The 72,089-nt window shown below is 38.1% G+C and overlaps 1 protein-coding gene across 2 annotated transcripts in view; it reads right to left on the bottom strand.

Moving 5' to 3' along the window:
- Nucleotides 1-71,208: 71,208 nt before the first annotated feature.
- NAALADL2 (N-acetylated alpha-linked acidic dipeptidase like 2) overlaps nt 71,209-72,089 on the bottom strand; it is a 1,034,250-nt gene continuing 1,033,369 nt past the window's right edge. For both annotated transcript variants that reach the window (XM_056110705.1, XM_056110706.1), the window contains exon 14: nt 71,209-72,089. This exon is cut by the window's right edge and continues 462 nt beyond it. The gene's annotated coding sequence lies outside the window, so the exon portion shown is untranslated.

Genomic DNA, 72,089 nt, shown 5'->3' with positions numbered 1-72,089 from the left:
TAACTACAAAATCTCATCTTTTATTTCAGTTTACTACAATTCCATTGTGTTTGTGTACTACAGTTATTTTATCCACTTGTCTATTATTGTTTCTGGATCTTGGATATTGTATGTGTAGTGCTGTGATAAACATAGACATACATATGTCTTGTTGTATTATTATGTTTTCAAGTTCTTGAATACTTTTCCAGGAGTGGAAGGTCATTTTGAAGAAGAAATTATAGTCATAAAGATTGAAGAGTCTTCAAATCATTTTCCAGAATGCCTGAGCCATACAACAGTTAGAATTCTTTATCACCAATATATCCAGTAACATTTACTATTTCCAGTCTTTAAAAATATGCCATTCTGAAAGTAGACTATGGACCGAACATGATTGCTACTCAATGCCTCTTTTGCAAACCACAGCACCCAAAAGGAGAGAGAGAACAAAAGGGAATGCCCTGCCACAGTGGCAGGGTGGCATGGAGGGATGGGGGGGTGGGAGTGATACTGGGACCCGTGGTGGTGGAAAATGGGCACTGGTGGAGGGATGGGTACTCGATCATTGTATAACTGAAACCCAAGCACAAAAATTTGTAAGTCTACAACTGTACCTCGTGGTGTTTCACTAATTAAAATTTAAAAAATAAATAAAAATATTCCATTCATGCTGATGGGAGGTGATATTACATTTTGTTTTGATTTACATTTCCCTGATAACAAATGATTATGAACATTTGCTTGTTTGCATACTGCCTTCTTTATTTCTTCTTTGAGGAAGTGTCTGTTCATCTCATCTTTCATTTATTGATGAGGTTATCTGTTGTTGGCATTGCTGGGTTTTAAACATGCTTTATATGTCCTTTACATAATGCCTTTATTTGATGTATAATGTATAATGTATACTTTCTCCCTATATTTATGGTACCGTTATATTGTTATCTCATTTTTTTTCTGTGTAGAAGTTATTTAGTTTGATCTTGACTCATTTATTTATTTATGTTTGATTTTCTTTGCCAGTGAGGTTACTCCTCAGTTAATCTTGACCTCAGGGTCAAGGTCTTGGCTGTTCCTGCCGATATTTTCCTCAATGTATTTTGTGGAGTTTGGTTTGATGATGAGATATTTTATACACTTTGAATTGATCTTTGTGTATGGCCTGAGATATAGTCTAAATTCTTATTTCTGGCACGTGGCTAACCAGTTTTTCCAACACCATTTTTGAATATCGCCTTGTTCCACTTCTACACATAACCTCTTTGTCATAAATTTATTACTAGTGTTTGGTATCAACTTGATGTTACAAAAGCTGTTTGGGAGAGTTCCACTTTCTTTTACTTCAAGAATTTAAGACAAATGGTAATACAAAGACTTGAAAGAATTCACCTGTGAGACCATCTAGACCTGCAGTTTTAATTTTAGAGAGTTTTCTGATTACTTTCATGACTTACTTGATGGTAATAAAACTACTTGATTTTCTACTTCCTTATGCATCCTGACTTAGATTTAGGATTTGCAAAGCTATGGCGTTTGCCTTGCACATGGCCAACCCAGCCGACCCCAGTTTGATTCCTCCGCCCCTCTCAGAGAGCCCTGGCAAGCTACCGAGAGTATCTCGCCCACACGGCAAAGCCTAGCAAGCTCCCCGTGATGTATTCGATATGCCAAACACAGTAACAACAAGTCTCACTCTGTTACTGGGCCTGCTGGAGCAAATCGATGAACAACGGGAGACAGTGCTACAGTACTACAGTGCATGTAAATTTACACATTTCTTTCGGATTTTTCACCTTCTTGGAAGTTGTTCAAATTATATTTTATGATATTTTGTACTTCTGAGGTTTCTGTTTCTGGAAAAGAAAATTTATCCTTTTATTACTTATTAGATTTATCAAGGCGCTCTCTCTCTCTCTCTCTTTCTCTCTCTCTCTCTCTTTCCCTTGATGAATTGAAACTAAGGGTTTATACTTTTGATTCTTTCAAAATATCACTTTTGGTTTCATTGTTATTGTATTTTTATTTCTATATTATCGATTTGTACTAGGGTTTTATTCTCTCCTGTTAATTTCGAGGTCCCTTTGATGTTCTTTTTATAGTCTTTTGAGATCTGAGGTTATGCTATTTAATTGCACCTTTTCTTGTTTCCCAGGGAAAACCTGCAATGCTATGAACTTCCCTATAAGTATTGTTGATTTTGTGTTCCATAAGTTATGATGGTTAAGTTGTATTTTTAAATATATTTTCGTTTCTTCTTTAATTTAATCTTTGATCATGTGATTACTGGTGTGAAATTCAACTTTCATATGTTTGTGTATTTGTTTGCTTTTTAGTTTTCTTTTTGTGCTTAATTTCCAGCATTGTGATCTGAGAAGATACATATGATTTCTTTTATATTGATTTTATCTTGATTTGATTAATTTTTTTAAATTTTAAAATGTATTTAATATAAGTATTAGTCCCCTGGCCTTTTAAACTATGGCATTAGCCTATGCAATGTTTTTCTCTGCCTTAATATTAAGCCTGTGTTTATCATAATGGTTTAGTGTTCTCATACTTGGTTAAAAGAGTTCAGTCTCTTGTAAGCAGAAGGCTCTCAGGTTCAAATTTATGATACATCCAGTCACTCTCTATATTTTGATTGGTGAGTTGAGTACATTGACATTTAACAGAAGTACTCTAGCAGTTAATTATATTTTTAGTGCTGATTCTGTGCCTAGAATGATATTTGTTTCTTTCATCCTTAATTTGTCTTCTATAAAAGTTAGTTCAGTATATCTTGCTGTGCTGGTTTAATGGTCATGAACTTCTCCTTTTCTTCTTTTTCCAGCTTGTTGGTAACACCTGGTGATTCTTAGGACTTACATCTGAAATGCCAGGGATCAAACCTGAGTGAGGTGCATGCAAGGCAAGCACCTTAAGTGCTATAATATTTCTCCAACCCCATCGTGGCCATGAACTTCTAGATCTGAAGCTTGTCAGTGAAGGTAGGCATTTCTCCTTCCAACTTAAATAATGATATAGCTGGAAAAATGATCTTGTCTGTTTACCTATTTTATTCAGTGTGTTGACTATATTGTACCATTCTCCCCTAGCCTTTAGTATTTTATTTGAGAAAATATGCTATAAAATCCCAAGAAGATCTTTGCAGGTAATATTTTCCTTTAGTCTAGATACTCTGGATTATATCTCTGTCATTAGGACTTGCCATGTGTATGATGTGTCTCAATGATCGGATGTTCAGGTTGAATATTTTTAGAATTCTTTGGGCATTCTGTGTGTGAATGTACTGGTAGGTATATAGATTGGGAAAACTCATGGCTAAGATTTTTTTATACCAAAGCTTCTTCTTCATTTACTCTTTACTATCCTTCTGATAACAACTATAATTCATATATAATTTCTCTTATAGCTGTATGATAGATATCTTACATTTTCACAATTTTATTCTTTTTTCTTTTTTTTTGTGATTATTGTGTCCTGTTATCTAGCATGCTGATGCATTTCTCTTCTTTAAGTCAGATCTTTATTCCTTTACTTTCTATTCTCCTACTATTCTCTTCAGCTCAGTGAACGGCCTATGTGTTATAAGTTTAAATTCTTTCATGCTATTTTTATGATACAAATCTCCAAGAAAAAAATGTAATTTAGTCAAAGTCTGAGGATATTTAGTAGACAGTGAAAATCCTTTATAAATTTTCACTGTATAGATTTTAATGGTAAAAGCCTTTCTATGAAATAATCAAACTTTTGCATCAGGAAGAATAGAATATCCATATACTTAGCTTGCTTTCTAGAACTTTTAAGAACTTTAAAATATTTAAATATCACATAACCACATCAATGGAATGGAACAGAGGAAATGAATCAGAACAGCTGACTGTCATTGCTACAGTGTGGCTTGGTAGTTTGTGGCAGTTATAGATATGACTAAGCCTAGAGATCTGCATCATAAATACAGTAAAATCTGTGTAAGTGGTAGGAAAAATGTGCAGTGATTCAGTGGCCCGAATAAACAGCATTAAGCCAGAAGACTAAACAGAGTGAGATCACTTATATGTAGTATTTATAATAACTCAAAGAGGGAATGCGATGTTGTGTAGGAGGATGCCCAATCAACCTTGACACCAGAGCAACATTTCCCCAGGAAAAAAAAAAGAGTGGAGGGGAGAGAAAAAGATATGTAAGAAGAAACAGGGGCCAAGTCACGGGACTAAAGTACAAAGGGTGTCAAGGAATGAAAGAGACAAATATCCAAACCGGAGTGAACAACACTGAAGCCAAGAGACCCAAACTCTAACAACCCAATTTAGAAGGATGCGTGCCACGAGGGCAGGCTGGAAGCGGGAGGAGGCAAGAGGACATAAGGGAGGAAACATGGCAACATTGGCCAGGAAGTCAATGCTGGTGAGGAGATTGGTGCCACCCTACTGTACATCTAAAACTTAACTACAAATAACTGTAAAGTATGGTGCTTTGATTTTTAAAGAAATGAAAGTAAAAAAAGATTAAAATGCAAAAAAAAAGTTTTTCTTTAGTTTGGAGAGACACCAGAGGTTCCTGTACATACTCCTGGCTCTGTGCTTGGGGTCTTTCTTGGTGGTCCTCAGGGTCACTTCCCCAGAGAAGGTGTGTCTTTTCTCTGACACTAACTGGGAGCTGCAGTGCCCAAGTGGCTGTGTCCGCTGCTTGGCATGCTCAGTTCTGAAGCTAACAATACCAGCATGGTCAGAGCCAATATGATAAATCACAATAAAATATATTTGATGAATTAAAAAATGACTTGAGGGGCTGGAGCAATAGCACAGCGGGTAGGGTGTTGACCTTGCACGCAGCCAACCTGAGTTCAATTCCCAGCATCCCATATGGTCCCCTGAGCATCGACAAGAGTAATTCCTGAGTGCATGAACCGGAAGTAACCCCTGTGCATAGCCGGGTATGACCCAAAAATAAAAATAAAAACAAAACCAAAATGACTTGAAAGAATATTCTAAAAATCTTCCACATATAGTAATGTCAAAATTACTATGGTATATAGTGAGGAATGCCTTAATTGAGCTGTACAGTCCATCTGAGAAAGGTACCCCAGTCTCATTCTTTTTTATAATATAGTGGCTATGGAAAAACATCAAAATTATTGAACACAATTAATTTCTATTGAAACAAAACTCCTTTACAACACTAGAAAAGAGTCTCAATTTTTCAACAAGTAAAATTGGAATCCAGGTACTTAAATTCTCAAAATACCTAGAAACATTTTTTTCTAAATAGAAAGCATATTCACTTTCTAAGATATATTCTATTCATGTTTTATCCCACTTGACCTACTTCCTAGTTCTATTGTCTTAATCTTATTAGTGTTCATTTCTTAATATCTACAAAATGATTTAAATAGGGCTTACCTCATTTAATTGTTGTGATGAATGATATAATGCATATAAGCTGATTAATTAGGCAGTAATATAAAGCAAAAACTAATTACATAGCACATGGCAAATGCTTAATTAGTATTGTTTCTTTTTTCAGCTACTGACAGTAATAAAAGGTACTATGTGTGGAAAAATTCTGGTTGAATAGCTATTCAATTTGCCTGTATTATCTCATTATTCAATACCTTTAACATCTGCGTTTATAACCCTGAACCAAAATGAATGAAAAATGGCAAAAATAAATCAACATCACTTGTTGCAGAGAAGAGAGTGAAAATGATCCTAAATTTTCTCATGGTCATGATTACATAAACATTTAATTTTTAGTTTGGAATTGTAAATTACTATATTCAATTATTTAGAAAAATATTTATATACAAGCTAGGGTAGAGAAAGAAATAGATATTAACTCTATATGAATGCAAGTACACTGAAAGAATGTCATTAAAATAGGTTGTCTGATCTATAATGCTTATTGTGTTTATATAAATATAAAAGGGAAAGATCAAAATCAGGATACAAGGGCTAGAGAACTTAATGGGTTAAGTACATGATTTATACATGTGAGGCCCAGGTTCAATTCTTGTCAGTATATGGTTCCCTGAGGGACTAAGCACACTACCAATAGGTGTGGTCCCCGAACAAAAACAAAACTAACACTGACGATTGAAAATAGCTCACTGACCAAGTAAAAGGAAGCAAAGATAAACGTATGGGACTACGTAAGATTAAGACATTTCTGCTCCTCAAAAGTAGCAAGGAAGTTCAGTGGTAGTCAAGCGATCTGAAGCAACATAGTTGAGTTCTCCATCTCTTGCCATTCCTGAGAACCAAAAATGCTTCTCTCATCTTGCTTGCCATTTGGAGGACCTTACCTGCAGACCTTGATACTCAGGTGGAGTGCGGGAAAAGCAACATAGTCACAGACACAGACATACACCTCCTGGTACAGCGCCGCAACACCAGCATCTTCGTGGAAATGATGCTCACACCATAGTGGAGACGAAACATGGCCTCTGGGGAATTTTCAAGCAACCCCTTGAGAAGCTGCACCTGTACAAGGAAGACCAGTTCTTGTTGCACAGCAAGACCATGTGAGAGTATAGCATCATTTATCAAAAAGTGATGCCACAGACTCAAGTTGAGCTGAGACTGGGTTTTCAGAGGGAAGAAGCCCAGACCCCAGGACGGAACTGTTCCAGCCCAAGATGTAGCCGTAACACTCTGGAAACTCTCCTGGAACCAGTTGTGTCCTAGTTCACCCTCAGTGTTCTATCTTCCACAATTAAAAAGGATATTTTATATGCTTGAAAAAACAGCGATTTACAAGAACAAAGACACCCCACAGACTGGGGGGGAAATGTTTTGCCACCATTTATCTGACAATGGATTAATATCAAAGATACATAAAGCACTGCTAGAACTTTACAAGAAAAAAAAACTCTCAAAATGGGGGAATAAATTGATAGATATTTACTCAAAAAAGACATACAATCAATAAGATAGCATTTCACCCAAGAGACACTGGCATACTTCACAAAGAATAGAAACAACCAGTTGTTTAGCAAGTAGGAAAAAGTAAATAAAAAACAAAAAACAAAAAACCCTCTACACTGGTAAGAAAAAGAGATCCTCACTCATTGCATGTGGAATTATTAACTGGTTCATGTTTTTTGAAAATAATATGGCACTTCTTAAAAAAACTGAGCACCCATGTGATCCAGCAATTTCACTTCTTGGCATCTAGCCAAGGAGTCCATAAACTCTATTCAAAACACACATTTGTTTGCATATACTCATTGCAGCATTATTTACACAATCAAAATCTGGAAACAAGACAAGTGTCCAAGAACAGATGAATAAATAAAGAAAACTATGGTACATATACACAATGGGAATGCTTCTTGGCTATAAGAAAAAATGAGAATGTGATCTGCTCCTACACGATGAATCCAAAGAATATTATGCTCAGTGAAGTTAGAAGAGGGACTGATTTCGAATGATCTTTCTGATCTGTGGATCATAAAGAAACATAGTAAAGAAATAGTAAATACCAAATGCTACAGAAATAGATCTGGTCATTCATCGGAAGTTCACTATGACAGGAAATATGGGTGACATAATATGGAGGCAGAATGTTGAAGGGAAGTAACACTCTGGTTGTGGTTATGATGCTGGTTGTTTTATGAAGGAAAAATACCTGCACGGTTTACCTGTTGTAAACCATGGTTCCTAAAATAAAATACGGGTTATTAAAACAAACAAACAAAAAAGAACAAAAAGGAAGATTTAGTCAGTTCTATCGTATTATTCAAAATACGCTTTATACAGTTGTATTGCAGTGCAGAAGTAATAGGAAGTAGAAAGATAAGGCTTAGAGGTAAAAACAAAGTAGAGGAGGGGCTGGAGTGATAGCACAGTGGGTAGGGAGGGTGTTTGCCTTGCATACGGCTGATCCAGGTTCAATTCCCAGCATCCCATATGGTCCCCTGAGCACTGCCAGGAGTAACTCCTGAGTGCAGAGCCAGGAGTAAACCCTGTGCATCACCAGGTGTGACCCAAAAAGCAAAACAAAACAAAACAAAACAAAAACAAAGTAGAGGAAGCACATATAGTCAGGCTTTGCTTTTCAGATGTTGAAGTAGGTACCACTTTTTATACAAGTGCTTATGAGCAATTTCCTAACAAAACTAAATTATTTTCTCATTATCACAAGCTATCTTGTTTGTTTTATATGAGAAAATAAAGCATTTACATTTATGTTTTAAAATTCAAATCTATTAAGTATTATTATCTCCATCTTATTGCAAAGTACATAAAGACCCAAGGAGGAAATTATCTAGTAACACAGATTATGTATGGAAAGACCAGGATTTAAATTTAAATCTACTTTGCTCCAAATCCATGTTCTTTTCACAGCATTATGCTGCTTTTGCCAGAAAATGAGCACCATCTGGGTAAATATCACACCCCAATATGTGTTTTTCTTTGTTTCCCTCATATCAAAGAAAGTGCTTTAACAAACTACACATTTTCATTTTGAACTTTCTAAAGAAAAGAATTAAGCAAGGAAGAAATCCAGGAGCAAAGGTCATTGCCTAAAGTATATTTAATTTCATCTCCACATAATTATAAACATTCCAAGTCTTCTGTCATTGGACATTTCACTAAGCTAAATTTATACTGCAAAATATCCACTCATTCCCTGCGTGTAGAGACCATGGCCATTTTTGCTTTGTTGGTCTGATGGCAGAGACTGGAATTTCAATACTATTTCTTGAGTATAGGTTTATATTTGGGTCAAATACAGAGCTAAATATGCACAGTGATGCATTTTGCTTTGGGGACATGAAGAAAATATTTTGGATAAAAATGTATGCTTTTATTTATAATATGAAGCTTTTCACATAATTTATAGTTTTATAGTCTCAGAGACTATAAAACCCGCTCCCGGAAGAGAATAGCGGAGTTTCCTGCCCTCATGTCTGGCTGTCCTCGCCAGGGCCCCTTGGAGGGGAGCGGGTTGAGTTTCCCTCCCCACCCTGATCCGGGCTCTGGCAGCCGAAAACCTCCAGAACCAGCCATCACCATGCTGAGACCACTTTCCACACGCGTGAAGGTACCAGCAGAGGAACAAAGGCATGTGGGTCCCGGGACTGAGATCTCCAAGCCTGCTCGGATCGGGGCTGAGCATCCTCGACCTAGATCCTCCAAATTCCAGTAGGCAGGGGTCACACCCACCAACTGGCCCCCTGGAGCCATGTAATCCCATCAACGGCCAAGACTCAGAGACTATAAAACCCAGCTCCTGGAAGCGCGCGGCCGCATCTTATCATCTCATTCCTACTTTGGACAAACTGGCAGGCTACCCAGTGTAACCCGCCCACACGGCAGAGTCTGGCAAACTCCCCGTAGTGTACTCAATATGCCAAATACCAGTAACAATGATGGGTCTCATTCTCCTAACCCTGAAAGAGCCTTGAATATGGCACTTTTTAAAAAATCTCAGGGCTAGGACGAAGGAGATGTTACTGGGGCCTGCTTGAGGCAATCAACGAACAACAGGATGGTTGTGATCGTGATTGTGATCGTGTCACATAATTGCATATTATTAAAAAATCATTAATAAAATAAAAGGTATACAGTGCTTCATGTCTGTGGGTAAAATGAAAGTGATCTTTATCTTTACTTCCATTTACTGCTTGTACCTTATTTAGAAAATAAAATCAAAGTTTTGCACATACAAATACTACTTGAATTATTTTAAAAATAAACTAGCGGTGAACTGTAGAAATACAGTTAATTTTGCAGTCTGTAAATAGCACAATTGGTACGGGTTTCTACTTTGCATGTGTGCAGCTTCAGTTCGAATTTTGGCACCATATGGCTTCCCAGGCAAAGTTAGGTATGACCCAAAGACTATCACTGATCACTGCAAAAGAGTCACTCCCAAGGAAGGGAAAATGGTAAAACTTAAGTCTGTCAATGTTATTAAAATCACTGTTTTTATATAACAGGTGGTCTTAATAATACTAATAGTGGTTGACTAATGATATATTTAGGATACATGCAAAAGATAAATAGTGAGAAAATTTATATGTGTGTCAACTGCACTTTGTAATTTAAGGTGAATCAGATGTTATGATACTTGGTCATTTTTTACTTATAAAGTTATTTCATTTGTTATATAAAAGACTAATGGGATTTTATTTCTACTATTAATCTCACAGAATTAAATATAAAGTGGGAACATTTTATATTTTTGTTGGTATAAAGATCTGTTGGAACACGAAAATTCAATGAATGATAGATATCATTTTTTAATAATTAGAATTTATCTATCATCTATTTTATATTCAACTACTAGCCTCGTATTGGTCTTTTTCTGAAATATACACTATACCCATATTGTTCAGCAGATGTTCTGAATATGAACTAATCCAGTTAAAGAAGAATGTGGACCCTACCAAAGTTTTAGTGTTTGACTTCCTTCTCTAAATGTCACATACACACACAAAAAAGAGATTTCCTTCAAGAAAATTCCTGAGAGAAAGCCCAAGAGATTTCTTGTTCAATTCTTCAGCAAACAAAACCTCCAGACCTTTCAAAATTCGTTTCAGATATACTCCCAAGGAGTACAATTGTCTGATCTGCACCTTGAATGGGTTATAAGCCAGGCTGACCTACATTGTGTATGCTGAGTGTGGATCTTAAATTTAAGGATGTCGACAGAAGTTTTGTGTATAACACAGGCTCAGACTGTACAGAGAAATTTGCATAGCACAGGAGCAAAACGCATTTTTTTAAATTTAAAATGATCACGGTGCCTCTAATTTTTCAAGTGCCAAGAAAATAAAATAAATGAAGGCAGTATGAAGTACATTTTTGCAAATACATTAAACTGAAAATCAGTTATGAAGTCCAATTATATAAGGAAAATTTCAGGACTGAAAAAATGCAAGAATGCCCTTGACCTAATTAACCACCATTGCTACAATAATTTAGAGTTAGTTTGCTCCTTGTCCCTTTAGATATCTTGTTCTTGTGTTTGTAAAGACTATCCCCAGGCACTAAGTTTTCGGTTTATTTTCCAAACATTGGCTTACACATACATAATTTTATCTGTGTTTTGTCCTTTATCATTCTAATTTTTTCTCTTCAAAATAAAGCAAACCCAAGTTCTTTCTTTGTTTTAAGGCCACACCTGGAAGTGCTCTGAGCTCAGGAATCACTCCCAGTGGTCACAAGGACCATGTAGGGTGGGCGCAACTGAAATTGGGAGCACCAGATTCAAGGCAAGTGATCTACGCACTGAACTCTCTTTCCAATCCTTTGTCTCTTGACATCTGAGTACACACTGCAATGAAATTAGAACTGGGAATAAGTTTGAAATTTTCTATTTCCTGATTCTTCAATTGGATCTTTCAAAAGTGTCAGTATTTCCCCCCAAACCATTTCTTCAATAACTGCCAGCTTCTGAAAGGAACGTGGGAAGGGGCTCTTAATACCACATTTACCTGCCAGATCCCTGAGGCCAGACAGAATCAGACTTCAGAACCTTAAACTTTCAGAACGAAATGGCAGCTCTGTTGCCTGGGTCACTTGCTAAAGAGAGAAAAGAAAGAAGTATTTGAAGAGTTCCATGGCACTAGGAAGCAAAGCTGTCAAACACGGAAAGAACTAAAAATACAAAACCACAACCAAAAAAAAAAAATCCTAAGTAGTGATTTCTTAGATCAGAAATCACTTCTTAAACCAGAAATCATTGCTGGAAAACAAGACGCATGACTGTAGGCAGGTGACACACCTCTCCATGGTGATCAGTTGTCACCCTCCAACTGAAATTACCTGCAAATACGACAAGGCAAGGCCTTGCCTTGTTACCTGAGGGAGCTGCTAACAGCATTAGCAGAGCTGGAATAGAACATGCAAGGTGAAACTACCCAAGAGAGGGCCATCAGGAAATACCTAAACAACGGGAGCTATTTCCTTTGTTTCAGGCACATTTACATTTTAGCCATGTTTGCATGTATTATATAAATCTTAATTGAGGGAATTTTATTGGGTTAATTCATTATCACACATTATCACCAGAGTAGAAATCTGTAGAGAGAGATTTAGGACTATAAAATTAACCTAAAACCAGATTGTCAGTTCTGTGAGGTACAAGCTTCATTTACTTGATCTATGAGAATGATTAAGTGTTAGAACAGATGGGAGCTTGAATGATTCTGGATTTCAACTATATCACTTTTTTTCCTATAAAGAAATTGAGAATTAGACTTGAGGCGACATAATAGGAAACAATACTAAAATTTATGACTCGATGTAGTATCTATTGTCCCTTCTAAAGCAATCGTCATACTTTAACCTTGAAAAATATTTTCTGATACTTATTTTAGGAAGTACATATAGAAATATGTTTGCTGTTAGTATAGATATGTAATATCTATACATTGGATTGTCTTATAAAGTTTGTAGATAGTAGTATGACTATATGTAATATGTCACATATAATTATTATGTGCATATAATGTGTTTTATGGAATTTAGAACTATTTTTATCAAGTCATAATATGTGTATTGCATATTTGCTGATATCATTGTTCTGTTTAATGTTATTTCCTTATAACAGTGATGAGTAAAACAGAGTTTCCCGATGAGAATCTCCTGTACATTGGAATTCCACTTTGAATCTGTAACCTCTTAATTTCTATTGGTATCTTTTCTTTCTCCCCTATAGGATGGCATTGCTTTGTCCTTTCTCCCTTGTCACAAGGAACTTGGGTTTATCGGGTCACACCCATCAAAGTGCTTCTGAGTCACTCCCATTCTTTTGTTTATCTGTAACCACTTCTCTATGCTCTCTTCTCCAACCTGTTAATCAGCTTTTCCCCCTAATCATATTCTGTTCATTTGTAAGGTAAGATCTTTCTAGGACACTGAACTTGTATTATAAGTTAATATTGCCTTTCTCCTCTCCTTATGTCTTTTGAATAGTTTACTTTAAGGCAATGTCCTTTTGTATAGACACAAGAAGAAAATTAGCATTATACTTTTGTAACTTGGCATTTAATTGGCTTTGAATATTATTCATTCCTGGGCATCTGCTTTCTCAGCTTAAGCCTCAGTTGCCCTCACTTCCTAGTGCCCCCCAAAGCAGGGTCCTGACGAGGGTCTGGATGGAACCAGGGCAAGAGTTAAGCTATGTGCTATCCTGGCATAGAGATGGGCCTGGCCCAAGAGCCACGATTCTTAACTATAACTTAAGAGTTTGATCATGGACAAATGCTGTCATGATTCAAAAGTAACGATGAGACTAGGACACTGCTAGGGATAGGAAAGACTAATCTGGCCTGAACACTGTGGTCTGAGATCGAGATGACCCCAGGAGAGCAATTCTATAAGCTTGATGCATCTCTTACTGTGTCCATTCAAAATGATTAATATTATGAATGTTTATGTGTTTGTTGGACAAGGAGAGAAGAAACACACCCATGGGATTCCACCCTTGGGTGGGTGGTCCTGCTGAAAGAGAATCTGTCCTAGAAGCAGCATCCCCTATGGGGAAGAACTTTATATAACCCTGTTAATTGTGACCACACCTATGTGTAAGCCCAGCCCCTCATGGTTTGGGGATTTAACTAGACTGTAAGACTCGGCTGGGGGTGGGGGGAGAAGATCAGGATCAAGATCCAGTGACAGAGCCAGAGGGAGAATGGGGTTCCAGATTTGGGCTCAGGAGAAGAGAGAGAGAGAGAGAGAGAGAGAGAGAGAGAGAAAGAGAGAGAGAGAGAGAGAGAGAGAGAGAGAGAGGAGAGTTTTCTACACTCCCCTATCTCAAATGCCTATTATGTTGTCAAGACCAGTCTAAGTATGGGTGTGGGTCTGTCTATCATTGTTCACTGCAAATGGAAGAGTATCCTGTTCAGGTCTGGGTCCTTCTTTATTTTCTGAGCATTTTGGTTAGGCTGTGGCAACTGTGACCTTGAACTTGAATATGTGGATGAAAGAAAAATATCAATGAATGAATATAAGTTTGTTGTTCAAGATTAGAAATATTAGCAGGGGGAGCGGTTTCTGAGATTATAGAGGTGTTCTTGTGCCCAAAATAGAAACTTAACTTTTGGCTATATCAATTAGCCAATGATAAATTAGGTTTAATTATGCATTTTACTTAAGATTGGTGTGTAAGAATAGGCTGAGCAGAAGCAAAACCCAGATCCGTGGGGTCAAGGGCTAAGACTCCAGGCCACATGGCTACAGCAGAGATGGGTCAACCCTCCCGTCTCTTTATCCACGTCAGGTCCTGGCTGTCATGCCCATGATCTGCCTCCGGGCACCATCTCAGTGCATCAATGGCCTTGATCCAGAGACTCCCAAATAAATCATAGAATGGATTAGCTCCCTACAGAGATGTCTCTGGACCCCAACCATTTACAATTTTAGAATTTCAAAAGTGCACAGTTGCAAAAGCAGCCACGTGATCACACATGATACTCATAATAAACAATAGAAATAAATTATCTAGCATCTGTCCCTGGCAGGCAGGCTTAAATAGTAGTGAGAAAATTTGAAATTATGGCGGTGGGAAGGTGTAACGGTGGTGGGATTTGTGTTGAAATATTGAATGTAATCAACTAAGGGGAACAACCTTATGAAAATAAAATTACAATTAAAAAAAGACTGGGCTGGGAAACAGCAGTAAGACAAAAGGGGTGCTGTGGCCAGTGATGAATGGCTCACAGAATAACGTAGTCAATAGAGATATTGACAATGAGTAGCTGTGGTCCATCAGGAAGAATTCCATCTGCAATTAACAGCATTAATAAGGCATGTATTAATAGCATTAATAAATTTAATAAAATTAATAAAGTTCTCTGTACATGCATGTATGCCAATGTGTACATGTATGTGTGCATATTTATGTATACAATCTAGGGATCCCAAAGACACTTTATAATAGTTCATGAGCAATTTCAGTTTTTCTGAGACTAGTTGGTAAAAGGGGACACACGTGGCAGTGCTCAGGGTTTACTTCTGATTCTGTGTTTAGGGATCAATATTGACAGGGTCTGGGGACCATATGGGGTTTTTGGGATTGGACCCATTGGTAATTTGAATGCAAATGCCCGCCCTGCTCACTGTACTATCTGTCTAGCCCTGCAATTCCAGTTTTAAATATACTTCTGAGTGTTGATTATCTTCATATGAGGTCATTAAAACAAGCTACTTTTTTTTGGAAATTTTAAGTTACTTTTATAGAACTTTACTAGCTATATCAACAATAATGAGTTTTATCGATATTTTAAAGGAATAATTTAAAATATATTTTGATATTTCATAGATATGATATTAATTTCTATAAACCCAATATCTTTGTGATTCTCAAAAACTATTAAGAACATGAAGAGTTCGAGGATGCAAAAAAGCACAGTAGAAATGACATCTGTACTTATATGTTCATTGCAGAACTGTTCACAATAGCCAAAATCTAGAAACAACCCATGTGCCCTAGAACAGATGACTGGTTAACAGAACACAATGGAATACTATGCAGCTGTTAGGAGAGATACAGTCATGAATTTTGCTTATAAATGGATGTACATGGAAAGTATCATGCTGAGTGAAATGAATCAGAAAGAGAGGGACAGACATAGAAGGACTGCACTCATTTGTGGAGTATAAAACAACATAACATGAGGCTGATACCTAAGGATAGTAGATACATGGGACAGGAGGATTGCTCGATAGCTGGAAGCCTGCCTCATGAGCAAAGGGGAGAAGGCAGCTGGAATAGAGAAGGGATCACCAAGAAAATGATGGCTTGACAAACCGGTCGGGATGAGAGATGTGTACAGAAAGTAGATAAAGGACCAAACATGATAACCTCTCAGTGTCTGTATTGCAAAACATAATACCCAAAATTAGAGAGACAGTATGGGCAATATTGTCTGCCATGGAGGCAGGGAGAGGGTAGGATATAGGAGACATACCAGGAATTTTGGTGGTAGGGAATGTGCACTGGTGAAGGGATGGGTGCTTGATCATTCTGTGATTGTAACCCAAATTGTAACTATCTCATGGTGATACAATAAAATTTTTAAAAAAAGAAAAGAAAGCGTTTATGAAACATAAACTTTTGAGAACATCTGAAGTTAGCAATATTCATAAAGTATGAACAATATGATCAAGCCTTTTAACATTAAATATCTTGTGGCATTAAAAATAATAAACTTAACACATGACTCAGTATATAAGTAATCATGCAGGTGTGTAGATTTGCACATGCATATAAACTCATAAAGAACAAAAGAGTCTCAAAAATTTTCTAATCCAATCAAACCTTATTCTTTTTTTTTATTAGTGAAACACCACGAGGTGCAGCTATAGACTTACAAATCTTTGTGCTTGGGTTTCAGTTATACAATGATCAAGTACCCATCCCTCCACCAGTGCCCATCCTCCAACACCACGAGTCCCAGCATCCCTCCCACCCCCCATCCACCCCCATCCCACCCTGCCTCTGTGGCAGGGCATTCCCTTTTGTTCTCTCTCTCTCCTTTTGGGTTCTGTGGTTTACAAGAGAGACATCAAGTGGCAATCAAACCTTATTCTTAGCATCATTTCTTAAGTCCAATTTTGTTAATTCATTTCTTAACTTAATTATTTTACAAAATAAATATTTATTTTAGTTCTTTCTTTAATGAACCATTATTTTGTCCTTAAGCTGTAGTGAAAAAATAAATCAAGAAAAAAATGTCCGTCTTGAACCAAATCATAGTCACCAATGTAATACATGATGTATTTGAGGAAATTATTCTGTTCCTTTAGAGTTTTGAGAGACCTTGTAGTTCAAGAGTTTTCCTGAGACAGCATTTTAGAGTATATGCTACAAAGCATTATTGTGAAGCCTATAAACACTTAAAATAAAGGAGTCTATGTGTTTTGTTTTGTTTTTCAGACTTGATAGGGGAATTTCAGTCGTGAAATTTTTTTATTACCAAATCAGAAATAATAGCTTTTGTATATTTTAGACTTTGAAAGAATTATTCTGTCTCTAAAAATCAACCTTCTACCTTTTGTTTAAATATTTTGTTTTGTTTGTTTGTTTTATTTTTGTTTTGTGCCACACTGCTCGAGACTTAGCACTCAGGTACCACTTCTGACAGTGATTGGGAGATCTTATGGGCTGCCAGGGTTCATTGTGTGCAAAGCAAGCACCCTCCCTGCTGTACTATCACCTGGGCCCCATGTTTACGTATTTTGAAAATATTCTGCGATGTGTTGTCTAGGTAGCAAAGTAAAGCCTCTTATGTCCAACGACAAATCAAAATAAATGAGCCATAAAAATTAGTTTCAGTATAAGGCTCATTGGGAAACTAGATAGATAAAGGAGAAGGACTTGATGGGAAGTTTATTGGATCTTTCAACCCAAAATGCTAGCCCTGGAAGCAAAATCCTGCCCCAGTGAGTGTCCTGTAACTGCTAAGTCTCTGCTTCCTCTGCTAGAAGAATCTACCCTACAGACACCCCTTATGTAGATATTTATCCTGATAAACTGAGGCCCTTGGCTATCTTAGATCTAAGCTGGATAGATTAAGATAGTTAGGCATTTGACCAAATCATGCTGTTTACCTTTTGATAATTACTAGTTCTAAGCAATAAATATTGAACATGGAAGAGAGTCAGAGCTCTCAGTCTATGAGGCTGACGCCAGGCTTTTTCTCTCTTATTTCTGTCTTTTTTTAAATCCATGTGGCATCCCTGCTTTAGGCCTTTTCACCCAGGTCCAGTCTCTGGCAGTTCACTTGCAAGTTATAGAAATTCAGAAGTTAGTAAAATGGAGCCTTCCAATCTTGCCGCTATTACCTCATGAATATCTCTGCAACTAATTTTGCTAATACACAAGTGTGGGAAACAAATTTAATGTGTTTATCCAAGGCATACTCCATGACAGAGACTGTCTTATAATATTGTGACTATCAATATGTATTTTTTACTACCTGAAAATATGCCGTGATACAGTGGCTAGAGTGAGAGTGCAGCGGTAAGGCGTTTGCCTTGCATGCAGCCAGCCTGGCCGAGCCGGGTTTGATTCCTCCACCCCTATTGGAGAGCTCGGCAAGCTACCAAGAGTATCTCGTCCACATGGCAAAGCCTGGCGAGCTACTCGTGACATATTCAATATGCCAAACAGAGTAACAACAAGTCTCAAAATGGAGACATTACTGGGCCCACGCGAACAGCAGGAGGACAGAGTGGTTAGGTAGAAGAGTAAAGCCTTTTATACCCAACACGTCTGGATAAATGACCCATAAATATTAGTGTAAAAGTAAGGTCTTAATCCTTAGTATGATAATTCATTTTTTGAGATTAATTTTGCTCTCAAAATTCTAATTCCCTTTCTGTTGAACCATTACCTTTAAACCAAAACAGCAAAAACAAGTCAAAAAAAGATTTCTTATCTCTTTCCCACGTTTGGGGTGTTAAGTGAGTTTTTTTGTTTGTTTGGTTTCTTACTTTTTATTGGTTCCTGTTGTTAGAAAAGTATCACAAATTTAGTACTTAATTTATGAATATGCAGCTTTCAAAATCAAGACTCCCGGGGAAAATGTTATCTGGTTCCTTTGTTTCAGGATAATCTGGGTAAAAATTGAAATGTCAACAAACACCATGATCTCATAGAGACGCCTGGTTTTCTTTTAACCTCTCTAGTAATCTGACAAGGTCCATTTTATTGTTTCTTTACTTGCTAACTTATAAACCATGGTCTATATTCATCACCTGAAGGCTTTCATCACCTGAAGGCTTTTATTTATTTATCCCTCTGCTTTTATTTACCTATTTATTTTAAATTTGGGGCCAAGCCCAGCGGCTCTCAGGGCTTATTTCTGCTCAGTGCTCAGGGATCACTTTGAACCCTGGGGAACATATAGGGTGCTGGACATCAAACCCAGGTCGGCCGCCTACCAGCTGTAAGATCTCCCTGATCCTCTCAGTTTTTTATCATGAGCTTCCTTCCTTCCAAATTATTTGATGCCAGCAGAACAATATTTCTTTGAAATTTATCTTCTTTCAAATATTTAGTCTGGTTAGTTCAGGCCTTCCAACAATGTTTCATATTTTTATTTTATTTTTTTTTATTTATTTATTTTTTTACAGTTGTAGATTTACAATTTTTTTGTGCTTGGGTTTCAATTATACAATGATCAGATACCCATCCCTCCACCAGTGCCCGTTTTTCACCACCATGGATAATATCCCTCCCACCCCCATCCCGCCATCCCCCCCTGCCTCTGTGGCAGGACAATCCCCTGTGTTCTCTCTCTCCGTTTGGGTGTTGTGGTCTGCAAAAGAGGCATTGAGTGGCAAACATGTTCAGTCCATAGTCTACTTTCGACATGCATCTCCCCTCCTGGGAGGATCCTCCAAACATACTTTATTTGGTGCTCCCCTCTCCATCCGAACTGCCCTTTCCTCTAGGATACCCGGCTGGCTCTAAGTTATGGAGTAATCCTCCTGTGGTGCTGATCTCAGCTATTCTTGGGTATTAATCTCATACTTTGTTGCTTTATATCCCCCAGATGAATGCAATCTTTCTATGTCTATCCCTCTCTTTCTGACTCATTTCGCTTAGCATGATACTTTCCATATTGTACCACTTGTATGTAAATTTCATGACTTCATCTTTTCTAACAGCTACATAGTACTCCATTGTGTAGATGTACCAAAGTTTCTTTAACCAGTCATCTGTTCTTGGGCATTCAGGTTTCTTCCAGTTTCTGGCTATTGTAAAGAGTGCTGCAATGAACAAACAAGTGCAGATGTCACTTCGACTATACATTTTTGCTTCTCTGGGATATATTCCCAGGAGTGGTATTGCTGGGTCAAATGGGAGCTCAATTTCTAATTTTTTGAGAATCGTCCATACTGTTGTCCAGAAAGGCTGAACCAGTGGACATTCCCACCAGCAGTGAAGGAGTGTCCCTTTCTCGCCACATCCACGCCAGCATCGGTTGCTTTTGTTCTTTTGAATGTGGGCCAGTCTCTGAGGTGTGAGATGGTATCTCATTGTGGTTTTGATCTGCATCTCTCTGATGATTAATGATGTAGAGCATTTTCTCATGTGCTTTTTTGCCATTCGGATTTCTTCTTTGAGAAAGTTTCTGTTCATTTCATTGCCCCATTTTTGGATGGGGTTGGATGTTTTCTTCTTGTGGAGTTTAACCAGTATTTTGTATATCCTGGATATCAACCCCTTGTCAGATGTGTATTCGGCGAATATCCTTTCCCATTCTGTAGACTGTCTTTGTATTTTGGTCACTGTTTCTTTGGAGGTGCAGAAGCTTCTTAGTTTAAGATAGTCCCATTTATCTATCTCTGTTTTCACTTGCTTGGCCAGTGGCGTGGCATCTTTGAAGATACCATTAGCTTCAATATCATGGAGGGTTTTGCCAACTTTATCTTCAATGTACCTTATGGTTTCTGGTCTGATGTTGAGGTCTTTAATCCATTTTGATCTTACTTTTGTACATGGTGTTAGGCAGAGTTCTGAGCCTATTTTTTTGCATGTAGCCGTCCAATGATGCCAACATAATTTATTAAAGAGGCTTTCCTTACTCCACTTCACATTACTTGCACCTTTATCAAAGATTAGATGATCATATGATTGAGGGGAGATGTCAGTGTATTCAACCCTGTTCCATTGGTCTGCAGTTCTGCCTTTGTTCCAATACCATGCTGTTTTAATTATTACTGCTTTGTAGTACAGTTTGAAGTTAGGGAGGTTGATTCCCCCCATTTTCTTTTTCCCAAGAATTGCTTTAGCTATTCGTGGGGGCTTATTGTTCCATACAAATTTCAGGAGTGTTTGCTCCATTTCTTTGAAGAATGTCATGGGTATCCTTATAGGGATTGCATTGAATTTATACAATGCTTTCGGTAGTATTGCCATTTTGACAATGTTAAGTCTCCCGACCCATGAGCAGGGGATATCTTTCCATTTCCTCATGTCCTCTTTTATTTCCTGAAGTAGCGTTTTGTAGTTTTCTTTGTACAGGTCCTTTACTTCCTTAGTTAAGCTGATTCCTAGGTACTTGATTTTCTGGGGCACAATTGTGAACGGGATTGTTTTTTTCATGTTGCTTTCTTCTCTCTCACTATTTGCGTATAGGAAAGCCATGGACTTTTGGGTATTGATTTTATAACCTGCAACTTTACTATACGAGTCTATTGTTTCTAGGAGTTTTTTGGTGGAGGTTATTGGGTTCTCTAAGTAGAGTATCATATCATCTGCGAATAGTGAGAGTTTGATTTCTTCCTTTCCTACCTGAATGCCCTTAATATCTTTTTCTTGCCTAATCGCTATTGCAAGTACTTCCAGTACTATATTGAACAGAAGTGGAGAGAGTGGGCATCCCTGTCTCGTCCCTGATCTTAGAGGGAAGGCTCTCAGTTTTTCCCCATTGAGGATGATGCTTGCTGTAGGCTTGTGGTAGATGGCTTTAATTATGTTGAGGAAGGTCCCCTCTATACCCATTTTGGCTAGGGTTTTCATCATAAAGAGGTGCTGGATCTTGTCAAATGCTTTCTCTGCATCTATTGATATAATCATATGCTTTTTATCTTTTCTTTTGTTGATATGATGGATTATGTTGATTGATTTTCGAATGTTAAACCATCCTTGCATCCCTGGGATGAATCCTACTTGGTCATGGTGTATGATCTTTTTGATGAGTAGTTGGATTCTATTTGCTAGTAGTTTGTTGAGGATCTTTGCATCTCTGTTCATCAGGGATATCGGCCTGTAATTCTCTTTCTTTGTGGTATCTCTGTCTGCTTTTGGTATCAGTGTGATATTTGCTTCGTAGAAACTGTTAGGAAGTGTTTTTGATATTTCAATTTCGTGGAAAAGCTTAAAGAGCATTGGGAGTAAGTCCTCTTTAAAGATTTGGAAGAATTCACTAGTGAATCCATCCGGGCCAGGACTTTTGTGCTTGGGGAGACTTTTTATTATCAGTTCAATTTCCTTGATGGTGATAGGTCTGTTCAGGTATTCCAGGTCTTCTTGGTTCAGCCTTGGGAGTCTGTAGGAGTCTAGGAATTTATCCATTTCCTCGAGGTTTTGATGTTCCGTGGCATAAAGCTTCTCAAAGTACTCCCTGAGGATCCTCTGAATTTCTGTGGTTTCTGTTGTAATGACCCCCTTTTCATTTCTGATTCGGTTTATTAGGGTTTTCTCTCTCCCTTTCTTTGTGAGTTTTGCTAGTGGCTTATCGATCTTGTTAATTTTCTCAAAGAACCAGCTTTTGGTTTCATTGATCTTTCGGATTGTTTTTTGGGTTTCCATCTCATTAATCTCTGCTCTGAGTTTTATTATTTCCTTTCTCCTGTTCGGGTTGTGCTCCTTTTTTTGGTCCTTCTCCAAGCTCTTAAGCTGTGAGGTTAGGTTACTTATGTGTGTTCGCTGCTCCTTCCTGAGGAATGCTTGTAAAGCTATAAACTTTCCTCTTAACACAGCCTTTGCTGTGTCCCATAAGTTTTGGTAACTCGTGTTCTCATTTTCATTCGTTTCTAGGAATCTTTTGATTTCCTCTTTGATTTCCTGTCTAATCCACTCGTTGTTCAATAGTGCACTGTTTAATTTCCAGGTGTTTGATTTAGTTTTCTGTTTTTGTGTGTGATTTACTTCTAATTTCAGCGCATTATGGTCTGAGAAGATTGTTGATACAATCTCTACCTTCTTAATTTTATGGAGGCATGTTTTGTGGCTCAGCATGTGGTCTATCTTGGAGAATGTTCCATGGACGCTTGAGAAGAATGTGTATTCAGCTTTTTGTGGATGAAGTGTCCTATATATATCTACTAAGTCCCTTTCTTCCATTGTTTCCCTCAAATGAAGTATGTCCTTGCTAAGCTTGAGTCTGGTTGATCTTTCAAGAGATGACAAAGCAGTGTTGAAGTCTCCCACTAGTATTGTGTTGCTATTGATGTCTTTTTCCAAATCTATGAGTAGTTGTTTTAAGTACTTTGCTGGTCTCTCATTAGGTGCATATACATTTATTATTGTAAGTTCTTCCTGTTGTACAGATCCTTTGATCAATAAGAAATGGCCTTCACTGTCTCTTATGACCTTCCTCACTCTGAAATCGATGTGGTCTGATATAAGGATGGCTACCCCAGCTTTTTTATGGGAGCTGTTTGCCTGTAGGATTGTTTTCCAGCCTTTGACTCTGAGTCTGTGTTTGCTTTGACTATTGAGATGCGTTTCTTGCAGGCAGCAGAATGTTGGGTTCAATTTTCTAATCCATCCTGCCACTCTATGTCTTTTAATTGGTGCATTTAGCCCATTGACATTGAGAGAGATTATTGTTATGGGATTTTGTCCCATTGTTCTGTTAAAATTTGGTGTATTTGAGGGGCCTTTCTTGCCTTAAAGTAGCCCATTTAGTTGTTCTTGTAACCATGGTTTTGAGTCTATGAAGTTCCTGAGCTGTTGTTTGTCTGTGAAACTGTGTGTTGTTCCTTCTATTATGAATGAGAGTCTCGCTGGGAAAAGTATTTTGGGGGAGGCATTTATTTCATTGAGTTTTTTCACTATGTCCCACCACTGTTTTCGGGCCATGAGGGTTTCATCAGAAAAATCGGCTGTGAATTTTAAGGATGCTCCTTTGTAAGAGATTTCTTTCTTCGATCTTGCTGCTTTCAGAATTTTGTCTCTGTCTAAGGTTTTGGTCATTTTGATCAGAATGTGTCTTGGGGTATTTTTATTCGGATTTCTTCTAGCTGGTACCCTTCGGGCCTCCTGAATGTGGTCACAAGTTTTCTTCAGCTCTGGAAATGTTGTAGCAATGATTTCTTTGACAGTTTCTTCTTCATCGAGGTTTTCTTCCTGTCCCTCTGGGACTCCAATAATTCTTATGTTACCCCTCTTGGCTTCATCACGATCTTCTCTTGCCATCTGTTCCCGAATTGTGAGTCTCTTTTCCATTTTCTGCTCTTTTCTGGAGAGTCTCTGAACTTCATCTTCGAGTTCACTGATTCTGTTCTCAGAAGCTGTTACTCTGCTGCTGAGGCCTTCCACTGAGCTTTTCAATTCGCCTACGAGATTTTTCAGGCCTGATATTTCTGATTGCATTTTCCTCATTTCTGCCTTCAGATCCTCTTGTCTTCTATTGGCATTGCTTTCCATTGTTTCTTTTAATTCCCTAAGCATCCTAAGTAGCTCCCTCCTGAATTCCTTGTCAGAGAGGTTGTCTAACACTACAGTACTGTTGGTGTCATCTGGGCTAGACTCTTCAATATGAAAGTTTGGTGGGCTTTTGTGTTGCTTTACCATTGTGAGAGGTGTGGTTTAGTCCTTCACGTTCACTGTTACTATTCTGCTTGATATGCAGTGTGAGTTAAGATAGGCTTATGAGTTATTGGCTACTGTGTTTCTAGTGGCTGAGCTAAAATAGAGAAGTTTCCATCTAAGAAAGTAGCTTATGGTTCCTAAGTCATATGTAGTGGGAAAATATTTGCGGCCGCGGCTCCGGAAAGAGTCCCTGGCACTGGCGAGGAGTTGGGAACGTCTCCTGTTTGGAATTGGAGCCGTTCAGCTTTGTTGCCCAGAGCTGGGCCTCCGTGCCCGACCCGCGCAGCTCAGGGGTTGAAAACCGGCTGTCTAGGGGCTGGATCTACGTGCGCATGCCCGGAAAGGGTCCCAGGCCCTTGGAGGCGAGCTGTACCTGTTTGAAATTGGAGCCGTTCAGCTTTGTTGCCCAGAGCTGGGCCTCCGTGCCCGTCCCGCGCAGCTCAGGGGTTGAAAACCGGTTGTCTAGGGGCTGGATCTACGTGCGCATGCCCGGAAAGGGTCCCAGGCCCTTGGAGGCGAGCTGTACCTGTTTGAAATTGGAGCCGTTCAGCTTTGTTGCCCAGAGCTGGGCCTCCGTGCCCGTTCCGCACAGCTCAGGGGTTGAAAACCGGCTGTCTAGGGGCTGGATCTACGTGCGCATGCCCGGAAAGGGTCCCAGGCCCTTGGAGGCGGGCTGTACCTGTTTAAAATTGGAGCCGTTCAGCTTTGTTGCCCAGAGCTGGGCCTCCGTGCCCGTCCCGCGCAGCTCAGGGGTTGAAAACCGGCTGTCTAGGGGCTGGATCTACGTGCGCATGCCCGGAAAGGGTCCCAGGCCCTTGGAGGCGGGCTGTACCTGTTTGAAATTGGAGCCGTTCAGCTTTGTTGCCCAGAGCTGGGCCTCCGTGCCCGTCCCGCGCAGCTCAGGGGTTGAAAACCGGCTGTCTAGGGGCTGGATCTCTCATATTTTTATTTTTTAATAAGTTCATTTGTTTTATCTTATGGTTTGGGGGTGCCACACCCATTGATGCTCAGGGCTTACTCCTGGCTTTGTGCTTAAGGAATTATGCCTGGTTGTCTGTGGGAACCCAATTGGGGGTGGGGGGGGGTCAAAGATTGAACCGGATTCAGTCACCTGCCAGACAAGTACCTCATCTATTGTACTATCTTTCTTGCCCTATTTTCATATTGTTCAGAACAAACTCAACTGAATAGTAATCTAATAATAAGAATATATAATGAATGATATTCACTCTTTGTACACTAAAGGGATTTTCTAGGACAAGTATGCCTGAGAGTAGCAACATAAGGGACTACTTTAGAATTGTAGCTACACCACTAAAACCAGAGTACATCAACAACTTGTGAAATGAGGCACTACATATGCATGATATCTATAAATGTATTATATATTACCTTACACAAAATAAACTTGGTGTGAGTAGGGACTGGAAAACACATGTTTAATGCATTAATAAAAGAGAATTAGCATTGTATTGGGATTCAGGAAAACAAGGTTTCAGTAATACTCTGGGTCTTGATTTTCTTCAATCCCTCTCCAAAGTGGCAAAGAACATTAGAACTCTAACCAGAGGCACTTTAAATTATATATAACCTTAGACTATTTATTGTTGTTAGAAATAACTATCAATTATTCATCCTTGTCTTTTTAGCACAAAAATAACAAGTGCGTACGGTATCTAGAATGTAGAAATTACCTAGTGATTCGCTAATAAATGGGTGATTTGGTGTACAAATATTTTAAAAACATTTTACAGAATTAAGATTTTTTTTAGATCATCATTTTGAGCAGCTTTAGAAATTTAAAAATATACCTTAGAAATAGACTAGTTCTGAATATGCAGACTTGATATAACCCAGCAGATCATTTCTTTACTTTTAATAAACCAGTACTAATGTAATTTTTGCCCCTTTTCGTCTCAAGTCCTATGAAGAGATTACAAAGCATCTTGTAAACTCGTATGTTTGAAGTTTTTTTTTTAACATGTCTCTATTTTTTTATCTTTCTAATGAATAATACATGTCCATATAAAATAAGTATTATAAATCATCAGGATATACTCCTGCTTTGAAAGTCTTCTAGCTAACAAAAATAAAGTAATCTGGTTCAATTTTACTTTTATGTATCAGCCTGTCAATCTATGCTGCTTGTGCTGTAATAAAGCCAATGCATTGTTTAATAAATATACTTTTAAAATGCCCATACACATAATTTTCCATCCTGTTTTCTCAAATGGAAATTAATTCCCAAGTCGTTGTGTTTTAAAATTTTATTGTTTGAGACCTCATTTACATGTCACTTGTCTTCTGAATTCTTCTAAACTAAATCATAAGAAGTTTGCTTCTCTTTTCTTTTATTTATTTACCCAGTAAAATTTTTATTTTAGTTGGGGAAGAGGGGATCTTCTCACGTCTCCTGAGGGCATCCAGACGCTACATTTGGCAATTCTCTGCCAACTTGCTGGTAGATGAATGCCAGGGTTCAACGATAAGGTGTTACTGGGTCCAGTAGTAGAAGGGATTAGGTGGGCTCCCCTACAATGCTCATTGGCGTTTAGGGCCATAGCCAGTGTTGCTCAGCAGAGCACATAGTGCCAGAGATTGAACCAGAGTTGGTTGAAAGCAAGCCATGTAGCGTACTCCCTGTACTTTCTTCCATTTATCTTATCTTTTGAAAATACTGTCTGCAGCTTTCCTGTAGTACTATGATTTACTATCATGGACCATAGTTCTTTATGAATTTTATTGTTTCCTCATTGAAGAGAAGCTCTTTTCTCATTTTTAAATCAAGGAGACTATTTTTTTGCAATCAATACATTTGAAAAGTGGGACATGATAGATTCAGTACATTATTTCTTCCACGAAAGTGTGCAAGAACTACTGATTCATTCTTATCATATGCATAATAACTTGCAACTCTAGCTATTCAGTCATGCAAATAATATCATTCTGTATTTTATATACAAATCACAAAGTTGTATGTTGTAATTGAAAATGACTTTGCATATTTCAAAGCTCGTGAACTGTTTTCTAATTCAATTGCACTCTAAATAGAAAAGAAACACAATTACAAAACTTAAATGAGTATTGAATTTATATTTCCTAAAAATGAAATTTTTGTTCAGATAAACTCAAACCACTTATTAAAATGTATTTTGCCATCATATAGCAGTATGCAGTTTAATACAGCACTTGGAGCTGGAGCAATAGCACAGTGGGTAGGGTGTTTGCCTTGCACGTGGCCAACCCAGGTTCGATTCCCAGCATCCCATGTGGTCCCCTGAGCACCGCCAGGAGTAACTCCTGAGTGCAGAGCCAGGAGTAACCCCTATCCATCGCTGGGTGTGATCCAAAAAGCAAAAAATTAAAAAAAAAATTTTAAAAAAAACAGCACTTGGTGAGTACTCAGTAGGTTCAAATTGTCTTTAACATTTTCTCAAAAATTCAAGTTTATTTTCTGTCCCATTGCTTTTACCAATGTAATTGTTTGTCCAGTTAAAATACTAAAATAGAGTAATTTATAGCACTGCACTGTAGCACCTATTGTTCATTGATTTGCTCGAGCGGGCACCAGTAACTTTGTGAGACTTGTTGTTACTGTTTTTGGCATATTGAATATGCCAGGGGGAGCTTGCCAGGCTCTGCCATGTTGGTGGAATACGCTCGGTTGCTTACCAGGATCTCCGAGAGGGATGGAGGAATCGAACCCGTGTTGGCTGCATGCAAGGCTTATGCCCTACCCCCTGTGCTATCGCTCCAGTGAAAAGTAAATACATATTAACTGCACAAAGTATAGCCAACGATTTTTTGACTACACGACTTAATCACTTAATCACTTAACTTCCCGTTAGTCGTCGATTTGCTCGAGCGGGCGCCAGTAACGTCTCCATTTGTCCCTGTTGCGTGCTAGTGTAGCCCAATGGCATCTGTTCACTCCGGGAACATGAAGGGCCTCAAACCGATCGTTCATGATCTTGATGAAGAAATCTGACAATCTGGAAGGTGGGCGGCCACGCAGTCTTTTGACATTCCGTGGAATCCAGTCGGTAACAGCTCTAGTCCAGCGGTCGTCTTTAAATCTCATTACGTGACCAGCCCATCTGATTTTCGACACCTTGGCAAATGAGACAGCGTCCCTGATTCTTGATCGTTGACGGATGTCAGAACTCCGGATTCTCTCTCTCATTTGAGTGAAACGTGATATTCCAAGCATAGCTCTTTCTATTCTTCTTTGGGAGACCTGAATAGCGTTCTCATCTTGTTTGCGTAGGGCCCAGGTCTCTGAGGCATATGTTAATGCAGGAAGAACAGTGGAATCAAAGAGATGTGCCCAGAGCCAGAGGTTCTTCGTCCTCTTAGCTATTTCTTCGACGTTCTTGAAGGCGTTCCAAGCCGCTCTCTTCCTCCTGCGCAGCTCGGGTGCCAGGTCATTTGTCATGTTGACCTCTCGACCTAGGTACACATAGCTGTTGCATTCGGAGATGGTCATTCCATTGAGAGCGAATGGGGCGTCAGGAACAAGGCTGTTTCTCATAAACATTGTCTTCGTAAGATTCAGCTGTAGTCTTACCTTTCCACACTCACGGTTAAAGTCGGCCAGCATTTGTGCCACTTGGCTGATGTTTGGTGTTATTAAAACAATGTCATCAGCAAAGCGGAGGTGGTGTAGTTGCCGACCATCTATCTTCACTCCCATTCCTTCCCATTCCAGTCGTCGCATGATGTTCTCGAGGGTGGCACTGAAGAGTTTTGGTGAAATGGTATCACCCTGCCCCACCCCTCTCTTGATATCAACGATCACTTCTTTGTAGAATGGTGAGATCCTGGTAGTGAATTCGCAATACAGCTCACGGAGGATCCTGATGTATTGGGCTTGAATGCCCTGATTGGCTAGGGCTTCAATGACCACTTCCGTCCCAACAGAATCAAAGGCCTTCTTTAAATCAATGAACGTTAAGCAGAGCGGCATCTTGAACTCCCGAGAAACCTCAATGAGCTTGGTTATCGTGTGGATATGGTCGATGGTGCTGAATCCTTTGCGGAACCCTGCTTGCTCGCATGGTTGTCCTTCATCTAGTGTTCTGCCAATCCTATTCAGGATGACTCGAGTGAACAACTTGTAGATGACAGACAATAGGCAGATCGGGCGATAGTTGCCAATGTCATGGATGTCTCCCTTCTTGAACAGTAGTACGGTCCTGCTGGTTTTCCATTGGGACGGAACCTTGCATTCAGACAGGTAGCGAGTGAAGAGCCGAGCCAGTGTATTGATGAGTACTGACGGCAGGTTCTTCAGGTGTTCAGGTCTGACCTTGTCTGGGCCGGGTGCTGTTTGTTTCCTTATCGACGAAATGGCATGTCGGATTTCGGAAGGGAGAACGTTGGGAACGACATACCCATCCTGTGGAATTTGGTATGTCGGCAAGTGGACATGGCTATCGAAGAGATTTGAGTAGAAGTCATGGATAATCTTCTCCATTGCCGTTCTGGAGGATGTGATGGATCCATCAGGACGTCGGAGGGCAGTCATCTTGGTCTTATAGTTGGCGAAGGACAGGTGGGCATTACGAATACTTTTCCCAGCTTCTGCTGCATGTACCAGTACTTTTGCTCTTCTCTCTTTGAGGTCTTCCTTGATCGCATCTCTGCACTGCTTTGCGAGCTCGGACGTTAGCTTGTGGTTGCCTGACTACACGACATAATGATTGACTACACGACATAATGATTATTTATATTTTATACCAATTTTAGTGTTCGCATTTGGAATAATGGTTTAACTGTTCTTAAATAAAAAAAAATGTCTAGCACATTTCAGAATTGCTATTTAATTAATTCTTGTAAAATTTTCCATATATTTTTTACAACACATATAGTGTATATCTTATGTAGCTATAAATCTTGGCCTTAATTAAATATGATAGATATTTTCCTTTACATCATTGATATCAAATATAAGTTTTACCTTTAAGAGATATCAGAAATGTAGAAAAGTACAAAGCAACAATTAAAGATGCCTTTACACTGTGCTTCCCTAGTTAAGGGAGAGGCAATGAGTGCTTAAATTTTGTAGAAAATTATGTTCAGAGAGAAATAATGCTATTTAAAAAGTAATACTAAGTTTCTACTTTTAGGAAATGATGTATCTTGCCTATACCTCCCAAGAAGCATAAATGTGAACCTTGGGCATATACAAAAAACAAAAAATAAAGATTCAAAGACATAGATGTCACATAATTTAGGAATCCTGAGAACCCAAAGATGGCATCAATGATAAGTTTTTTAACTTTCCTTTTTCACTTATAGCCGACACTTGGAGCCGAATAAACCAGAATTCTGGACACTCAGAAATCTCTTGTCAAAAATAAATAAATAAATAAATAAAGTAGGAAAGGGTTAAGTTAGGAATCTATATTTCCAATGTTTCAATCTATAAAGAGACAATTCAATCAGAGCCCTACCTTTCCCTGTACACACAGACAGACAGACAGACAGACACACACACACACACACACACACACACACACACACACGTCTGGATTTCTATCAGAGAAGATTGACAAAGTGTTAGAACTTTCATTTTCACCTGACAGTGATGAAAACTTCCTCCTATTAAGTCTAAATAATTAAGACCTTTATGCTGCCTCTTACAAATAAAGCTACCCTAGTATCAGAAGAATGAGTGGAGGCTACATAGTGGTCAGTAACAAGGAAAAAGGCCAATCAGGGAAGCATATATACGGTAGATAGAACTCCCTCTTCTTAGCTGAACTCAGAACTTGGTCTATTTAGTATAAATGGAGGCCCAAATAGGTATGTGAATCTCTTCCTCCAAGAGGATTAATAAGTCCTTGTCAGATCACTATCAGAAGTCCCTTAAAACAGAAATCTTAATTAAGACTCAGTATCTTAAATTATTTTCCACATTTCAAATTTCAAAAAGTGTTTATCAGCTCAAGAACCAGGAAGAACGTTCCTTTAAATGAAGATAAGAGATGACAACTTTTGGTGGAAAATGCTAGAATTACAATAGTCTTTAAAGAAGGTATCATAAAAATGCTTCTGTGAGCAATTCTGGACATAATATGAGCAAACGAGAATAGAAAAAGTTAACAAATAAATAGGGAATCTTAGCCAATATGTAGAATAAACAAAATGCCAACTGGAAATGTTTATAGGTGCAAAATAAAATCACTAAAATTAAATGAGTGGGATCATTGAAAGAAATAAAGACAGGAAAGATACAAAGAATTTATAGATATAATTAGAATCATAAAACATAAATATGTCTAATTAGAGACTTGAAAGGAAGAAGAAAGAGGTGGAGTTGATGATGTTTTTGAACATAAAATGACAAAATTTTCAAAGTTGGAAAAATTAAAACCTAAATATTCAGGGAATTGTTGGACTTGAGAGATAGTACAGGAGTTAAGACACTTGCCTTGTCTACAGAAGACCTCGGTTCAATTCCAGTGACTCCAGTTCAATACATGACTCCTTGGACATTGCAAGGGTCATTCTTGAGCACAGAACTGAGAGAAACCTGGAAGCATTGCTGGGAGTAGAAATCAAATAAAATTTTATTTAACCCTAAATTGTATAAACTCAAGAAAATGCAAAATTTAGATATACAGTTAAATTTTTGAAAAGAAAAGTTACAAAAGAGAAAGAAAATACTATAAGGGCAACAAGAAATAAATGACACCCTACTTATGTGGGGGATAAAAACACTATTTAAATAGCAGCCAGTCTCTTATCAGAAAAAATAAATTTAGATGATGAAAGTAACTTTAATCAGATTTATGCAGCCAATCAAAATATCCTTCAGTAATGAGTAAAATAAAACATTCTAAGCTGAAGGAAAAATAAGATTCTTCGTGATTATAAAACCCTCCCTAAAAGGAAGAGTCTTAGAAATTATGACTATATAAAGAAAAAATCTAGGAAAAAACAGATGAGCTAATTAGTTGTTTTGAATTCTTAAATTATATTTTAAAAAAGCAGAAGCATAGCTTAGTCTACTGTGGTTTTTATTGCATTATAGGATGATTGTGGATGGATCAAAAAGAGATATAAATAGAGATAGGATTTCTCTGTAGTTGGCAATACTAATAATGTCTGAAAGTTTTTTTTTCCCCGACTTTATTTAAGTACCCTGGTTTACAGAGTTGTCCATGATGAATAGATCCAGATACTCAATATTCCAACACCAATCCTGCCACAACTGTCACCTTCCCTACACCATTGTCTCCAATTTTTCCAATATAAATCACTGTAGCAGGCCCACAGTGATTTATTTTATAGTGCTTGTTACCACTAAAAAGCTAATGGAATGATGAAAAACATATTTCCATGGAAAAAAGTTTGTGAAAGTTGCATTTCAACATAGGAACATTAAGTCCCTGTATCAGGGTTTATGGAGCTGTTGTTGCAAGTTGAACCTTCTGTGCTAAGGTGTTTGATAGTCTAGATTGGTCCTCCCGGAAGCGCAACCGCATTTGTGGCCTTGTGACATCTTATTATCTAGGTCTTACTCTGGAGAACCTGGCAGTCTACCGAGAGTATCCTGCCCACATGGCAGAGTCTGGCAAACTCCCCATGGCGTATTCAATATGCCAAAAACCAGTAACAATGATGGGTCTCATTCTCCTGACCCTGAAAGAGCCTCGAATGTGGCACTTTCAAAATCTCAGGGCCAGGACAAAGGAGACGTTACTAGGGCCTGCTCAAGGCAATCGATGACGAACAGGATGACAGTGATACAGTGATATCAAAAAGGTTAATAAAAAGAAAATCAGGAATATTTATTTTAATATCTGAGTATACACTGAAAATAAAATTATAAGGAAGAGAACACTTTATTATACAAAAATAAAAGACTAATTCACCAGATATATATAGCAATTCTAAATGTGTACGCACAAAGCAACAGAACTTCAAATCACATGAAGCAAACATTAATAGATGTGGAAATAAGAAAATATTTAGATGAAGATTTAATTTTTGGTTCTTCTTCTTATTTTCTTTTTAAGCCACTACCTGCTGTGTTTGGGGAATATATTTCAAAATCTTCACTTGGATGTCTCTGGGCCTTGCAATGCATTTATTACACTGGGGCTACCACAATGCAAAGCTTGTTCTCTAGAACTTTGAACTGTAGTTCAGTCCCATAGCTAGACATTTTAATAAGTACGTCTCAAAAATGCTAGAACAGCTAGAAATACAAAACAAAAACAAGCATATGAATGCACTCTACAACACAATAAATCATGTTTCTAATTGATATTTTAGAACACTTCAAAACAACAAAACATAGATTCTTTTCAAGAATTTTATCATTTGGGAAGTAACACACCATGACATACAAAGAGCTACATTAAATATAAATGTAGCTATCAGTTTAAAACATTGACATCAGAGAGCAGAGTACAAAGGCACAATTCTCAAACATTGCATTAGAGCAGCTTAGAAACTCACAGAATCCCCAGTGATGTGAGAAGCAGGTAATATCGTTAAAGGTGGCAACATCTCACCTATGCTTGTTGCCTGTCATCTCTGCTCATTTTGAAAGCTGGTTTTCTGGACTTCCCACAGAAATTTTTAGTTTCTCCTCGTTCCTAAATACATCTGCCATCTGTGTAAGTTAACTATGAAATATCCTTGCTGTTTTCAACGAAAAACACTGACTGGCACTGCTAGTGGTGAACAGGCAATGTGTTCAACAACTCTGGAATATTTATTTTGACTATTTGGGATGAAAGCCAAAGACAATAGAGAGGCGTTTTTAGCAATGATAATTAGCAGATGATGACTTTCAGAGTATTCATGCACTGTGCTCTCTCAGAATGAAAAACCCTTTGAAAGTATTGCTCTATGAAACTGAACTACCTCTAGCTTGACACAGTAAAAGAAATAAAAAGGAATTCCAGAACAACATGGTTGGCTATATTTAGGACAACAGAGAGCTGAAATGGAGGATGGCAAGATCAAAACCCTAAATTCTAAACGCACAGCCTGATATCCCAAAACTGTCTCTCATCATGCTGAAACCACAGTGGAGACCTATAGAAACAAAGCATAAATTGCAAATACTGAATCTGTAGTTAGCTGGATTAGAACACTAGTCAAAAGTAGTTGATCACCAAATCTCCTCTGGTCTGGTCTCTGATGGGTTTTATATTTTGCCTCCTGTTTTTTTCTGCTTTCATTTTCACCATACCTGGCAGTGCTCAAAGTTACTCCTAACTATGTGTACAGAGGTCATTCCTGGTGGGCTCTGGGGACCATAAGGGGTACCACGGATTAAACCCAGGTTGGTCACTCGCAAGGCACTCTACTATTTGTCAGATCACTAGGTCTTTGCTGAGAAAGTTTGATCAATGGTTAGAATAGAGCTTGAATACAAGAATCATGTTGAACTTATATGGAAAGAGTCAGAAAACAATGCACATACTAAAACCCAATGTGAGCCTTTTGCTAGTTGAAGTGGAATTTATTCTATTCATAGTAATTGTTTATCTTTGATCATAGTTCCAATTTTTTTGTTTGTTTGTTTGTTTTGTTTTGTTTGGGGACCACAGTCAGGACCAGGGCTTACTGCTGGGTTTGAGTTTAAGGATCACTTCCAGTGGTCTTGGGGAACCAAATGGGGTGTCAGAGATCAAACCTGAATTAGCTTCGTGCAAGGCAAACACCTTGCCCATTGTAATATCTCTCTGGCCCCTCTCAAATGTATTTTTTTCTTTTTAAAAAAATTAATTTAACTATAGACACACGATTCACAAAATTATCGATCGTTGGGTTTTAGGCATATATTTTGATAGCAGTACCACCACCAGACCACTATTGTCAATTTCCCTCCATAAGTGTTTTCATGCGCCCACCCCCCCCCCCCCACCCTCTGCCACCTACCACCTTGACAAGACATTTCAAAGTTCTGCGGTTATAGTTTAGGTCTCATGTTCTCAGTGTTGTCGAGTCTGTGCCTTAGATAGATAGCTATACCTCTCTCCCACATTTCTGGTGTAACTGAGGCCCCTGATACCTGTACTCCCATAATTTCTCTGTCCTTTTCCTCCCTATACTCTGGGGTCAAGGCTGACATAGGTATCTCTCACCTCTTTTACTTCGTTACGTTTCCTCACCCAGTTAGTCTATGCACCACTAATAAATGAGTTTATCCTGTTTACCTTTCTTTTGCTGCATTAATTTGCTCAATAAGATATTTTCCAGTTCCTGGTTAAAGAAACTTTGGTACATCTACACAATGGAGTACTATGTAGCTGTTAGAAAAGATGAAGTCATGAAATTTACATACAAGTGGTACAACATGGAAAGTATCATGTTAAGCGAAATGAGTCAGAAAGAGAGGGATAGACACAGAAAGATTGCATTCATCTTGGGAACATAAAGCAACAAAATGGGAGATTAATACCCAAGAATAGCTGAGATCAGCACCAGGAAGATTACTCCATAGCTTAGAGGCCAGTCGGGCATTCTAGGGGAAAGGGCAGCTCAGATAGAGAAGGGAGCACCAAATAAAGGGTGTTTGGAGGATCCTCCCAGGAGGGGAGATGCATGTTGAAAGTAGACTATGGACTGAACATGTTTGCCACTCAATGCCTCTTCTGCAGAACACAACACCCAAAAGGACAGAGAGAACAAAAGGGAATGCCCTGCCACAGAGGTAGGGTGGGATGGGGGGGATGGGTGTGGGAGGGATACTGGGATCCATGGTGGTGGAAAATGGGCACTGGTGGAGGGATGGGTATTTGATCATTGTATAATCAAAACCCAAGCACAAAAATTTGTAAATCTACAACTGTACCTCATGGTGTTTCACTAATAAAAATTTAAAAAAAATAACTAGGAGGAAGAGAATAATATAAATTAAACAGATAACACATAAAAAAAAAGATATTTTCCAGTTCCAATCAGGTCGCAGCAAACTGATTGAATGATTTCCTCATCCATTGCAACTGCATCATATTCTATTTTGTGTATCTACCAGAACCTCATAATTGTCAAATGTCTAGGAATCAACCTAACAAAAATAGTGGGGTATCTTAAATATTTTTTTAAAGACGTTGAGCCTTAGAGATAGTACACCTGCCTTGTTTGCAACACACTTGGTTTCAACCCCTATCAGATTAGATCCTCTGAGCCCCACCAGGAGTGATCCCTAAGAGGAGAATCAGGTATAAGCACAACAAACAATCACAACAAAAATAATTTGTTCCCTATGTCTCACATTTTTTAAAATTTTTTTATAATTTATCTATTTATTAAATCACTGTGGGAAAAGTTACAGAGCTTTCAGGTTTAGGTCTCAGTCAAGTAAATATCAAACACATTTCCCTTTACCAATACTTATTTTTAACCGTGAAGAACCCCAATAGACCCCACCCCTCACCCCTCCCAATTCCTGTGAGGCAGATGAGTTCTAGTTAACACTCTATCTACTTTGATTAGATTCATTGTTTCGATAAAAGATGCATGATTATTATTTAGAGTTTACCCCCCCCCAAATCAGACATGCTGAAAAAGCATTGTGAAATGATTTGCTTTCTACAGCTGGGTTCAAGAATTAAATGATGTTTTGGATTTCTGCTATTTTACTTATTAACCCTGGAAGTATTTCTGCTGTGAGTCAGATAATTAAGAGATTGGTTTCTGTGCTCTGGAGCCATGCCAGAGAGCCGCTCGTGGGGGGCAACTGGTGATCTCAGTAGGGCATGAAGGACAAGCTGGGAACGCCCCCCTTCCCACGAGGTTTTAGTCGCCCCATCACCACCGGCTCATACCTGGCTTTCCACAAGGCTCCCAAGCGGCTGCCATCTTTCTTTCCAGAGGGGAGAAGGCGCGTCTCACATTTTTATCCTAATTTTTTTCCATTTTTTTGACACGATAGCATGATATGTAAACCAACATTTCATCATACTCTGTAAACAAATACTTAGAATATGACAGCTAAGATAAATAAATTGTATAATTTCCTTTCCAAACATGGACACACTCATAATAAATACTAACTGATGTTGAAATAAGATTTTTTTTCTTGATATAACAAAAAATGATTCAGTAATTAGAAATGTTAGGAAACATATATCATTTGTGACCTCTACTTTTATTACATTCTCCAAGATGATCCAGAAAAGACAATGAAGTACATGCCAAGTTCTGTGAAAAGTGCTTTAATAGACATTTTTTATTTTGAATTTTATTTTATTTTATACCTGATGAGAAAAAGGCATTGAGAATGAAGTCCCTTATAGGACTCAAAGGGCAAAGTAGTAATGGCTGCTGTTAAATGAAGAAAGTTGCTGTGATCACTAGAATAATCAGATCATATTAATAGGGTTTTCAATTTATTGCTATAAAACTTTGCATTTTTTGTTGGTTTGTTTGGGGGCTACACCCAGGGGTGCTCAGGGGGCTACTCCTTGCTCGCACTCAGGAATTACTCTTGGTGTTGCTTGAGGAATCCTAATAGATTCCAGGGATCAAATCAGGGCTGGTTGTGAGCAAGACTGACGCCTTTCAGGTCCAAATTTTCCTTAATACACTTGACTATCCTTTGTATTTTAGAGATTCTAGTTTTAGTTTCTCTTTAGTTTCTAAATTTATTTGTCGAGTCTTACTAAAGATTTGTCTACTAACCTTTTCAGAGGAGAGCTCTTGGTTTTATTGACTTTTATAATGTAATTTTGGGTATCTATTTTACCAACTATTGAATGAAATGGTAATATAATTATTGACTCAATATTTTCATAAATAATTATTTTAAATTATTTAAATTTTATTTAAATATCAACTTCATTATTTACCTCCATCTATTGAGTTATGCTTTTGCATATATATTTTTTCCTAGTTACTTTAGTTTTTCCTTTTGTGTGTGTGAATCTTTTATTTTCTTAGATCAGCAGGTCTATATAATTATAAATTTCTTAGTATTGCTTTATTTTATTACATAGATTATGAGAAGCTGTGTGTTCATTTTTTCTTCATATTGATTTAATTTTTAATATTTCATTTTATTTCCATTTTGACTCAATTATTGTTCAGTACCACGTTGTTCATTCTCAGCAAATTTGTGATTTTCTATTGTGAAGATCTTATATCATACCATTATGATTTGAAACCTTTGATATTATATAGTATTTAAAACTGATTTATTTTTGATATATGTATCAAAATACATTCAACATTTAAAAGTATTCTCTGAACATTATTTTGTAAATAACTTTTAAAAAGTAAAGTAAAGTAAAGGCCCTCCCGTTGATCATCGATTTGCTCGAGCGGGCCCAGTAACATTTCCATCGGAGACTTTGTTGTTACTCTGTCTGGCATATCGAATACGTCACGGGGAGCTTGCCAGGCTCTGCCGTGCGGGCGAGATACTCTCGGTAGCTTGCCGGGCTCTCCGAGAGGGGCGGAGGAATCGAACTCGGGTCGGCCATGCTGGCTGCGTGGAAGGCAAACACTCCACCACATTTAGTCTCTCATTAAGAGCATATTTTTTTGTTGATATTCTGTCTCAATTTTTCAGCTCTTTTAAATTAGTTAATTCTACTATTTATGTCTTGTTATCAATGAGCCTCTTTATGCAAATTAAAATTACAATATATATTTCTGTGCAATATATATTACAATATATATTTTTGGTATCACTTCACTTGTATCACTTGCCATCCTGTTGCTCATCGATTTGCTCCAGCAGGTGCCAGTAACATCTCCATTCACCCCTGTCGCATGCTAGTGTGGCCCAATGGTGTCTGCTCGCTAAAGGAACACAAAGAGCCTCAACCCGTTCATTCAGGGTCTTGATGAAGAAGTCTGACCATCTCGTGGATGGGTGACCAGGAGTTCTTTTGACATCCCGTGGAATCTAATTGGTAACAACTCTAGTCCAGTGGTCATCTCTAAATCGAAGTATGTGTCCGGCCCATCTGATTTTCGATGTCTTAGCAAAGGAGACAGTGTCCCTGATTCTCAAGCACCAAAGGAGGTCAGAACTCTGGATTCCTTTTCTCACTTAAGTGAAGCGAGATACTCCAAGCATAATTCTTTTGATTCCTCTTTGGGAGACCCGAATAGCGTTCTCATCCTATTGAAATAGGGTCCAGGTCTCTGAGGCACATGTTAACGCAGGAAGGATGGTGGAGTCGAAGAGATGTGCCTGGAGCTGGAGGTTCTTCGTCCTCTTAACAACTACTTTGATGCTCCTGAAGGCATTCCACACTGCTCTCTTCCTCCTGCGTAGTTCTGGCCCCAAGTCGTTCCTCATGTTGAGTTCTCGAGCCAGGTACACATACCTGCTACATTCAGAGATATTAGTTCCACTGAGAGCAAAGGGAACATCAGGAACTAGTCCGTTTCTCATGAACTTTGTCTTCGTGAGATTCAACTGCAGTCCAACATTTCCACACTCATGGTAGAAGTCGGCCAGCATTTGTGCCGCTTGGTTAATGTCCAGTGTTATTAGAATGATGTCATCAGCAAAGCGGAGGTGGTGTAGTTGCCAGCCATCTATCTTCACTCCCATTTCTTCCCATTCCAGTCATCGCATGACATTCTCGAGGGTGGCACTGAAGAATAAATTTTTGTGCTTGGGTTTCAATTATACAATGATCGAATACCCATCCCTCCACCAGTGACCATTTCCCACCAACACGGATCCCAGTATCCCTCCCACCCCATCCCCCCCATCCCACTCTACCTCTGTGGTAGGGCATTCACTTTTGTTCTCTCTCTCATATTGGGTGTTGTGGTCTGCAAAAGAGGCATTGAGTGGCAATCATGTTCAGTCTATAGTCTACTTTCATCATGCATCTCCCATCTTGGGAGGATCCTCCTAACACTTTACTTGGTGCTCAGTTTTCTATCTGAGCTCCCTTTTCCCCTTGCATGTACGGCTAGCCTCCAAGCCATGTAGTGAACCACCTGGTACTTATCTTGGCTATTCTTGGGTGTTAGTCTTCTATTTTATTACTTTATATTCCCTAGATGAATGCAATATTTCTATGTTTGTCCCTCTATTTCTGACTCATTTCACTTAGCATGATACTTTCCATGTAGTGCCACTTTTATGTGAATTTCATTACTTCATCTGTTCTAACAGCTAAATAGTATTCCACTGTGTAGATGTACCAAAGTTTCTGTAACAAGCCGTCTGTTCTCAAGCACTCAAGTTTTTTCCAGATTTGGCTATTGTGAATAGTGCAGCATTTAACAAAGAAGTGCAGATATCATTTTGACTGTACTTTTTTTTTGCCTCTCCAGGATATATTTCCAAGACTGGTATTGCTTGGTCAAATGGGAGCAATTTCTAACTTTTTGATAATCATCCATTCTGTTTTCCAAAAGGGCTGAATCAATCAACATTCCCACCAGCAATGTAGAAGGGTCTCTTTCTTGCCACATCCTCGCCAGCACCAGTTGCTTTTGTTCTTTTGGATGTGGGCCAGTCTCTGTGGTGTGAGATGATATAACATTGTTGTTTTGATCTGCATCTCCCTGATGATTAATGATGTAGAGCATTTTCTCATGTGACTGTTGAGCATTCAGATTTCTTCTTAGAGAAAGTTTCTGTTCATTTTGTCACCCCATTTTTTGATGGGATTGGGTGTTTTCTTCTTGTGGAGTTTAACGAGTACTTTGTATATCCTTGATATCAACCCCTTGTAGGATGGGTATTGGGCGAATATTCTTTCCCATTCTGTCGACTGTCTTTGTATTTTGCTCACTGTTTCTTTTGAGGTGCAGGAGCTTCTCAGTTTAATATAATCCCATTTGTCTATCTCTGTTTTCACTTGTTTGGCCAGTGGCATATCATCTTTGAAGATACTGTTAGCTTCAATGTCGTGGAGGGTTTTGCCAATCTTGTCTTCAATATACCTTATGGATTCCGGTCTGATGTTGAGTTCTTTAATCCATTTTGATCTGACTTTTGTACATTGTGTTAGGCAGAGATCTGAGCCCATTTTTTTATGTTGCTGTCCAGTTTTGCCTGCTCAATTTGTTAAAGAAGCTTTCCTTGCTCCATTTCACATTTCTTGCTCTCTTACCAAAGATTAGATCATCATATGTTTGGGGGGAGATGTCAGTATTTTCAACCCTGTTCCATTGGTCTGCAGCTCTTCCTTTGTTCCAGTAACATTTTGTTAACTATTACTGCTTTGTAGTAGAGTTTGAAGTTAAAGAGTTTGATTCCTCCCATTTTCTTTTTTCCCAGGAATTGTTTTAGCTATTCCTGGGTGCTAATTGTTACATATAAATTTCAGGTGTGTTTGCTCCATTTCTTTGAAGAAAGTCAAGGGTATCGTTTTAGGGATAGCATTGAATTTGTACAATTTTGGGGGGAGTATTGCCATTTTGACAGTGTTAATTCTCCCGATTCCTGAGCAAGGGGGGGGGGGGTATCTTTCCATTTTTTCATGTCCTCTTTTATTTCCTGAAGTAGCATTTTGTAGTTTTCTTTGCACAGGTCTTTTATTTCCTTAGGTAAGTTGATTGCTAGGTACTTGATTTTCTAGGGCAAATTGTGAACGGGATTGTTTTTTTCATTTCACTTTCCTCTCTCTCACTATTTACATGTAGGAAAGCCATGAACTTTTGGGTATTGATTTTATAGCCTCCAACTTTACTATACGAGTCTATTGTTTCTGGAGTTTCTTGGTAGAAGTTTTATGGTTCTCTAAGTGTAGTATCATATCATCTGTGAATAGTCAGAGCTTGATTTCCTCCTTTCCTACCTGAATGCCCTTAATATCTTTTTCTTGCCCAACCGCTATTGACAGTATTTCCAGTACTATATTGAACAGCAGTGGAGAGAGTGGGCATCCTTTTCTCATCCCAGATCTTAGAGGGAAGGCTCTCAGTTTTTCCCCATTGAGGATGATGTTTGCTGTAGGCTTGTGTTAGATGGCTTTAACTATATAGAGGAAAGTCTCCTCTATGCCCATTTTGGCAAAGGTTTTCATCATAAACATACAATTGGATCTTGTCAAATGCTTTCTCTTCATCTATTGATATGATCTTAGGGTATTATCTTTTCTTTTGTTGATATGATAGATTATGTTGATTGATTTCCAAATGTTAAACCATCCTTGCATTCCCGGGATGAATCCCACTTAGTCATGGTGTGTGATCTTTTTGATGAGTTGTTCAATTCTATTTGCTAGTATTTTGTTGAGAATCTTCACATCCATGTTCACCAGGGATATTGGCCTGTAGTTTTCTTTTCTTGTGGTGTCTTTGTTTACTTTTGGTATCAGAGAGATATGCGCTTCATAAAAACTGTTTTTAAGAGTTTCTATTTCTTCAATTTCCTGGAATAGCTTGAGAAGAACTGGCAATAATTCCTCTTTGAATGCTTGGAAAAATTAGCTATTGAATCCATCTGGACATTGGCTTTTGTTTTTGGGAAGACTTTTGATTACAGTTTCAATTTTCTTGATGTTAATAGGCCTATTCTGTACTCTAGATCTTCTTGATTCAGTTTTGGGAGATTATAGGAATCCAGGAATTTATCCATTTCTTCTAGGTTCTTTTGTTTCATGGCATACAGACTTTCAAAGTAGCCTCTGATGGTCTTATGAGTTTCTTTGGTTTATGTTGTGATATTCCCCTTCTCAGTTTTGATTTGATTTATTAGGGTTCTCTCTCTCTTTCTTTGTGAATCTTCCTAGTGGTTTATCTATCTTGTTTATTTTCTTGAAGAACCAGCTCTTGGTTTCATTGATCTCTCAAACTGTTTTTTGGTTTCCATTTCATTAGTTTCTGCTCTAAGTTTTATGATCTCTTTCTTTCTGCCTGGTTTGGGCTCCTTTTGTTAGTCCCTTTCTAAGATCTTGAGCTTTGAAGTCAAGTTGTTTATGTGGGTCATTTCTTCTTCTTGTACAGTTCTATAAGCCCTCTCTCTTCTAGTTCTTCCTTCAAAGCCAGTGTTTCCTTGTTGAGTTTTGTTCTTGTTGATCTATCCAGAGGTGATAAGGTGATGTTAAAGTCTTCAACTACTATTGTGTTGCTAGCAATGTCCTCCTTAAAATCTGCTAGCAGTTGTTTTAAATATTTAGCTGTTACTCATTAGGTGCATATACACTTAAGAGTGTGATTTGTTCCTGTTGTACGTATCCATTGATAAGTAGAAAATGGCCTTCGCTGTGCTTCTAATATTTTTCAACCTGAAATTTATGTTGTCGGACACTACTATGGCCACCCCAGCTTTTTTGAGGGAGCTATTTGCTTGCAGGATTGTTTCCCATCCTTTAACTTTGAGTCTCTGTTTGCTCTGACTGTTCAGATGAGTTTCTTGCAGGCAGCAGAATGTTGGGTTCTGTCTCTGAATCCATTTTGCCACTCTGATGTGTTTGGTTTTAACCTGCTTGCTTGTATTCTCTTATATACAGACTTAAGCTATGTCCCTCTTTGAAAGCCTGGCAAGCTACTGAGAGAATCCCGCCTGCATAGCTGAGCCTGGCAAGCTACCTGTGGCATATTTGATATGGGAAAAACAGTAACAATAATGGATCTCATTCTCCTGACCCTGAAAGAGTCTCTAATACAGCAGCGTTGGGAAGGAGTAAGAAGAGGCTGCTAAAATCTCAGGACTGGAAGAAATTGAGATGTTACTGGCTCCTACTTGAGGAAATTAATGACCAACAGGATTATAGTGATACAGTGATACAGTGATAAGAATTACAACGACTATAGACTAGTGAGATATCTCCAAAGGCTGAAACACACTTTGCATGCATGAGGCCCAAATTTGATCCTGGGGCTGGAACGATAGCACAGCGGGTAGGGCGTTCGCCTTACACGCGGCCAACATGGCCGACCCGAGTTCAATTCCTCTGCCCCTCTCGGAGAGCCCGGCTAGCTACCGAGAGTATTCGATATGCCAGACACAGTAACAACAAAGTCTCCAATGGAGACATTACTGGGCCCGCTCGAGCAAATCCACGATCAACGGGAGGGCCTTTACCTTTACCTTTACCTTGTATATGGTTTCCCAAGCACCACCAGGTATGACCATAATGTCCCTTGTACCACCATCAAAACCCCAGAAACACCTCAGTGGGCTTGGGCATGACCTGTTGAACTGCACCAGCAAATATCTATCGGTAAAGTATCAGGCCCTTGAGCACTGATGGAGAGAAAGAGAGTGCTAGTGAGAGAGAGAGAGAGAGAGAGAGAGAGAGAGAGAGAGAGAGAGAGAGAGAGAGAAGAGAGATGGTTTGAGGGGAATGCTATATCATATATTTTTGGGGTTGTAATTATAGGAAGAATACATGCAGTCCGCCCAACAAAAGCAATGATATTAATTGGTAACAATTTTTCAGTACTTTCTCAATCAGGCGCTATGCTATATAATTAGTTTTCTTTCTTGTTTTTAATTCTAATGACACCCAATTTGTACTTTTTACAGGGAATCCATATGTCCTTAGGGTCCTGTCTGATGAAGGATAAACCCAGAGCACAAGCTGTCACACCTAATCAGAGCCATTTCATAGACTGCCAATACCCCGAGTTTGTATACGATTTAGCAACAACAGCTGAGGGGCACATGTGAAACGAAATACAGTGAGAGTCTGTGAGTAGAGGAAGCAGGAGGAAGTGTCTATAGTGAGTTGTGCATAAGGGAAATATTGAGATATCTGTGTTCCATTAGAGGATTTTTCAATTTCAAAAATTAAAAAGGAAAATCAGGAACTAGCATCACAACAGAATATAGAGTGAGAGTCTGCTTGGTCTAGGGAGGCTGAGTTATTACTTAATGAAATACCAAACTAGGACTCAGCAATGACCACTGGGAGAAAGTTCTACTAAAGCAAGTAGAACAGCTTCGTTTAACCTCTGTTCATGATATTCTCTTGCTTACCTTCTTTGAGCTCATTTGAGACCATCTTTTAGAGGTATAGATTATAAATGTGGTCCCTAGATATTTATACTCAATAGATCTGGGGCCGGATTCTACGATTAGATTATTTAATATGCACCTTCCAAGAGCCTTCATTTTAGCAAGTTTGGGAAGCTTATTTCTGTGGCTAGGACCTCTTGCTGCATGCATCAAGAGCTCACGACTAAAAAGCAAGGTTGTGAGGGTGCATCAGTACAAGCACAGTACACGTGAAACAAGGAAAGAATATTTGTAGATCAAGGGTACTTCTCTCTGTGGTCAAAATTAATGGTATGCCAATTAATAAATGCAAATACAGTGTTATCAGAGGATTGAGCACAAATCCAGGTTTTCAAATTCAGTGGTTTTCTTACAAGTTACCCCCGATATTTAAGACCCTCACAGTTTAACTGTAGAGACAATGAAATAAAGAAAATAATGACTTGCTTGATTTTTGAGCCACACATGGCAATGCTCAGGGAATACCCTACTATGCTTGGGAGTCCCTATGGAATACCCGGGATCAAAATGGGTCTGGCGGCATGCCAAGCACATTCCCTTCCTTCTATATGATCTCTCCAACCAAAATGACTTTTTCTATTAATTGCACTAGAAGCACATTTTCACTTAACATCCTAGATAGGCTCTTGAGAACTGCTACTCTGGGGCCTGGAAAGATAATATCTGTGTTAAGACAAATGCCTTTTGTCCCACTGATCCCAGTTTTCTCCTCAACAACATATAGAGAAGCCTGAGTACTACTCGTTGTCACTCTAAGCAATACAGGTTTGGCCTACTAATAGGGATATGAATTAAATTGGAAATTAAAAAAATAAAAACATAGTGGCTGCCTTGCAAAATTCCTTTCAAAAAGAAACTGCTACTCTTTGTTTTACAAAACAAACATACAGAACCAGGTTTTAATCAGCTGTCTCTGGTCACAAAAACATCAGTGTTTTACATGTATACACAAAATACTACTAACGTGAAAGAATCATTTGTGTTTATTCATTCATATTTTATTTATCTATTTATTCTTGCTTTTTGGGTCATACCCGGTGATGCACAGAGGTTACTCCTGGCTTTTCACTCAGAATTTACCCGTGACAGTGCTCAGGGGACCATATGGGATGCTTGGAATCAAACTCAGGTTGGCCGTGTGCAAAGTAAACACCCTATCCACTGTTCCATCTCTCCAGGACATCATTTATGCATTTTTAAATACTCTATTTCAGTTTAAAATCAAGGGTGAATGGAACCTATCCTGACACTTCAGGAAAAGGAAGAGAAGGACAGTTTATCCTTTCTTTGTGGAATACAAACTCTCTCATTCAGACTGGGGCAATGGACAATGTAGATACTTTAATAAACAAAAATATGTATCTCTGGGATGAAACAGAAACATTCAGAGAATGCCCCTGCAAGCAGATTTTAAGCCCTCCACACTAATAGGGAAAGCAACAGGAAAAATGTTTTTTTTTTCTCATGGTCACTATAACAAAAAGATCTTTAATTAAATTCATTGTTTTTATTGTGGTTGTTTTTGGCTTGGGGGCCACATCTGTGTGCACTCAGGGTTTACTTCTAGTGCTGTGCTCATGAGCACTCCTGGAGAGGTTTGCAGGACCATATGCAGTGACGGGGTTCAAACCCAGGCTGGGCTTCATACAAAACAAGTGCTTAACTTGCTGTACTGTCTCTCCAGGTCCTAGACATTATTTGAGAAACTTATTTACAAACATAATGAAATAAAAGTAAAAAGGGAATGTGTAATGTAAGAGTGATAAGGTATAAAAGACATCAGTAAAATCTGATATTGAAGGATAAATACCGGGTGATAATAACAAATGTAACAAAAAGTGATGTTGGTCACTTCACAGCGGAAATCCTCTTAACATTCTCAATTAAGGATTATAAAGAAAATACAACATTATAGGTAGAGGGTAGATTGCCAGAGAAGAGAAGATGTAAAAAGATAAGCACGTTGGGAATCAGTAGCAAAAGTCGCATAATTTTTAGGGTTATTTATTACTATGAAAATCATCTAGGAAATTTTAATAGAAAATTATTATCAGATTTATTTTAGAAATATTGGCTATATACAATATTATACATGCACCATATGCCTCCAGGACATAGTGCAATTAAATTGTGTCCCAAATAATCGCATATTGACTCTCTGAGCCCCGGTGTTTTGGTATTTGGAAGTGGAGGTATTTGGAAATAGTTAAGTTTAAGTTGAGAATGTATCTCCTATGCTTGCTGTCCTTACTAGGTGGAGAAGAAAAGCCAGAGTGTGAGCTCTCTCGCTCTCTCTCTCTCTCTCTCTCTCTCTCTCTCTCTCCCTTTTTCTCTATTCCAATTATGAAAAAAATATCAAGAAAGTAGTATGTTTTTTTGCAGTTAGGATAGAGAAGAAACCACCATGACAATAATAGTAATAATCACTCTGGACAAGAATGGAGTGCTATAAGGAATATACACGATAACCTTTAAGTACCTGTTGGGAACCATAATACTCACAGGGAAAAGGAGAAAGAGAGAGTCAGAGAGAGGAGAAATGAGAAATGTGCCTGCCATAGAGTCAGGTGGGGGTCAGGGGTAGGAGGTTAACTGGGGACATTGGTGGTAGGAAATGAACACTGGTGAAGGGACAGGTATTGAAACATTATATGACTGAAACTGGATCATGAACAAGTTTTTAACTGTAAAAAATAAATAGCAGGGGCTGGAGCGACAGCACAGCGGGTAGGGTGTTTGTCTTGCACGCAGCCGACCCGGGTTCGATTCCCAGCATCCCATATGGTCCCCCGAGCACCGCCAGGATTAATTCCTGAGTCCATGGGCCAGGAATAACCGCTGTGCATCGCCGGGTGTGACCCAAAAATAAATAAATAAATAAATAAATAAACAAATGAACTTAAAAACAAAATAAAAAAGTAGTATCTGTAAACCAGCAAAAGAGGTCTCATAAGAAACCAAAACTGATGTTCGACTTCTAAGCCTCAGAATTATGTGATATAAACAATAATTGTTTAGGCCACATAGGCTATGGTTTTATGGTAGCAGTCGACACTAAAGCAATGGAAAAAATTGCTTTGCTTGTATTTCTGTTTATTTAAAATATATGTACAAGTTTGAGTGAACATTTTGGGGAGAACTTTGGGGAAATGTGGAGAGATTGATGGAAAGAAAATTTAGAAAGTCAAAGTTTATCCTAGAAATGGAAATTTGAATTAGTTGTCTCTTATTGAAGCTTATACAACTGTACATGTTGTGGAATTTTACTAGGACATTGAGAATAAAGTTATATGAGGTTTGAGAGATAATAGGGACTATAAAACACTTCCCTTGCACAGATTCTATATGAATTCAATCCACAGCACCCTTATGTTGCCCAGAGGCCACAAGGAGTGATCCCTGAGCATAAAGCCAGCTGTAGCACTGAGTACAGTTGGGCGTGGCCTCAATACAACAACAAAAATAATAAAGATAAATATTAAAAATTAGGTAGCCACAGGGTAGGGAATTGGGAGGAAAGAAATAAAGGGTATTGGGAGGATCCTCCCAGGTTGGGAGAAATATGCTGAAAATAGACTATAGACCCAACATGATTGCCACTCAATGCCCCTTTTGCAAACCACAGCACCCAAAAGGAGAGAGAGAACAGAGGGGAATGCCCTGCCACAGAGGCAGGGTGGGATTGGATTGGGGGGGTGGGAGGGATACTGGGATTCGTGGTGATGGAGGATGGGCGCTGGTGGAGGGATGGGTGTTTGATCATTGTACAACTGAAACCCAAGCACAAAAAATTTGTAAATCTACAACTGTACCTCATGGTATTTCACTAACAAAAATTTTTAAAAAATGTAAATGATGGAGAATGGGCACTGGTGGAAATGGGTACTGGATCATTGTATAAGTGAAAATCAAGCACAAAAATTTGTAAGTTTACAACTGTACCTCACGGTGTTTCACTAAAATAAAAATTTTAAATAAAAGTTGTTGAAAGACAAAAAAACACAAAGTGAAAATAAATCTTGATACCACTTGATCACTTGACATCCCATTACTCATCAATTTGCTCGAGCAGGCGCAGTAATGTCTCCATTTGTTCCTGTCATGTGATAGTATAGCTCAATGGTGTCTGCTCATTCTAGGAACATGAAGAGCCTCAAACTGATCGCTCAGGATCTTGACTAAGAAGTCTGACCATCTCGTAGGTGGGCAGCCACGCAATCTTTTGATGTCCTGTGGAATCCAGTCATTAATGGCTCTAGTCCATCTGTTGTCTCCAAATCGCATTACGTGTCCAGCCCATCTGATATCTGATGCCTTGGCAAATGAGAACACATTCCTGATTCTTGACCATCAATGGAGGTTGGAACTCCAGATTCTTTCTCTCATTTGAGTGAAGCATGATACTCCAAGCATAGCTCTTTCGATTCCTCTTTGAGAGACCTGAATAGCATTCTCATCCTGTTTGCGTAGGGCCCAGGTCTCTGAGGTGTATGTTAATGCAGGAAGAACAGTGGAATCGAAGAGATGTGCATGGAACTGTTCTTCGTGCTCTTAGCTATTTCTGATAAAAGTTTATTTTTATGTTGCATAGCTCAGATGTCTTATGAAGAGAAATATAGTTGACCTCATAAGACACACCCACTGCATCTTCACCCTTGATCCTTTCTCTGTTTCCACATTTGCACACACATTTCCATTTGAAGGGCCATCTATAAGGGCCAGTTCTATTTTTACTTCCAGTGTTAAGATTCATGAGGTCAGATGTGAAGATGAATTTGTTGGTCGAACTGTTCTCTCCTAAGGGCAAGAAGCTTAATCATTTTTTTTTGTGTGTATGCTGACCTTGTCTTGTCTGGAGATGAATCAATGAATCAAGTTAGGAATAGTAAATCATGAATAAGTGATTTATGTTTGTCTTGATCAAATATGATAGATTGCTTGGGTTTCTGACTATTACTGTATGTAAAGATTTTTATAATACACAAATCACTGGAAATTGGAGGAAAAACTATTTTTTCTAATTATCTAAAACTATGTAACATTGTAAAAATTATCTCTAATGTGCCAATTCTTGAGAGATTAATTAATGTTTGCACTATTTAAAAAACTGAATTAAATCTTAATTGAATAAATACATTCAATGTTGATATAAAATTCCTTATTTTCCTTTTCTTTCCTTTTTAATTAACTTGCTTTTTATTTTAAGGAGTCGGACTGAAATATGATAGGAAACAGCTGATTCTGATTTTGTTTAGTATCATGACTTTATTACTAGCCCACTCACTCAAATTTCCAGGGAAAGGAAAATAATTTTCATCCTAGATATTTGCTTCCAATGTTTAGGCCATATACTCCTAATCCCATAGTTGATTAATCTTTTGGCAATTATTTCTCAATTTATTTTTTTTAAAGTCTCACTCTGAAAATTACACAAACATATTGGTAAGTCAAGATGTATTATCCCTAGGAGGTTTTTATGCAAAAGTGAATTAACTTTTTTTGTAGACTGCCATCTTCTTCATCTGTCCCTTTTTTAGCTCAGAAATATAAGGTGTCTGAAGGTTTATCTAGAGGAAACTGAATCACAAACTCTTAATTCATCTTCAATAGCATCTCTAGCTTCCGTGAATTACCTTTCAGTTCATTGCCTACTGACTCTACTTCATGTTGATCAAAAAAATGCACTTTGCACTAATGAATACTAAAAAAGCGAAACTTTTTGTTTATTTTTAAGTTCTTCTCCTCAGAGATTTTATTTTCTTTGCAATGTTTGCATATACCTTGTTATATTCCTGATGCTCTATAAATCTTAGTTTTTGAGGGCTAATATAGCAGGACTGGAAAGGTGGAACTCCAGGTGAATCTAGTTGGTCAGTTTAAATCCCACCATAGAAAAGGTAGCTAATCAGAGTAGATAATGAATGTCTGGGGATGAGAGGTAACAGCCAGACTCTCTCTCTCTCTCTCTCCCTCCCTCTTTTTCTCTCCCTCCCTCTCTGTCTTCCTTTCTCTCTCTTCTCTTTCTCTCTCCCTCCCTTTCTCTCCCTCTTCCTCTCTTCCTCTCCCTCCCTCTCTCTCCCTCTTCCTACCTCTCTCTCTCTCTCTCTCTCTCTCTCTCTCTCTCTCTCTCTCTCTCTCTCTCTCTCTCCATCTTTCCCCCCCCACACGTGTGGCAGAAGACTGAGGAAACCTGAGAAGTCAGTCAAGCAGTGGGGTTCCAAAAGAGGCCCAGAGAGAAGAAGTCGGTAGTCCTTCACTGGATGGGGCATCATGACATGAGACAGATCAAGTAATGTCATATGCAGGTAAAGGAGAGACCTGGACATTGGGGGAGGAACCCAGATCCGGCAACATAAAATATATGATAAACTCTAACTTCTGAACCTTCTGAGTTTTGTATGCAGATATTTTATAACATTCTCAGGAACCCACAAATGCAGGAAAATTCATGTTTGAGCTAACAAAGACCGCTTTAAGTTTTAAGGTTCTTAGACCTAAAATTTTAATAGCAAATGATTTTTATTTTATTTTTACTGAAGGCATAAAAGAGGCAAGCGACACATCAAAGGTCTAATCAAGTTTAATCATTTAGATAAACAACATTCGAAGATAACCTCAATATCTACCACCTATATTCACTTCCCTCAGATGTAGGGTCCATAAAAAGAATGGATGTTATGCCCATGGAGAATTTACTTTATGTAACAAAAGCAAATGTCCCCAGTTTGATGTTGATTTATTTAAAGGGGAAATTAACTTCAGGGTGATTTACAAGTGGATGAAATTCTTTAAATACAGAGAAAAGATTCAATGGTCCCTGAATTCAGAGGCATTTCCCTGACAGCCTTAAAAATGTGAAGCATCTTGAATTGTGCAGCTGTGAAAGTTAGTTCTGGGATTAGAAAGATAGTGTAGAGGTTAAAGTCATTTGCTTTGTACATGACTGATGACAGTTTAATCCCCTATCACAACATAGTATCAAGTCAGAGATGGTTTGATAAGAACACATACACACACTCACACTCAAACACACAAAGAAAAAAAAGGAAAAAAGAAAAGAAAAAAATATAAAAGAAACAATAGTAAAAAAGTGTGAGTTCTGCCAACAACCATTGAGAGCTCAGAAGAAGTTCCAAGCTTCAAAAAAGATTGCAAACCTTATTGACATCTTTTTATAGCCATATGAGACAGAGGTACACACCAGTTAACTGTGCCTGGATCTATGGATCTATAGAAACAGGAATGTATTGTTGATTTAAGTTTAAACATTTATAAGAGTTTACTCACCCCAAAAGAAAGCATAAGAATATCAAGGGTAAATTCATCTGAGCTCTCCAGAACAACGGAATTCTTTTTGTTTGCTTTTTTGTAGTTTCTGTTAGTTGATTGTTTTTTGGTCTGTTTGTTTTTGGTTGTTGTTGTGTTTCTTTTCTTTTTCTTTTTCTTTTTTGCCACTACTGGTAATACTCCTGACCCTGACTCAGAAATTATTTCTGGTGGTGCTATGGTGATATGGGATGTCGGGAGTCAAAACCAAGTTGCCTGTGTGCCAACCAAGAACCCTATCTCTTGTACTATCTTTGCAGCCTTGTAACAGAATTTTTAAGAGATAATACAGAGAAAAGAGAAGATTGCTTTAGAGGAAGTGATTTGTGTTTATGAAAATGTGTTTCCAATATTCGCAGCTGAACACGCAGGAGAGATGGTGTTTTAAGCTCCAGTCTAATTTTTAGACAGAAAGCAGAAGACACGACCTAGCTAGAAGACAGAAAGTGTGAATTCATTTCTAATCAGCTTTTTTGTTCTCAGCTGAAGCGATAGCACAGCGGACAGGGCATTTGCCTTGCATGCAACTGACCTGGGTTCGATTGCTCCATCCCTCTTGGAGAGCTCAGCAAGCTACCAAGAGTGTCTCGCCCACAGGACAAAGCTTGGCAAGCTCCCCATAACATATTCAATATGCCAAAAACAGTAACAAGTCTCACAATTTGTTGTGAGATGTTACTGGTACCCGTTCTAGCAAATTGATGAAGAAGGGGAGGACAGTGTACAGCGCTACAATGGAATTCACATACAGTCTACTTTACTTAATCCTCTGAGTTAAAATTTAAGCCCATTTAAAAAACATCCTTACAGGAATAGTCCCATAATGTCACTGTCACTGCCCTCCCATTGTTCATCAATTTGCTTGAGCAGGCCCAGTAACATTGTGAGACTTGTTACTGTGTTTGGCGTATCGAATACATCACGGGGAGGTTGCCAGGCTTTGCCATGTGGGTGAGATACTCTTGGTAGCTTGCCGGGCTCTCCGAGAGATAATGTATAATCTGATAATTTGTCTCATTCAAGTTACCACATAATCAGGAAAGATAATAAGCAGGATAACTTTATGCACTGTAGTACTGTAGCACTGCCCTCCAGTTGTTCATCAATTTGCTCAAGCAGGCACCAGTAACGTCTCCATTGTGACACTTGTTGTTACTGTTTTTGGCATATCGAATATGTCATGGGGAGCTTGGCAGGCTCTGCTGTGCGGGCGGGATACTCTCGGTAGCTTGCCGGGCTGTCTGAGAGGGACAGAGGAATTGAACCCAGGTCGGTTGCAGGCAAGGTAAACGCCCTGCCCACTGTGCTATTGCTCCAGCCAACTTTATGCAGGTACTAAGAATTACTTGCAAATCTATTTTAAGATGAAGTACAAAACATGATAGACAATAAATAAGTAGTAATAATTAACAATAATAGATAACAATAATAAACAAGTAATAAATAAATAACAATAAATAAATGAATAACAAATTATGTGCAAAAGACTCAGGATCAAACCTGAATTAGGTGTTAAATAGGCTCATTCTTTAAAATATTTTACAATACTATGTGCTTATTTAGTAGTCAAATACTCACTAATTGTAAAAAAAATGTGATATATATTATGAGACGTAAAAAGAATAAGCAGACTGAGCTGTCATTCCTAAGAAACTTACGCTCTGGTAGGAAGATATTTTCAATAACAGAAACAAAATATAACAAATTCTATAATTCACTGTGAACATGTGAAAGAATATATCCATCATGTGGGGAAAAGTAGTTACTAAAATGGGTGATTGTAGATTTAGAAGAAAGGGACATATTTAAAATCAATGTGGAAAGATAGAAATGCTTTTGAAATATGGAATTGATATGGAATAGTGGAACTGATCAGAGGTTTATTAGAGGGAATGCTAATGTCACATTTATTGCGGATGCTCTTCAAAGCACAAACACAACCAGCATTGAGATAAATGCACAGAATTTCAACGGGGATACTTCAAATGGTATTTCAACCAGTTTGTTTATGATAAAGTTTAACATTTCTCAGTCAAATACTTTTGACAATTAAAAGGAGACAATCTTAAAATTTCTTTTCATGCTGCGAAATGAATTAGGATCATGTGACTGGTTTGATTAAAGTAAGACTTATTTTCCTCTTTATCACCACCCACTGTTTTCTGTCAAAGTTCCATCAACAATCAGTTAAGGCATCTTAAAATGTATCTGTGCACACACGTCTTTTACTCTTTGTTGATCAAAAAGAATCTTACTTCAGGACTGGAGTGGGTACGGCACTTGCCTCCCACACAGCTGATCGGGTTCAATTCCTGACACTTCATAAGGGCTCCTCTGAAGCCAGGACTAAGCCCTAAGCACACAGGGGGTGACCCCAAAACAAACAAATAAATAATCTTACTTCAGATGAATCTCTTAACCCCACTCCTGGCTGTCCTCACTGGGGCCCCTTGAAGGGGTATGGGTTGAGTTTCCCTTCCCGTCCTGAGCAGAGCCCTGGCAGCTGAAGACCTCCAGAAACAGCCACAGTCATGCTCAAGGCCACTCTCCACACGCTCAGATGAGCCTCACACATGAAGGAACCGGCAGAGGAACCCAGGTGTGCGGGACCCAGGGCTGAGACCTCCAAGCCTGCTCGGATTGGGATTGGGGCCTCCTCCACCCAGATCCCCCATCTTCCAGTATGTAGGCGTTACACCCACCAACTGCTCAGGGGCGCAGTGTAATCCCATCAATGGCCAAGATCCAGAGACTATAAATTCAAGCTCCCAGAAGCATGTGGACATATTTGCAGCCAGGAGACCTCTTATTGTCTAGTTCTCGCTCTCAGAGAACCCAGCAGGCTACCAAGAGTATCCAGCCTGCACGGCAGAGTCTTGCAAACTCCCCGTGGCATATCGGATATGCCAAAACCCAGTAACAATGATGGGGCTCATTCCCCCGAGCCTGAAAGAGCCTCCAATGTGGCACTTGCTAAAATACTCAAGGGCTAGGACAGATGGATACTCAAGGGCTAGGACAGATGGAGACATTACTGGTGATGACCCGAGGAAATCGATGAACAACGGGATGACAGTGACCGTGATACAGTGAATCTTCAGGTGAGACTTAGTTTCCAACTTAGAAAAACCACAACCATACATTTAAATTAAGTTTGTCCTCCTCTCTGTAGTACATAGCCCTTTAGTTTTATCCAATAGCATGGTGCCAAATGCAGCAGCAACCCTGGGAATCTTTTGTCTTTTTTCCCTTTTTTTTTTGAAGATTTTTTTTCTAAAATTTGAACAATTTATAGGAAATGGTTCTGTGTCCCTTTTTCTTTATCGTTCATTGTATGCATATTATATTTTTTAATTCTCATGAAATATGAATTTGTTTTTTTTCCTGAAATCTTCTTTATGTGTGTTCTGGGGGAAAATCAGGTTACCGAGTGGATTTTTGCAGACTTCATCCTGTAGAGCCCTTCACTTTCCTCCTACGTCAACAAAACGTTTTCTGTTGATAACACATCACTGAGTATACGCTATCTGATTTTCGGAATGTATTTTTGTCTGTTCAGAAGGGTTTATCCAACTCAATCTGTTCTTTTATGGCTTTAAACAGGCTGTCATGAACAAGTGGCAAAGAGTTTGTCATATTTTTTTCTGAGGTTCTCTGATCTCTCCCTCTTCTGAGTCCCCTGAACAGTTACCAAGTCCACTCCACTCTTCCTACTTCACTGCTGAAATTGGTTTCATCCCAGCTGAGATGGCACCATTTATGTCTCAGGACAGCCTTATTTGTTATTTCTATTTTAGTGTAAATATTTCACCGACCTCTGAAACCTTCCACTGATCAGACCCCTTTGTAGTCTCCCTTGGGAGGAAAAAAGCCATACAAGGAGGTGTGCTTGTGCTAAAAGGACTTGATTTGGGAGAAGTGGCCTCTGTCATCTTCTGAGTGAGGATAGTCTACCCGTCTTGCTGGTATGGACAATACTCAGAATGCCCTTCAGCCACTCTGATCCTAGTTCCTTTATACACTGGTTTAGCATGTAGGCAGATACCTCAATGGGACTGTGGACAAAAAAGAGATAATATATGCAGATGCTGAGCTAGCTAGATGAAAATGCTATAGGTCTCAGAGCCAGAAAAGCCTGGGTGTCCTCCAAACCTGGTCATTTCAGTGAATCTATATTGCTTAAAATTTTTGGACATTGCTCTTCTCTGCATTTTTGGTTTCTGGTGGTTCCTCTGGATTAAGTCTGATTTATCAGCACTCTCAATCTGCACATTACTGACAAAAAGATTTTATTTGCTCTTTCATAAAAAACAGGTAGGCCATCATCTCCCTTACTTTTATGAATACAATATAGGATTATCCCATTTTGACAGCCAAGACTTTTGAGAGATTACATGAACTAAAAATGATAGGTCTCTTTCATTTTAATTATATCTGTTTATTTATTTATTTTTCTAGTTTTAGGACCACTCCCCGCTTTGCTCAGGGCTTACTCCTAAATTTATGATGACATATCACTCTTGGAAGGTGGTATATACGGTTCTGGGGATCAAATATGAATTGCTCAACTATAAGGCACGCACCCTACATGCTAGGATACTTTTTACAAAACTTCTTTGTAAATCCTCCGATGTAAGTTGTGTATTTTATATTGCATAGTTTTACAGATGATTTCATAATCTAGTCACTGTCACTGTCACCGTCCTCCCGTTGTTCATAGATTTGCTCAAGAGGGCCCAGTAACGTCTCCATTGTGACACTTGTTACTGTGTTTGGCGTATCGAATACATCACAGGTAGCTTGCCAGATTTTGCCGTGTGGGCAAGATACTCTCAGTAGTTTGAATTCTCAGTTCATATATTTTGTTAACTAAGTCAATTTGATAAAAACTTTAAATTTTATTTTTATTCTTTATATATAAATATGGTCAGAGCCTGGCAAGCTCCCCATTGTGTATTCAATATGCCAAATTACAGTATCGACAATAGGTTTCATTCCCCTGACCCTGAAAGAGCCTCCAATAATTGGGAAAAGACTAGTAAGAAGAGGCTGCTAAAATCTCAGGACTGGGAGGAATAGAGACATTACTGGTGCCTGCTTGAGTAATTTGATGACTAATGGAATGACAGTGATATATAAAATATATAAATACGCCTGATCAGCCTGTTTTCTGTTATCTATAAGCTGTCTACTCAAGACATCCTGAATAGGATTGGCAGCACACTAGATGAAGGACTACCATGTGAGCAAACCGGATTCAGAAAAGGATTCAGCACGATCGACCATATCCACATGGTAATGAAGCTCATTGAGGTTTCTCGGGAGTTAGAGATGTTACTCTGTCTAATATTTATTGATTTAAAGAAGGCCTTGATTCTTTGATTCTGACTGAAGCAGTCATCGAAGCCCTAGCCAAAAAGAGTGTTCACTCATTGCATCCGGATCCTCTGTGAGCTATATTACAGATTCACCACCAGGATCTCACCATTCTACAAGGACATGATTGTCGAAGTCAAGAGAGGGGTTCAGCAGGGTGATACCATTTCACCAAAATTCTTCAGCGCCACCCTTGAGAGCATGATATGATAACTAGAATGGGAAGAAATCTATTTTGATGGTTGGCAACTACACCACCTCTGCTTTGCTGATGACATTGTTCTAATAATACCAAACATTAGCCAAGCGGCACAAATGCTGTCAACTTTGACAATGAATGTGGAAAGCTTGGACTCCAGCTGAATCTCACAAAGACAATGTTTATGAGAAACGGATTTGTTCCTGACATTTCATTTGCTCTCAATGGAATGAACATCTCTGAATCTAGCAGTTATGTGTACCTAGATTGAGAACTCAACATAAAGAATCATCTGGTACCTGAGTTGCACAGGAGAAAGAGAGCAGCATGGAATGCCTTGTTCAAGAGCATCAAAGAAATAGCTAAGAGGATGAAGAACCTCCGGCTACGGGCACATCTCTTCAACTCTGCTGTTCTTCCTGCATTAACATTCGCCTCAGAGACCTGGGCCCTATGAAAACAGGATGAGAACGCTATTCAGGTATCCCAAAGAGGAATTCAAAGAGCTATGCTTGGAGTATCATGCTTCACTCAAATGAGAGAAGGAATCCGGAGTTCTAACCTTCGTCAATGCTCAAGAATCTGGGGCGCTGTCTCATTTGCCAAGGCATCGAAAATCAGATGGGCTGGACACGTAATGAGATTTAGAGATGACCGCTGGACCAGAGCCATTACCAACTGGATTCCATGGGATGTCAAAAGATCACATGGATGCCCACCTACAGATGGTCAGACTTCTTCACCAGGACCCTGAACAAACAGTTTGAGGTTCTTCATGTTCCTGTCGAGAGCAGACAGGATTATGTCCTGAGAACACCCTGGTTTCTACCACTCCCCAAGCCCTAACCCTGCCCCACCCCTGCCCCTGCAAAAAAAAAAAAAAAAGAGTGGAGAAAAGTTTCTTAAACTTATTTTATGATCAAAATACCACTTATTATATTTTATTTTGCATAGTCCAAAAAGTTCCCAAGTTAGACAAATAAAAGTGATAGTGCATGTACTGATGTCAGAATCACTTTAGGAAATAAATACTCACTTTGCTCTAAAAACAATGAAAAGTTTCATGCCTTCAAATCCAACTTTTTGCTTCAAATGCTATTGTTCAGGTCATGTTGTCATATGACAGAACTTCTATACTCACTTCTGGCCCCCATATTTCCTTTTCCTACAGGAGAATGTCATGTCTATGCAAAACTACTCCAACATAATATCAAGGAAAGATGACTTGCATACAACTATACTTACAGGGATGTCTGTTTCTCTGTTTTCAGAAGATGAAATAATCTAAGCATAAGGGGAAGAAGTCACTTCATAGCTGAAACAAGGATAGAAGGACTAAAAAATTAAATATGTTTGGGTTATTAACACAAACTAGTCTGAGCAATATTTCTGTTTCTTGGTCATTCAGCTTAAGCAATATGAAATGGAGAAATTTTCAATGGGGAGTTTGTTTTTCACATTTGATATGTAATTTGATAACTGTATTTTATCACATCAAATGTTATCTAAACTTAGAAACCAAGAAATATGGAGGTTATTCTTCACAAAGATCCATAATATAAAATTGCAGTCTTCTGAAGAGCTGAGAAGTAGCAGAAAACAAAAACTTTTCACTGGACAAAAATTTCCTATCTTTAGGTATACTGCATTTTTATCACCTTACTTGACTTCTCTTGCATGAATTAAGAATTTTATAATAGTTATGTGCTCACCCATATTTTACTACTGATCCCCACTCTAATGGTAGTTATTTTGTTGGATTTGAAGTATCCTAGAAAAATTATTCTAAAGATAGCACTGTAGCACTGTCCTCCCATTGTTCATCGATTTGCTCAAGCGTGCACCAGTAATGTCTCCATTGTGAAACTTATTGTTACTGTTTTTGGCATATTGAATACATCACGGGTAGCTTGCCAGGCTTTGCCGTGCAGGCAGGATATTCTCGGTAGCTTGCCAGGCTCTCCAAGAGGGGCGAAGGAATAAAGGCATATAAATTCATTGTATTATGTATTATGTGGTTAAGGAACATTTATAGATTGAGAAAAAATTCAAGTGAATTGAATAAATGTGGCTGAAAGATGTAGGCATGAATAGATACTTATTCCCATAAAAATAGCGACTTTTCTTGTACTCAGATTTACATGCTATTGTGTATATATACCACAATTTTATTTTGTAGTAATACGTTTTTGCACACTTGATTGTTTTCAGATCTTGGCTGATGTGAATAGTATTGCAATGAACTTAGGGAGTGAAGAATTCTTTTTGAAATTTTTTTTAATCTTTGGGGTAGATTCTGAGAAATAGAGCTGATAGGTTCATATTGAAGTACAATTTTAGTCTTTTTAAAAGTGTCCATACTGTTTTCTAAAGATGTTGAAAGAGTCAACATTCTCACCAAAAGTTTATAAGACTTCCTTTTTCCCCCCACCCAACGCAAAACTGGTTTTTGTTGTTTTTTAAATGTGTGCTGGTTTCACTTATTTGAAGTGATCATTTGTGGTTTTTTTGATTTCTATTTCCCTGATGATAAGTGATTAAGATAATTTTTGTATACAAAAATTGGCATATTAGTTACCAATTTTTGTATACGCATATTAGTTACCTGTGTGTCTTCGTTAAGAAGGTGTCTGTTTATTTCTTCACCTTTGTTCATGAGCTTGGTTTTTGTTGTTAAGTTTTACAAGTCTTTTATCTACTATAAATATTAACCTTTTCTCAGATGAGTTATGGGCAAGTATTTTCTCCCAATCTGTGGGGTCTTTTTTATTTTAATCAGTCTTTATTTTTTTTTTGCAGTAAAGAAGCTTCCTGCAATTTCAAGGCATGGGGATAGAACTAAAGAGTAGTATGTTGTTGTAAGTCATTCAGAAGGAGAGGTAGGATAAAGAATGGTTTGTCTCATATAGAGAGAATATAACATTATAGATAGCATATTACAAAGCATAATTAATAGAGGTGCTACAAATGGTCAAAGATGACAATACCTGCGAACTTATCTACAGAACTGGGCGTATCAAGGGCAGGGGTTTGGTGTTTTATGGGAGAGAATTTGGGGTCAACGGTGAAGGGAAGTGGACACACTGATGGAGGCTGTGGGTTTGGGAGACTGTATTCATGATGCGTTATTAAAATCAATCTGTTTCGGAAGTTATATAGTAAGAAAAAAACTTTCATCCACTGCTGGCGAGAATGTTGACTGCTGGAGAATTATTTTTAATCAAATCAAATTATTTTTATTCAAATAATAAAACTATATTTTAAAAAAGAATTGGAAACATGTGTGATTGGTAGCCACGTTCTGTGTGGACTTAGCCAAGTATCTATCCACATATGATCCCCCTTCCCCAAAATGTAGGGTTGGAATAAAAAGCACATTTTCTATTCTCTCATGATAGCTGGACTGGTCATTGAGAGATACATGCAGATGAGTAAATGTAGAAGGAAATTGTGCGTGATTTCTTCCTTGTGTTTCTGGTGGGTGATAGCCACAGAGTATAGATTCCCAGACTACTGACTAGCTCAGTGTAATTCTTCAAGCTCTGTATGGCATGGATCCACCATAAGTTCCTGGGATAATGAAGTTTTACTGCTTCATGGTTCTCAGTCATAAGGTCCACAGTAGTTTCCAGTAGTTACTAACCTCTGAGAAGTGTCACTTTCACATTTTTTGTTATACTAGCTCTTTTTAAAACCTTTCTGCTTGACATAATGCTACTTTAAAGTGCAGCAAAAAGACTGGCATTGAGTAGGATGATAACAATAGCGATTTTTTTTAACGTATGTTTGAGCTATATTTTACAGCACAGCAAACAGAACTTGCCTGTAGATTATTCAAGCATAAGAGGTAAAATGAAATAATGATTCCTCTTTTTAGACTTCGTAATCCATGTATTTACTGAGATAAGAAGGAACTGAAGAGAATAGATTAAGTTAAGAACTGTAACTGGTGAATTCAAACCTGTAAGCTTTTATGACGTCAAACTATGCCTTGCAAAAGTATTTGCACTTTATCATTTTATCACTTGACAACCCATTACTCATTGGTCTGCTTGAGTGGGCACCAGTAACATCTCCATTTGTCCCTGTCACGTGCTAGTGTAGCCCAATGGCATCTGCTCGTTCTAGGAACATGAAGAGCCTCAAACAAATCGTTCAGAATCTTGACGAAGAAGTCTCACCATCGCATAGGTGGGTGGCCACATGATCTTTTGACATCCCGTGGAATCCAGTCGGCAATGGCTCTAGTCCAGCGGTCATCTCCAAATCTCATTACATGTCCAACCCATCTGATTTTTGATGCCTTGGCAAACGAGACAGTGTCCCTGATTCTTGATCATTGACGGAGGTTGGAACTCCAGATTCTTTTTTTCATTTGAGTGAAGCGGGTTACTCCAAGCATATCTCTTTCAATTCCTCTTTGGGAGATATGAGTAGCATTCTCATCCTGTTTTTGTAGGGCCCAGGTCTCTGAGGCGTATATTAATGCAGAAAAACAGTGGAATCAAAAAAAATGTGCCCGGAGCCAGAGATTTTTCATCCTCTTAGCTATTTCTTCAACCTCTTGAAGACATTCCAAGCTGCTTTCTTTCTCCTGCTCAGCTCAGGTGCCAGGTCATTCGTCATGTTGACTTCTTGACCTAGGTACACATCACTGTTGCATTCGGAGATGGTTGTTCTGTTGATAGCAAATGGAACATCAGGAACGAGACTGTTTCTCATAAACATTGCCTTTGTGAGATTCAGTTGTAGTCCAACCTTTCCACACTCACAGTTGAAGTCACCCAGCATTTGTGCTGTTTGACTGATGTTTAAAAGGATAAAGGCCCTCCCGTTGTTCATCGATTTGCTCAAGCGGGCCCAGTAATGTCTCCATTATGAGACTTGTTGTTACTGTTTCTGGCATATTGAATAAATTATGGGTAGCTTGCCAGGCTCTGCCGTGCGGGCGGGATACTCTCGGTAGCTTGCCGGGCTCTCCGAGAGGGGCGGAGGAATCGAACTCGGGTCGGCCATGTTGGCTGCGTGCAAGGCAAACGCCCTACCACTATGCTATCACTCCAGCCTGATGTTTGGTGTTATTAGAACGATGTCATCAGCAAAGCGGAGGTGGTGTAGTTGCCGACCATCTATCTTCACTCCCATTCCTTCCCATTCCAGTCGTCGCATGACATTGTCGAGGGAAGCACTGAAGAGTTTCGGTGAAATGGCATCACCCTGCCAAACCCCTCATTAGATTAGAGGCCGCCATAAAAACCTCGATCCCTTTCAGAGAGCTTGGCAAGCGACCGAGAATATCTGCCCACATGGTAGAGCCTGGCAAGCTATCTGTGGCCTATTCGATATGCCAAAACCAGTATGTTTGCACTTTATACAACTCATATATTATAGAGAAGAAAGGGTCTGTGCTTATAAAATTTGTCATTTGAAAAGGTAATTTAGGGTGACTAAAGGGATACTATAGTGTGTAAGACGGCTTCCTTGATTGTGACTGGCCTGGGTTTAATTTCTGACATCCCAGATGTTCTCCAAAGCCCTTACAAGAGAAATCACTGAGTTCAGAGCCAGGAGTAAATACTGGGCTCTATCAGGTGTGGCCCAAATACCAAAATAGTTATAATAAAATTAAAAGGTAACTTATTGGTTGCAAGTGTGAACTCCAGGGTCAGGCCAAAATGTTAAGATTTTGTGATACTTCAAGAATTTAATTTTTAATTGAGGAAACTAGTAAGGATTGCATTATTTCAGACAAAGTGCCATATACTACTCCACTGAAAATTTCTAGTGGTAAAAGTGTGGTAATCATTATGGCAACTCTAGCACATAATATAATGCTTGGTTTGAACAGGTTCTTAATAAAATATTTGTATAATACATAAATGAGTGAAATTTTATTCATCATGAAAATAAAGATCTTTGTTGACAGATAACTAATATTATTTTTAGAGCAAAATTAAGGAAATAAAATCTCAACAATAAAACTGATAGAACTGCTGTTAGATGCTGCTCGCAGAAATTGCAATTGTAGTTTGCTTCAGTTCTCATCTTGCTACACGTTCCAAGATGAGCACTGTAGCACTGTAGCACTGTCCTCCCATTGTTCATCAATTTGCTCTAGTGGGCACCAGTAATGTCCCCATTGTGAGACCTGTTGTTACTGTTTGGCATATCGAGTACACCATGGGGAGCTTGCTAGTCTCTGTCATGCAGGCAGGATACTCTGGGTAGCTTGTGGGGCTCTCCGAGAGAGGCAGTGGAATTGAACCCGGGTCAGCCATGTGGGAGACAAACACCCTACCCGCTGCGCTTTCACTACAGCCATGAGAACTGTATGTTTGAAAAAAGAATAAAAGCGAAGAAAAAATGATAAATTTAAGAATTTTCTATGAGTAAGGCATACTCCAACTGAATACAGTACACAATAAAGATAATTGTTTTAATAAACTAGTAATTCATGATTAAAATGTGATATCACTGATCATAACAAAATATACCATAGAACTGTTTTTGTGTATACTTAACATTTTAAATGGTGTTTTAAACTTAACTATTTCACTGCAATATATTTATGAACCTGAGCATATTTCTTTTTAAAAAGCCTTCATTTTATAGTACTATGCTTTCAATTATATACAAGTAGTTAAGCAACTGAGAGATAAAATATCCATTCGTATTTTTAATGAATACAAACCAATTTATTTTTGTCCACTCATATTACAATATCAAATTGTGGCAATTATCACAATCATAATAAGGCAATTAACACCTTTATATGTAAAAGAAGTCAGTCTTGTGAGTATATATAAAAAAGTTTTAAAAAGAGATAGCACTAAATCTAAATATAGAAAACGCTCATTTTCTGGAAAAAAAGTCACTTATGATAGAATTCAAGCAACAACTTCACAGAGAATTTTTTTTTGAAGACACAGGTCTAAACTGACGCCATTAAATATCAAGATAAAGACAATGGCAATATAATTTTCTGTACAGTGAGAAGATTTCCAAACCATAAATAATAATTTATTTATTTAGCCCTTCAAATTGCTCTCAAAGATTTTTTTTTGAAAATACATTCTATTTATTTTCCAACTAAAATACATTCTATTTATTTTCCAACTAGAATGTGTGGAATATATTTGCCATTAAACCTTTCCATATGAAATGTAAACATTAAATAATCCAATGGAGTACTCTCTCAGCTTCTAAATTGAATTATGCAAAACATAATTTAGTATAATTCTTTGACATACACTTAACTACAAGAACTTGTTTCCTGCCCTACAATGTAGAATGGTGTAGTAAAATATTTTGTTTCTTACTAGAAATATTTTTTTTCATATTGATCATTTTATTTATAGAATAATAACATTTTTCTGAATTTCAAAGGATGTCTATTTGCAAAATCAAATGCAAACAAATAAAATTTATTTAAATATGAACAAATACTAACAAAGCACTACTAGATATATAAAAGTTGTGATTCAATGATGAAGAATTTCGAAAGATAAACCACAATCCAAGTGGTGTCCATCTGCGTGGTAACGAATGACTAAATATCTTTTGAAGAACTTGGGGAAGTTACTTAATTTAGATAATTGTTTACACACTATGATTGAAAATTTACATGTGGTTCATTAAAATAGAGACTCTAACTCCACTTCTATAGCTAAGCTTCTAGTCGGATGCCAAGCTGGCAGTTTAATCAGGATAAAAGACCGAAATTAACTTTGATGTAGCATAAAATGCAGCATAATATTCATAGTAATAATTGTATATGAATTTTTGAGAGTATAATACGTGACATATGGCATAGTACAGGCACCTTTGCAGTTCTTTGGGGACTAAGACGATGCATATTAATTAGCTCCTGGAAAATAAAAACTGTTTCCCTTTAAGAAAAGCTACTGCAGTGCTTATTGGCTTAAGACATCAAAGGAATTAGAGGAATACTGTTAGACTCTGTCTGCACTCATTAAAGCTTTCCACTGCATCAATTGCTCCCGAGTTAATTTTTGACAGAATGCTAAAGAAATTAGAATAGCCATGCATTTTTTTGGCCTCCATAGATTTGGTTTTGGTTGAAAACATAAAATTGCCATTGTGTTACAGCAAACTGTGTACCTAAGAAGAAACTCATCTATCAATTTACACTCAAACTTGGGGTTAAGCAACTCTTTGTGGAACACTACCTGAAATTTCCTCCACTTACTGCTTAATTAAGCTACATCTAGATACGAGATTATAAATATTCTTAAGAAATCTTATCTCACATTAAGAAAGTCTTCAAGATTCTTGGGAGTCCCAGAATATGCTAAAGGCATCTTGATGTATAGCTTTGAAAGAGAATTAGAAAGTATTATGAAAACTGGCTGATAAATATATATTGAAGTCATAGATATTAAAATCACTCAGTGAAGTTTAAAAAATCTCAGTGTCCTTGCTATAGTATATTTAGACACAAAAGGAAACTTAAAAATGAGTGCATATGAAGTTAAATAGAGAAAAGCTACATTTAAAAAAGATATTAGAAAATATCTTTTTTAGGACAGAGTCAGGGATACACACACAGGGATCTGAGTTTGATCCCAAGAGTGTCCCAGATACCCCTGAGCACTGTTTAGGAGAAGCTCATCCAAAAAGGGTCTTATGTAACTCTTCTTTCAAATTCTGGTTAAGTGGCCAATCCTGTCCACATGTAAAATCATCAAAAGATAATTTTTTAAAATTTAAAAATAGAAATTATAAGTCACATACTACAAACCCACTTAATTGAGACTTAATGGGATGAAATAACGCTGAAGGCTTTTTATATCTTTCGAAAAAATATATTATAATAAACCTTTTAAACTCATGCAAGAAACAGTCACTGGTACAGCTGCACAGACAATTTTCCCAAATTCCACAGTACTGTTTTTTAACCACTAAGTTGTATCCATATTCCCGAGATGGAACAAGTAGCTGAGCCTTTTCTTGAAATATTTGGACTCATTTTTCTCCTACTCACTACATGGATTGGCAGCTTAAAATAATTCCTCTCTATTAAAAGAATGTGCAGCTAAGGCACATTTAAGTAGCCTATTAAACCAATGAGATGACAACGTGCTACCCTCAGAGAAAGCTTAATTTTAGGAGTAATTAATTAGACACAGCACAGAATATCTCAGGAGAACAATTTTTGGCTAGGTCTACCGACTTACTGTGCAAATAATTACAGTTTTTCATTTGAGACAAGTTGCTGATTCATCATGAATCAGATGGTTACGATTATCATTTATTTTATTTTCATATTACCTGCCCTTCCAATAGGGGAACCTGCTGCATTCAACATATTTAATTTTAAATGGCAATTTGTTTTTTCCACTTTTTAAGTATGATATAAAACTTAGGTTATAAATATGAGCATCTGTTCTTTCCTTCCACAGTGAAATCATATAGGTATTTTTGAGCACAAAATTCTGAAGCATATGGCTTTGGATTCTTTTTTTCTACTTTACTTTTTATTGTCATGAGAGTCTATGCTTATTTTTTATTGCACTGTTTATTTTTAATTTATATATGTACATTTACTACTATCAGGGTGGGTTGTCATCATCAGAAATTATGAGAAATTTTTTTCCTCACACTCCTTCATTAAACAATAAAGTGTAAAACTACATGGTATGATCAGTTATGCAGAAGTGCATTTAATTTGTGTTTCAATAGAAATTATATAACTTTCTATATTCATAATATTTTCCTAATGCTTTCCACATCACATAATAAGGTAAAGAAAGGACAAGATATGTGAGACCCCAACAGAAAAGGATACATTGGCTCTTTTTATTAACTGGAAAATGTGCTGTAAGTGACTTGTTTCCTTGTTGCTGTTTTCTTGCTTTTTTTTTTTTTATGAATTGATACAAAGCTTCTTTACCCTCCCCACCACAAAAAAAAAAAAAAATAGGTGATCAAGTCTAGAACAGTACCTGCTTTGTAGTGCCACGGATGTTAGCTGTGTCTATATCCTTTTCTAAGAGTCAAAATGTTTTAATAGCACCATGAATGATACATTTTTGGTTTCTTCTAGTTCCTATGACTCTTCAATTTATTTTGCGATATTGCTAAATATTTTTTCTTAAGGCACATATAGGTTCAAATTGCTTTTTTATTTTGTTTTGTTTTTGTTTTGCTTTTTGGGTCACACCTGGCGATGCACAGGGGTTACTCCTGGCTCTGCACTCAGGAATTAGCCCTGGTGGTGCTAAGGGGACCATATGGGATGCTGGGAATCAAACCCAGGTTGACCGCATCCAAGGCAAATGCCCTACCTACTGTTCTATTGCTCTAGCCCCCCGCTTCATTTTTATTTTTAACCTTAGTCTACAAGGTTTTCCAGAAAACACTGGTTTAGCTAACTAATTCTATATTGAACTAAAATGTCCTTTCATGAAAAAAATGTCCTCGCTCATTTTGGGGTCACAGGCCCAATCTTTGTGTCTTTTGGATTCCCAGAGGCATCTTTATTTGTTTGGCATGGCCAAAGAATGAGCATTGTCATTAAAAACAATGATCTCAGCCCACATGGCAGGTGACACAATGGCTGGTAACATTAAAGGAACTGGAAAAGTTTTTACACGCCTATAACTTCAGGGAATGAGGTGGATACATTTTTTTACAAAAAAATGGAAAAAAAATAAGTTCAATTCCAGTATTGCTTTTGCCGTTAGCAAAATAGATGGCTGTCCAAGTTTCTTAATCACTTTGGCTTCAGTCACGATCTCTGACGGGAATGAATCTTTCCCTCACTTAAGGTACCACAGTGCTGCTTATAGCTTGGGAAGATACACTTTACATTTAAGTGGGGCTTGACATTGATGTTGTCTATCTACCAAGGCCTTTTGTTGTGGTTGGGAGGGAGCGGGGCTTTGTGCAAGGAATTGGGGCATCTTCCAGAAGAGCTCAGGAAGCAGCCAGGTGACCAAAGGTTGAGTGGGGAAGATGGTCTTCACAGTGACTCTTGACCCAAAGTTCAGCATGATCCAGAGTTCAACACGGTGCTCCTTGAAGAGCTTAGGAAGATCCAAGGCTGACTCAGAGTTGTCCCAGATGCCAACAATGCTCTCTGGCATTCAGGGCCGCATAACAAGATGCTCAGGGGACCAGGTGTCATCAGGTATCCAGCTGGGGTAAGTCATAAGCAAGTCATTCATCCTTAGACAACCTTTAGGTTCTCTTTGACGCCAAAGGCAGTATCTTATGTGTATCAGTGTGTATTCCGTCTGTTCTGGCATGTTGTTAGAGATACATGAATGGCTAGTACCAAGCACCTAGATAAAAAGCTACTGGCACTATTCCTAAAACACATGTTTAGCATGTGTATCATTTTAATTTGCTTGTTTGTTGGGGAAAACATTGAACTGTTTCCTCTCATCATGGAAACATGAGAATTGGTATTCAGTAGGAAACATGGCCCTTGACGGGTGCTCTGGGATAGAACAGGGAAGGAATTATGTTGGAGTGAAGCGTTCACCAGGAGGAGGAGGTAGTGCTGAAAGCTGGTGAAGTCTTATGGATGAAACCCTGTCAGCAACAGTACTGTAAAAGACAGTGCAGAAACTTAGATATTTAGAAGGTGTCCCTCATAGAGGCGGACTGGTGGATGGAAAGCAAATGTGGGCAAGGCAGAAAAATCAGTAAAGGAAAGTGGGCACTAGTGAAGGGGTAGGTGTTGAAAAAATACATGCCTGCAACCCAGTCATGAGTCACTTTGTAATCTTATCGTGCCTAAATAAAAAACTCCACAAAACTGAATAAAATATTTCCCTTGAGGAGGGCTCCTGTGATTATCCTTTTAAGAGATATATTCAGTCAAAAATACAAAGCAATATCTATAATTAGTGGGTATTCATATACAGCCACCTACTCCCTTAAATCAAAGATAAGCACGTTTATCATTAATGTTAGTTTTCACAGAATAAATACCACATCATTGTCGTGTGAAAGACAAATATTATGTTTTGGGGTGTGCAACACAGTCTTCAGTACGCAATTTTAAAACAAAAATGTTTTATTCTCTTAAGAGTTCTTATAGATTGAGGAAGTAAATTTACTTAGAATTTTGTTCTACATTTTAAAAACTGCTAAGTTGGTAATTTTGTCTATTTTAAAGATTTTTCTGTAAATGAAGAATGGGAATAAAGAAATTGAATTACATATTATAGTGATGTAGGGTGGGCATTTTTTTTTTCTTTTTGGGTCACACCCTGTGATGCACAGAGGTTACTCCTGGCTCTGTACTCAGGAATTACTCCTGGCGGTGCTCAGGGGACCATATGGGTTGCTGGGAATCGAACCCGAGTCGGCCACGTGCAAGGCAAAACGCCCCCCACACACACACACTGTGCTATCGCTCCAGCCCCAGGGTGGGCATTTTACCATTTGCTGGAGTCCATTTCTGCATGTAAATCTTTCCCTTTTCTTTTGTTGTTGATTTCTGTAGACTCAGAGAGGGCACTGATGTCGGGGAATGCAGTTTCCTGGTTCTTTTAGCCTTTCTTACAGATACTTCTCCACATGGCAAAATGTTTTCAAAAAAGAACATGTACATTACTTTTAAAAAAAGTAAGATAGTTTAATTTTTCATGTAAAAATATATGCACACAAGCAGTTCAGATCAAAAGGAATTTCTGCTTGACTTGCTTAGCTAATTGCCTGAATTCTCTTCTTTGCCTTGAGCATATAAACATTACTTATAGTAGGAACAGCTGACCCTTGTAAATCAATTAATCAATACTGATTAATTCCTTCCCTTCAACTTCAGCTTTCCTTTAAACTAAGATTAGGTTTATGCTCATCCATAAAAAATGAAGACAGACAGAAAATGTTCTGGCAGTATAGAATGGGAACTTGTGTTTGAGTGTCGTCTTAGAAAAGGGAAATTTACATGAAATATTACGGATCACATTCCTAAAAGTAAATACTCCATCTAATACCGGAATTTTTCTAATAGAGTTCTAAAGATAAGATTCAAGTTTAAGCTATCACCTAATAGAATGCAAGGATTTGGGGTAACAGTGGATGCTAGGACCATTCTATGCCAATTTCAAAAGCTTTATTTCTATGGAAAGGAAGAACAGTGAGAGGGAAGACATACTTTTAGCATAATACTGTATTTTATGCATAAAATTAAAAGCACAAATTATTTCAACTTTTCATTAGTCACAATTAGGGATAAAGAAGGAAAAATAGCAAGTGTTTCTTTGTAAAACTAAAGAGATTTTACATTGATAAAAGCAACTATTTCATAGTAAAAACTATATGTCAGTGGCAGAAAGAACACTTGCATACTTTTTAAGATATTTGAGCTTTTCAAAGAAAAGCTTTATTACTTCTCTGTGAAAATTATATGGTATTCTCTGCAAACTACCTTACTGCAGGAGTTTCAGAAAAGACACAAGTAGGATGAGTAACATAAGACTCTCATTTTAGAGTAACTCTGTTTCAATGTTTTCAACAGAAACAATACTGGAAAAACAACCAATATTTCTCCCTCATAAGATATACATCACTCCTAAAACTTTTATAAAATCAACTGAGGCAAATTAGGGGCTTCAAAGCAAGTCACCATGTAAATTGTTAGGAAAAAAATTTGCATTTAAATTGCTCTGTGCAGCTACCTAGAGATTTTCCCCTGGAATGTTTATGGCTCCTTCCCTCCCCCGTTAATACATAAAAAAATACAATTTCATAACCAGTGTATTACAACATCTAGTTGTGTTATGAACAGGCACTTCATTTCATACTGTAGAAACATTCAAAGTGGTTTTGTTCAACCAAACATTCAGTTAAAATACTTAAAAATCTTCGTAATGAATACTTAATAGTGAAGTCACTCAGAAACAATATTAACTCTCCATTTCCATTAGAGAAACAAGGTTATCAATAGCTCTAACATAGGGGGAAATCTCACTTCCTATATTTTTGTTCATAGGAGCTAGGATTGTCCAGAATTTTTTGGAAACCCTCTCC

The sequence above is a fragment of the Sorex fumeus genome, unplaced genomic scaffold (assembly GCF_029834395.1).
Source record: "Sorex fumeus unplaced genomic scaffold, SorFum_2.1 ptg000010l, whole genome shotgun sequence".
In the NCBI taxonomy this organism is placed as follows: Eukaryota; Metazoa; Chordata; class Mammalia; order Eulipotyphla; family Soricidae; genus Sorex; species Sorex fumeus.
The sequence above is the reverse complement of the archived record's forward strand: the minus strand, read 5'-3'. Positions and strand labels throughout refer to the sequence as shown.